The 54,293-nt window shown below is 32.2% G+C and overlaps 6 protein-coding genes across 6 annotated transcripts in view; 5 read left to right on the top strand and 1 right to left on the bottom strand.

Moving 5' to 3' along the window:
- The first annotated feature begins 6,524 nt into the window (after positions 1-6,524).
- On the top strand, positions 6,525-7,960 carry CPR38 (cuticular protein RR-1 motif 38). Its single transcript, NM_001312166.1, is given in 4 exon segments — positions 6,525-6,548; positions 6,668-7,161; positions 7,242-7,413; positions 7,673-7,960. Coding segments are annotated over 4 exon segments (771 nt in total). The 5' UTR covers positions 6,525-6,536; the 3' UTR covers positions 7,766-7,960.
- Positions 7,961-20,955: 12,995 nt separating this feature from the next.
- On the top strand, positions 20,956-26,300 carry Cpr49Ae (Cuticular protein 49Ae). Its single transcript, NM_001312175.1, is given in 4 exon segments — positions 20,956-21,073; positions 24,263-24,384; positions 24,821-24,995; positions 25,893-26,300. Coding segments are annotated over 4 exon segments (399 nt in total). The 5' UTR covers positions 20,956-21,070; the 3' UTR covers positions 25,992-26,300.
- A 2,111-nt stretch (positions 26,301-28,411) lies between these two features.
- On the bottom strand, positions 28,412-30,049 carry CPR36 (cuticular protein RR-1 motif 36). The gene is made up of 3 exons (XM_013322357.1): positions 29,257-30,049; positions 29,085-29,184; positions 28,412-28,917 (listed from the first exon to the last, which is right to left on the bottom strand). The coding sequence occupies exons 1-3, from the start codon at positions 29,964-29,966 to the stop codon at positions 28,738-28,740; spliced, it is 990 nt and encodes a 329-aa protein (XP_013177811.1). The 5' UTR covers positions 29,967-30,049; the 3' UTR covers positions 28,412-28,737.
- Positions 30,050-30,752: 703 nt separating this feature from the next.
- LOC106125250 (hyphally regulated cell wall protein 3) lies at positions 30,753-33,624 on the top strand. The gene is made up of 3 exons (XM_013322356.1): positions 30,753-30,976; positions 31,783-31,974; positions 32,058-33,624. The coding sequence occupies exons 1-3, from the start codon at positions 30,822-30,824 to the stop codon at positions 33,433-33,435; spliced, it is 1,725 nt and encodes a 574-aa protein (XP_013177810.1). The 5' UTR covers positions 30,753-30,821; the 3' UTR covers positions 33,436-33,624.
- A 6,291-nt stretch (positions 33,625-39,915) lies between these two features.
- On the top strand, positions 39,916-43,607 carry CPR34 (cuticular protein RR-1 motif 34). The gene is given in 4 exon segments (NM_001312583.1): positions 39,916-39,953; positions 42,239-42,468; positions 42,635-42,890; positions 43,107-43,607. Coding segments are annotated over 4 exon segments (594 nt in total). The 5' UTR covers positions 39,916-39,941; the 3' UTR covers positions 43,203-43,607.
- Positions 43,608-47,561: 3,954 nt separating this feature from the next.
- The window catches only part of CPR33 (cuticular protein RR-1 motif 33), a 10,494-nt gene continuing 3,762 nt past the window's right edge, over positions 47,562-54,293 (top strand). The window contains 3 exon segments of the mRNA NM_001312605.1: positions 47,562-47,625; positions 48,515-48,645; positions 50,251-50,422. Of these exon segments, the coding sequence (NP_001299534.1) occupies positions 47,623-47,625; positions 48,515-48,645; positions 50,251-50,422 (306 nt within the window). The 5' untranslated portion in view covers positions 47,562-47,622.

The raw sequence follows: 54,293 nt of genomic DNA on the forward strand, positions 1-54,293 counted from the left end.
CATAAAATGAGTAAAATATCCTTTGATTTGGATAACCAAACGAGCAAAAAGCAAGTGAAGGACTCTCATCCTAAATTGACATCCTCCATATGTATAATCGTTATCGACTTATTTTATAATTTCGTGTGAATCGTACCTAAAGAATCCACTATCGTTTATTCGGGGTGTATTTAAATTAGTCTAATTTCGAACACAAATAAAATATAATAGTTAATGTTCTGAATATCAAAATGGTTCATTGATCATTGAATAAAATTCAAGGCAATTCGGTCGATTACTTTAAACAATATCTATTCGAGCTTTCATATTGCTGTAAAGTATTTTTTTTTATTTCAAAGAGTGGCGAATACGCGAACTGCTACCAGAATTCACCGAAATAACGAAGCCATCGCTGCCCTTAGGGATTTCAATGCAGATGCGTTACCTACTAATAGACGATGGAGGGGACACGAAAGTGGACTTTAAAAGGCCTGCGGAACGCTTACTGATCTGACGAAATGCGGAATTGCTTTAAGTTCCTGCATGTCCTTCGTGCAACAGTTATTGCTGGTGTCCATCACTGTTTAAACCTGTAAAATGTTACAAAATGTTCTAATTTCGGCGAACGTGCCTTAGTTTACCTTTTTAATAGAAAATCGTGGAATTGAATAACACAAACAACCCAACTTTTTCCTTTATTCTACTCTTATCAATAGGCACATATAATTGCAGATAAATAAGTGTAGCGTAAAGCATGTAGTATTTCTTGTCTAATGTCTAAGCCAAATTATTTCAGTACAAAGAAAAGAGATTTTAGCGAACTACGATCCTACTTGTTAAGAATAATAATAAATTACAATTTTTAAAAACTACGTTAGTGATGAATCTGTAATTGAAAAATCTTCATTGACATTTAACCTCATTCAGATGATAATGAACATAGGCAGGACAAGGCCAAATTTGAATTTGGCATAATGGGCCTACATATACTTACATAAAAAGAACAAACAATATTATTGTAAAACGTCCGCTATCTCTACCTTAAAAGGAAGCAAATTGTTTTCTAATGTAAAGTGTTTCTAAGATCAAAAAATATTCTAAAAAGGTTCATGGCCTTTATTAGATAGACTGACTTAACGTGGAACTAGAAGTAGATTCTACTCTATAAATTACAGGCTTAAAATGTAACAAACATTTGATGAGTCATATATATAGTATATCATATTTCGAAAATTAGGGATTTTCAATTCCCATAAGACTTTCGTTTGTTTTAGGATGTCTGTACTTTCTGTAGTTAGTGTAGTCTGCTTAGACTGTTAGGCGATGGTATTTGTTCATGTATTTAAAAAAGTAGAAAAACACGCTAGCTTGTCTGTTTCTTACTCGTTCAACCATAATATAAATCTTTCGTAAAGTTGTTCATTACCATAATAAGATGGTATCAAAATTAAAATCGGTATATTAAAGTAAAAAAATGTGTATCATTTATTATTATTTCTCAACGAGAAGTCTTATTCCGGTTAAATGAACCTGTTTCGAAGCTTTAGGTATATATCGTACATTATGAATGACTCATACATTGTAGACGCGTCCGTTTCTAACGAATATCAAATAGGGAGGATCCAAATATCGTAACGATATTATTATAAACTAGCTGTCGCCTGTGACGCTCTCCGCGCGGAATTAAAAAAAAACTTAATGAGTAACCTATGTGTTATTTCCATCGATGCCAAATTTCAGCGATATCTGTTGAGCCGTTCCGGAGATACCTTCAAACAAACATCCATCCATCAATCTAAACAGTAGTAAGATAATAACTATGTTCGTTAATTAAAAACCTAAAACTCTACTAACTGTATAACCCCATGACATTCATTGTTGCGACACTAATAATTTTGTCATTGATATGACGATCATTTGTTCCGTATTATTCCCTTCAGTTCGCACTCTAAAGGGAAGAATACGGCTCGAATGAAACCTCATTAGTGAATACCGGAATATTCTTGTTATCTACAGGTTACAATAAAATAAGCATACATATTTAAAAACTCCAGTACATAAATAAAATAAAAACACACTTTTAAACACATATGCTTAAAGTTGCCAATAAAGAAAAAGATGCAGTTAAACAACTGTTTTTTCTCACGAACTACGAAGTTACCCTGCAATATTACAATAATACATATATTATTATAATTTAAAAAAAAAATCAACGTGCTTATGAATGGTACAAGTTTGAATTCGCTCGCTTGAACAGTGGTAGAGCCCGCTTTAACATCTTCGCTCGAATTGGCCTGGCTCGCTCGGTGAAATACCACGACCACACAGAAGACAGGCGTGAAGTGGAAACAATTCCGCGTTTTGTCTGATGAGTGTGGGTCCTGGAGGCCTAATTAAGTCCTCTTTCCCTTCCCACCCTTTTTCTTATAAGAAAAGGATGGGAAGTGAAAGTGGACTTTCCGGATGAGAGGATGCATGGAAAGGTAAAATATTTTCTTTCTGTGCATCCTCTCCTCCGTCGATCAAAGGTAGGCAACGCATATGCAATTGCGTGTGTCTATGGGCAACGGCCACTTCGCTATTTCAGCGATTTCAGGTGGCCGCTCGCTCGTTTGCCACCTTATGATATAAAAAGAATAAAAACTTATCCCTTGTTCTTGAAGATCAAAGTTCTATATTCGTTGACCTTTATCGCAAATTAGATAGAGGATATAGGAGCGGTACTATAAATCTTATTTTATTAAATTGTAACCTATAACATCTTGAAATGTTTTATACTATTTCAATATTAACGATAGAGATCATTTAAGTTGTGTATTTTAAAGAAGTTTTTTTCTAATATATCATTTATTTGTTCTTTATATTAAAGTTAATTATTTATTTTCTACAATCATCACTCACGTCTGATATTTGAATTACTTTTGTAGATGTTTTTATTCTTTTGTACTATTATACCGGCCCGAGCTATCTTATTAATAATGAAGTTTGTTTGTGAAAACGTCTGTATGGAGCTCTGTGAAATTTGCCATAGATGAACATAGTCTAGAACAACATATAGGCTAATAATACCTTTAATCTGAACGGAAAGTGTCGCAGGCGACAGCTAGTACAGTTTATTATTATTAAATCACCAAACTATATTTTATTATAGTTTTGATTTTAATGTCTTTTGATAAACTGTCTTTCTTTACGTCTTGTTTTAATCAGTTATTTTTTATTTTTTTTATCGCGCATTGCATCATATAAATTATTTAATGAATTTATAATATTAAAATGTAAAAAAAGCTGAAATCTTGTTTGACTAGGTATACATGATTTTTGTCGCAAACATTAAGCCTTGATGGTTTCGTGGTATACTTTTATTAATTTTTTTATAACCATCGAATTAATACTACTTAAAGACAACAAAAAAACATCTTTGTATCATAAAAACGTGTGTATATCTCTTATATTTTCCGGCTTGGGTAGTTCTATAGAGATGAAAACGGTCTAAGTTCACGGCCTTTAACATTACGTAAAATAAGACAAGAATGCGACAGAAAATGTGGATATTTTTTTGTTAGTTTTGAATTAAATTTGAATAATATTTAGATTACGTTCGAATACAGAATTAGTTCACAAGTTTTTTTTTAGTTTTTTGATTGTTATACTTAAAGTATTCAAACGCTGTGTTTGAATTTCTTTCATATCGATTCATCCGTCATGGTTTGCAATTTGCTTTCTATTTGAGACGCCTGCAACTTCGTCCGCTTGGAATACAAACAATGTAGCATATAATACGACCGCGTGCAACAGCTACCTTTCCATCCATGTCCCGATAAATTCGGTCCAGCCATTCCAGAATTTACCCGAAACAAACGTGGCTTTACGGACATACATACAGACAGACAAATATACAAGTGCAAATACATCATGTGTGAGATTTATTAATTTTTTCAGTATTGCATACAGACATTCTAATTTTATTAATATAGTATAGATGTGACATATCATTAGGAAAGTATAATTGAAACAAAAGGAGGTCATTGCCCTTTATTTTATTTGTATCAGAATTGAATCAGATTTTAGAACATATTTAATTAAATTAATTATACTTATTAGCATCATCAGAATCCTTTGATTCGCAGCGTGTTTAACGATGTGTCCATACTATATGAACAATCAGTTGTAATATCTAGTTTATATATTTAATAAATACTCATTCGTTAATTTATGTAATTTAACAAGCTACTGTTGTCTTTATTTGTACGAATAGTATGCACTTAGACATTTTTTCTTTGCAATAATATGTTTTGTAGTGACACTGCACAAACGACAAACAATAGATGTAGGCAGAAACCACGGAGTTCCATTTGACGCGATCCTGGCAATATCAGTTTAGCATCTAATACCGCCTTTTTTGACTATTCCAGTGTGGACGGTACAAATCCGTTTAGTATGGTCTTTGCTGTTTGTTAATCTCCTTACACCATACATGACCTTTCAATAGCCAACCTTTAAAGGTTTTTTTTTGCTTTAAATAAACACTCAATAATTAAAAAAAACAATTTTAAAAGTTCATAATAACATCAAGTAAAGTGTAATGTCTAATATGTCAAATGTCAAATAACATTTTCGTCAATTTGATAACTTTAAATGCTGATTGAAGAATGCTTTTAATACATAAAGATCTGTAAGGTATTTTAAAATACATCGTTTTAAAATAAGTACATTATGGAATTGTTTAAAGATAAAATTGTTTTGATCAATAAATAAGAAAAAAAAAATTGTCATACAGTCTCTATTTAAATACATGCTACATCCTGATAATTGTAAATAATGAAACCTAAACACACAACACTGTCAAATTGCTCTTGTGCTGTCGTGACAGCACAAGAGCAATTTGACAGCTGTTACAGTCTTCTTGACCGTTCATGAACCTGACATTCAATATTTACCCATTAATAAAACAAATAGAGCAAGAACCTATTTACTAAACAAACAACTAAACACATGACATAATGTTTTTGTCAGTTACATACATTTTTAAATATACTTTTATTTTACTTTTGTAAGATAAAAGTATATCTTTCCTTTTTTTTAATACCTGCTTAATAAAGACGACCTGTGGTAGATAAGATTCAAAGGGATAACCACCTTCTTTTAAAAGTCGGCAAAAAAGTAGTAATTCTAATTGCAGTTTAGAAACATTAATTATTGGTTTACACTAGATTTTTGTTAGAAAAATAATAAGGAATAGTTAGAAGATTTTCGGTTTAATTGTCGCCTTAGGCTATTTTAAAAACGTTCTACATACAGCTCAGGTTTTTTTTACGATTTAAAGTGCCAAGTATAAAATTTATGCCGTTCTCAGATTAATGAATCTGATTTTTTCTTTTTCTTTTTCTTTATAAATAAAAGAAAACGTTGGGAATGTTTCTGGCCCTAGAATTTTACTGTATTCTTGTAGTTTACTGTACGATTCAACCTTTTTTTATAATATGACAAGTTTGCAGACGAGTAAGCAATCACTTAAATGCCCAGACATATTGCAGAAAAGAATAGATAGATAGATAGAAATAAGAGATCACTGCACAAAGATATCCGCAATTGCAGATACGTCGCCTACGTCGGAAGAGGGAACGTACAGAAAGGGATTGTTTCCCTATCCCTTCGTCAAATCCACTTCCCCTTTCCGTCTATTCTTTATAACAAAACGGTGGGATGGAAAAGAAGACTAAAATTAAACCTTCATCACGCACAATTCTCGACCAAAATGCGAAATTGACTACACTTGACGTCTGTCTTTTGTATGATCGTGGTATTGAACCGAAGCAACAGACGTTTTTGCTGGCATCTACTACTATTGAACTTAAGATTTCTTTAATAAAACTATAGCAATAACATTCTATAAAAGTTATACAATTATTTGTTTAAATTGTAATGTTAAGCATCAACTTAAAACCGGTATCATCGCTCTCGCTCTTAATATGTTTTGTTAAAGCAATTAAATATTTTTACAAAACAAAGTTATGTTTAAGTTAACAAGGGCTTTATAACTATTATATATTGATGAAATTAAAAATTGTTTATTGTAATAAATATTTACTACAAACGGATATTTATTACATTATGTTATGTTAATTGGAGATTTAGCAATCAATCTTTCATAAATTAATATCTATATCTGTCAAAACTATATTTTGTATAAAGGTTTTTATTAAGTTTAATTAAAAAAAATGGATATCTAAATTCTACAATAATACATATAAATTATACAGTAATAATATCTATATTTTTACTCTAAGTTTTAAATGTAGTGTTTTAAATCGTCATTTTATTAAAAAATATAATACTTTTTAGAAAAATATGATTCCCATAGATTATACCATAAATGACAAAAATAGATAGCCCAAGTTTTATTTTAAATATAGTTCCTCACACTAGCGTCAAATTATTTAAATGTTATTGCAATTCGGCGGCTAAAGTGGGTGGATCCATGAATTATATAAAAGCCTGCGCGGATTTTTTACCCGCATTCGAACTAGTTCATCCAAGCTAGACAATCCTAAATCAAAATGAGAACCTTCGTAAGTTAAAGTTTTAAAAAGAATGATTATTAAATAATAAAAAATATATAATTAATTTCATCAATCAATTAGTGATAATAGATTTAAATTATTTAAAATGAGATTTGTTTTGTGTACAGGTTGTCGCGATGGCGTTGCTGGCCGTGGCCGCCGCCCAAACCCAAACCCCCTCCACCCCTAGATCGACATTTGACAACTTCGGATTCCCCGTGCAAAACAAATACAACCAGTACAACCGCTACAACCGCTACCAGAACCAGTTCAACCCATACGGCCAATACCAGAACTACCAGGGACAATACCAAGGACAATACCAGGGACAATACCAGCCCTTCCAATACCAGAACCAGAACCGTTACACGAACCCTACCTACAAACCCTTCGTATTCAGCACCACCGCTGCCCCCGCCGTCTCCTCCGCAGCTCCCCCCGCGGTCTCCTCCGTCGCTCCCGCCGTCACCCCCGCCGCCGCTCCCTCCCCAGCCCCCTCTGCGGTCCCAGCCTTCACAGCTCAATCCCCAGTCATCGCTGCCAAGGTAGTCTCAAGCGACGCAGCCGCTTCCATTCTTAAATTCGGCAATGAAATCAACCCTGATGGCGCTTACAACTACTAGTAAGTGTTCAACATAAATCAAAAAGTAATTCCATTGATCTTTCTGTATTTGAATTTGAAAAATAAATATTTTATTACAGCTTCGAAACCGACAACGGTATCGCCGCCCAGGAGCAAGGTGCGCCCCGCAACTTCGGTGGCAACCCACCCGTCTCCCCTGATGTAGCCCAGGGTTCTTTCTCATGGACCTCCCCCGAGGGTGAAGTGATCTCTATCTCATACGTCGCTGACGAAAACGGATACCAGCCTCAGGTATGAGTTAACATTATAAAATTTACTAGATAATGTCGATTCTGAGTCTCACTTTGACTTCCTTTACATTTCTACTTGAATTTATGTAATGGAGTAAATCGACAGCAATACACTTTAACTGACTTCTTTCGATAACGACACGATACTATTTCAAGTCCGATATCTGTAAGTTTAAAGATTTCAAACGAAAACATCGTTTCGACAAATTATCAAGGTTTTTGCTTTTGAAATAATTTTAATTCGTAACTTTCTTTTCCAGGGTAACGCCATCCCCCAGCCCCCTGAAGTGCCCCCACAAATCGCCCGCGCTCTCGCGTACATCGCCCAATACAGCCCCGTCCAAAAGGAGTAAATTGAAGCTTCGTTTATTCGAAGAAACGTACTTCGTTTAATATAACGAAATCCACCTAATAAATAGATTAATTTAATACTCTTTGTGTCATAAAATATATAATAGATTGTGATATGATTGTTATAGATCAACATATACTATACTGAATGTACCTTTGTTTATGAAGAAATAAAAAAAGCTATAGTTAATTTCCTACACAATTCTATCCTTTTAATCTTTTGACCTTGATTAAAGTAAGTAGTAAATAAGTAAAATAAAAGAATCTCAAACTCAAGTGCAAGTTTGTGAAGGTGTGTGTCAAGAACGCGTCTAATTGAAATCCGCGGTCTCTGCTTACCCCTCTAGGTTAAGGGCATGTGTTTTGTTACGATCAAAAACATTTCATGATTGTGGTTTTTAATAACGTTTCGAGTATTCAATTTAACGTGACATCTTATTTTGTAAGAATCTCAATTTTTAAACGGTATTCTAGATCTTACTTAACACAAAAAACATTAAATAATGAAACAACATATAGGTTAAATAAATTTATTTGTTCTTAAATAGAATTACAAATATCTCATCATACTTGAAGTTATGATAAAATTAGTAAATCATAGTGTTTAATGTCTAGTTACAAAGAAAGTTGAACATTTCACTCTTCGCTTTAAATACTGATTGTTAAAATTTGATTTTATTTATTTACAACATCAAAAGTCAAACCTTTACCTTCATTCTTTTCTTAAATATATGTATTTATATTTTAATGTATCACCTTGACACGGTTGTTTTACTAAATGTCACTTAATCTATACTTATTATCATAATAATGCGATGTTCTGGATTATTTTTGTCAAGTTTATTTGTTTTCTTATGAGCGACAGTCACTAAAATATCAATTTTTCTTTTATTATCTACGAATATTATTAGTCATAATTTATCGATTTGACTTCTGTAATCAAATATGAAAAAATGTCTCGTGAAATTGATACGATTGGGGAAATTAATTTAGCTACCAAGTTTTTCTCAAACTTCTTGTTTAAACACTTTGGCAATTTTACGATTATTCGTCATGTTTAAAATCATCTTTACAAAAATAACTTCAAAAAGCATCTTAGAAGCGGACTTAGAATCCCTTACATACATTAAGAGACATTAGTAACTGATTAACAGACCAATTAAATTAAGAAATAGACGAATTAACACAGTTCCTTTTAATCTTGTCTTTTTATACTCGAGAAATCAAATATTTAAGTATATATTCTTTTGACATTTTGTAAGTCTTTATTTATAAATGCGTATATGACTCATCAATTTAAAGGTTTCCATTGTACTATCATTGAAGCAATATATTATATTATTTAGTATATTATATATCAATTGTTAGTAATCCTTGTTCTATTGTTTTATTTTAACATAATGCACTTCATGAATTTATCATTTCAACATTCAATTTACATTTATTCAATGTAAGTGCGAATTTAAATAAAACTAACATTTTTTTCTCTGCAAAAAGAAAAACTGCTCCGAATAACGCACGAGAGATTACGTAGAACACAATTTTAAGTTAAGGGATGAAGAAGTAGAGCACGTACGTGAGGGTTTTGTAAGTTCGCAGCTAGGCACGGGCCGTCATAATATTCAGTACCATAATAATAATTAATGTATATATATATTTTTTTAATACAATATTATAATACTAATTTTAAACCTGTTATATTCATAGATTATTACTGAATTATTAATAGTTGAAGATTCCCAATAATATGATAGAAAATAATATGTTGTAGTAGCGGTTGCCCGCAACTTAGCGTGGGATAAAAAAGTTTGCTTAAATTACTCTCACATACATTACGTTTTTTTATATATTACATGTATACACAATTCAATTTTATTGTATTGATGTGTTGCTAAAAGGGAATTCTTGAAGGATAAGAGCTGAATTGTTACTACCTTATAGTACGTCGTTAAATAATACAAAGGTCGGACGTATAGTCGTCGACGTTAAAAACTCTTTCCTCTTGAATGGTGATATCGCTTATTTAACTTTATTGTACGTAATTATATGAAATTAACCTATTGGCGTATCTGTATAATATAATTGTTTAGAAGTAATATATTCTTTAATATTATTATTTAGCATATATAATATAGTACATAGTAAATATCAAACGTTACAACTTCTGTTGATTTACAGTCGGTATTGCCTTGAATATAAATTTGAGTTTGTATGAATTAGTTTTATGTGTATGATAATATAAAATAATAGTTTGCATTAAATTGCGAAGTATCAATGATTAAATAAGAGTCGTTAAAAGGCGAGATGTTTTATTCTATAAGAATAATTGGATTTTTATGAAAATTATTTCATTCTTATGAAATTGTAAAAGAAAATTTTATTTTTTACTGCTATCTTGTTACCGACTACTCGCGACGTGCCCAAATGATGAGTACATTTTTGAATTATTTGAAATTAATACTCCTCGAAGATTCGGATTTTTAAGTTTCGCAACACAAATATTTATTTATAACTTTATGTAAAGGTAGCGCGACGTTATTGACACGACTTCGTCTAGGAGAATTTAAAAAAGTAAGTAATAACTATCTTCCTAATAGTGAAACAACTCATTAAATCAGTTTAGCAGTTTCAAAGCAAAAGCAAAAAGCAATCAAATCTTTTCTCTTTATCTTAGCAATGAAGAATCCTTGATAATCATAAATTTGCGGTAGAGATTAACAATTGATTTTTAATTGTAATGTCTAAGCTCAATTGTTTAGCGTGCTTTATACGGGTAAAGGAAATGTATATAGGCTTTAGAATATTTTAAAATAATACTTGGTTATTTCAAAATGCTATATAGATAGTATGACATTTAAAGTCTTAAAGTATGATTTATGATATATAGATATTTGCACTTAAGTGCGAAAATCTTATTATCAGATACAAACGACGTAGCATTTCCTGGAACTGAGTAATTCATTACTGTTATTTAAAGCATTGACTTTAGCTGATCTTGACCAGCTTTGTTTAACTTGAATCAAAACATATCAGGTCAAAAATTATTCGAATCGTCACAGGTCATTTGACTGCTAATAAGACAATTAATCGAGTTAAGTCGTATCAACCGCTATCTGATTTGTCCTTGGCTTTTATAGGTGTCATATTTATTTCAAGGCTAAATTGTTTATAGCCACGCGTCTGTGTTCTGCTCATCAGTCGGTTACGCAACTCAACAGATATTTACAACAGGTTTTCGGTGATAAATCAGTCCGGTCTACCTTAAATTTTTTATTTAAAAATAAAGAACCTTAAAATGCTTTTCCCAATTTGGCAACTTCAATGAACAGCCGACTTCGCAATCCGGTTGCCAATATGAGTATGTTTATAAATTATTGTTATTGAGAAAATTAGATGTTAAGAATGAAATAAAACTTTAACTAGTTTACTTTGGAATAGGAATTATTACATACTAGCGGTCTCTAGCGACTATGTTCTATTTGTATACCAAATCCATTCAGCCGTTCTAGAGATACCTTTAAACAAACAACCATTCATCCATCTACACATTCAATTCGTTTATAATATTAGTAAGATTAGTGTTAACATTTATACTCAAAATTTATTGTAACAATAAAACAACTATTATATGTAGTTTAGTCTAATGGTAAGTAGTTTCTACGAATGATTTTAATGGCCTGAGAGTATGTTAATAAAATTTGTGGTTAAATATATAATTGAATGATAACAAGGCGATTAAAATAGATGACCCCTCCTTAAAGTACCGTGATCGGGAGCTATAGAGATGTTGTGCCATCGTGCGGTCGCGACCTTAGCATTTGCCGTACGGAGCCACGCGGTGCACGCATCTTGCCCATTCTCGTCGAAGGAATCATCAATTAACCACATGCCTTAACACATCGTTCGACCTGCAACCGACCCTTTGAAAATCCAAATTCAAACAAAATCACACATTCATACAAAATAGCTTAAATGAAATTTTATACCTAGCTATCATTAATCATAATAATGTTATGTTATTTGCAGAATATTGTAGGATATTTAATTTTATTTACAAAAAAGTATGCCTGTCCTGGTACAAAAAGGTTTATAGCAAACATGTTATTCCAATTCAAAAAGTCGAAGTTCATTAATCGACTGACCAGGATGTTCTTTTACAATCAAGTTTCTCGCGCCTAAAATACTCTATACGGGGGCAAAGCACTCTCCATTTAGTATCTTTCATTTTAATTTTATATGTCGTCAATCATTCATGTAATCAACCGTGTTGACGGACTTTTTTTAATTTATAATTCATCAAGTTTGTTGTGATTCGTTTATTTAGTATGGTCAATGCCATTTTAATTAAAAACAAAAATAATTTATGAAATGATAAATAGTTATTTGTTCTTTATATCCTAAATAAAAAAAAGTTCCGTTTGACAACAGACGCCTATGAAGTATTGAAATAAGTTTGAGTGAAAATCAATATCGCACTTAGTGGACGGATGTTAGTGTCGCACTATACGCACATAACGAACAGCTATAAATTGTCGACAATCGGTCTTATAATAAAATTTATGGAAATTGTAAGAACTTAAGATATTTATTAATTTTTGTATTAATAAACTTATCTGGCTATGAAACACAATTAACCGTGAAAACTTCAACACAGTATTTTAAATACTAAGACTAAATAGATAATTGTTAGACTGTGACTAAATAGAAGCCTTGACCATGGGGGAAGAGTAAAGGGATGGAGGAAAGAAGTTGAGCGAGGCGATGCGATGATGACCCAACAATGCAATTAGATATGCCATGCCATTAGGAGCTTGACACGGAGATTGTGGGGACACCTGAACCCCCCGGAGATCGCCATCGGGTCCTGTATCCATGACTGTATTCTGTGTAGTCTACATATGCTAGAGATCTCTAAAACTAGCCCAGTTGGTTTGCGATGGTTCTCAACAGTACTTTTTTAAAGTTAAATGAATCATAATTAATCATGTATAAATATGTCAACAATTTTATACAAAACACGATTGAAGATAGCTTCGAAGACGAATGTTCTTGTAGGTAACGTAAACTTGACTATCATCTAACTGAATATTACAAATTTAATTTCTACTGAGACATAAATCAACGGTCAAGTTGTTTCTGGAATTTATTAACATAGTAAAATCGATGTAAATTTATAATGGTTTTGGTTTTGGAGGAAGCTACAAAATAGCTATATATGGAAATAACGCTCGTCAGTTGATAGATTCTAAGGCGAACTTGATCTGTCGAAACATAAAAAAACACGACTACCAGTAAATAACCTTATCGGATATTTTTTTTGCCATCAATTAAATGATACCAGGTTTTTTCTACCTGGTAATTAAATATCTTATAAATTAATTAGGGAACTAAGCCTCCTTGTCGTCTAATAGAGTCTAGCGAAAATTTTAAATCTCTAATAATAAGGAATTGCTATTCCAAACTCACAGAGATTTAAAAATATAAGTAGATATTTATTGAATGCTTTTGCAAGATATAGATGATTTATAAATAAATGATCGCTATGGCCTTGGCATTCACAATATTAATTTAACCGACAAGAAATGCTCAATAACATAAGCAACTTAACATTTATAATATTTTAATTGTAGCGCCATCTTACGGTACACTTATAACCTTATACCACATATACTTCTATTTTTTTTAACGAATTTGCTGATAACAGTACAAAATCTTATGGATAAAGTTTATTTTATAGTAAATTAATCATATATGAGTACCGAAAATTGTCCTCAAATATTAATTTATTTGTTACATTCACCCCATTACAGATATATGAAAAGGTTAAGTTGAAAGTTTATAAATTTACAACAGATAATACTATACTAGTAATATATTTATAAGAAAGTTACTGTCAAGAAGAAAAGAAATGCAACAAAATGAAAAAAAATACCAACTAGTTTTTATTTATTTTAGGAAATGGAAAAAAAAGTCGTGGTCACCTAGGTATAAATAATACTTATTTGCTCGAGTATCAAAGTTTAAAATAGATGATGATTCTACATTAATATTACATGAATACGAATTAGTTGCATCATTCCCCGTTTTATGGCATATGTAAAACTTTTGACCTGTACCTAAATTACTTCATTATATAAAATGTTACCAGATTTCTTGCCGTTTTAATGTTGAACAAGAAAATGGGCAAGTATTCGTGACACCATGATACTAGGTTGCATTAAGCAGGTATGCGTTTATGTCAAAGTTCACCTGATTATTTTCCGCGATTACGATCCGTTGTCTATTTTATTTTATTTATTTGTATTGTAATTATTGACTTAAATATATTACAGACGGTTAGGGCAAAGGATGAGCGGGCCGACGAGGTCGACTATACGACTATAATAAGCTTTGTGATGTTCGGATGTAGGTGAAGTTAATGCCACACGGTCGCAGCTCCGAGCAACAGTCCATTGCGAGCCATGAGCAAAATGTCAGCGTTTCTCTAAATATCGTGCGTGGAATCTTTAAGAAATCTTTTAACATATTCTATTAATTCTACATCCGCAAGGATCTCGTTATGATAATGCTGAATACATTGAGAATTGTATTAATTATTTATGCTTTTAATAATAATTGATGCGAATATTTTTTAAATTACGTCAGGGTATACATAAAGATGACAGCAATCAAATGGCCATCTAACAGTCTGGACGGCCAACAGCAATGCACATCATTCGATTTTCAATTATAAGTAATTTGTGTAACTCGCAAATATGCTTTACAATTCATATATTTTATTACTGTAATTATGATTTTTTTATTTAATTTTTTTCATACTATTTAAAGTTGGAAGATCTCTTTTGAATCCTCTGCAATGTATCTCATCCATTGATGAGACACATTGCAGATGATTCTCATTGGAATTTGCACAAAAGTACACAATCATTTTATAAATCTATACAGTTGCACCGGTTTCAAAAACAGTTTCGTAAAACTTGCGTGAAAATCAGTTGTGAAATGCCAACTGACAATCTGATATGGAAATATCTAATTCATAAGAAGAATGTAAAAATACATAATCTAAGTAAGATTATGTATTTCTTAGTCTTACTAATATTATAAATGCGAATGCTTAGATGGATCGATGGATGTGTATGTGGTGGATGGTGTGTTTGAAGGTATCTCCGGAACAGCTGCATGGATCTCGCTGAAATTTGGCACAGATGTAGAACATAGTCTGGAAGAACACATAGGATACTTATTACGTTTGTTTTTAATTCCGTGCGGACGGAGTCGCGGGCGACAGCTCGTATAATTCCATAATTTAATTAAAGTAAAATGAAATATCCCAACTGTATACGATGAAATTGAAAAAAGGAAACATTCAAAAAATTTACCGTAGACCAAAAATTATCATGTCAGTAAATTATAAGTTTCAATTTATTAATAAAGCGGATATTGTTAATTTTGGAAGTGACTAAATCAATACCTACATATTGTTTATATGGCTGTAATAAAATACTATAATAAAGATAGCATAGCTATTAGAATTTTTATAAATTAATGTGTGACTTAATTCTTACCTACATATCCTCAAATCGTCAAAGTCATTGACCGCTGATGATCTTTCTTCATAAGTAATTAATTTACATTTGACATATACTCGTAGAAACTTGTTGATTAATAAATTAAATGTAAATAATTGTAGTACATTAAATATTTAACTTTACGAAATTAATAGAAAGTAACAAATTTATCGCAGATTACATTACAATAATCTTGAACTACAAGTTTGTGCTATCTATATATATAAAAATCAATTTCAGTTCCTTAGTCTCGCTGAAACTCGAGAACGGATGAACGGATTTATCTCATCTTAGTCTTGAAATGTTCGTGGAGGTCTAGGGAAGGTTTAAAAGGTGAGAAAAATTCTAATAATTGCCAGGAAACCCCTAAAATAGCCCTTTTCTTTTTCCCATATAAACTGATGAGTGGATCTCACTGAAACTTGCTATAGATGTAGAACATAATCTGGATGAACACATCGGCTAATAATTTTTTTTAAGCGCGGACGGAGTTGCGGGCGACAGCCAGTCTCTATATATAAATGCACTAAAGTAAAAATAGTCGTATTTCTAAAACATTAATTTTAATTAATTTATATTCGAACAAAATGATTGCCAATGCATTAAAGATTTATAAATTGAACTAATATCATTATTACTGTCTACCACAAGAGGATACAAGAGGACTGCTATAAGTGGAATGATAGTATGTTTTTCTACAGCTATTTCATCTAAACCTGCGATCAATCTTTAATGAATCAAACCTTTGGTTACACTCTCTATAACGTAAAACAAGCAAATGCGTGTAAAATGACAAGCGCAATTAATTTATTTGTAATCACTTGTACCTGCGGTGCATAAAATTTACATAGTAATTACAGAACAGTGATCATCTCACTATCGAGAAGTGGACACCAGATGAAGGCCTCAAGGTTTACTACTATGCAGATACGGGGACAGTAAAAATGCTGACACACCGTATGACGCGATTCGTCCTAAATATTTAAATACATTGAAATAAACGTAATTACTACTAATTCATATAAATGTATGGTGATGATGATTATTTTTTACGTAAGAAAATAAAGGATGTATTTTCTTTTATAAACAATTAGTTATCGCGTTCATCATTCCTTACCGTGAGATTACAAAATACCAGGACATATTGCTACGTTACTTCTTTTTAAAGTAATTGGGAGGGGTTACCTTATCTTTTTGTAAGAATTTTGCGGCAGTGGAAACTCAATGTTATTGCGACATGAATGAACTTCTTCAACTCATAATGATAGGCAAAATCGCAGGCAGAAGACGGGTAGGTAGGAAAAGAAAGTCGGGTTTGAGAAGCATCTGGGAATGGACCAGCATTGAACTACATTTTCGCTTGACACAGGATAGGGATGGGTTTGTTGAGTTGACGGCCAACCTCCAGTAATGAAGGGGCATTAGAAGAAGAAGATAATGAATATACCACAACTTACTTGACGTTATATTAAGTTCATAGATTGTCTCCATTTATTGTTGGTTGAAAAATAAAGCTAGCCAATGCGAGTGCGTGCTTAAATGAACCTGGTCTTGTGAAAACATGCATCCGTGGGAAATTTCGACATCAATTATTCATATATGTTTAATGGTTAATATAAAATAAAATTCTCAATACATACGATCTGCGAGGAACGTTAATTAATAGTATGTCGAAACGTGCGAACTGTCGTGATGTTTAAACTTAGAAATATACACGAGAGTTGAAATCCGCATATATTTGCGTTTAGCACAATTGCCTTTGTGTTATAAACAATACTTTAATGTTGTTATTGTGTTAGATGTAGACCGATGACCTGTTAAAGCCTGCGCCTGACCCACATTGCGTTAGACAATTGGTACATTAAGAGAGGTAACCGCACACCGATTTATTTCAAGAACGTTTGTTAAGTTTTAACTACATTGAAATTAAAAAAAACTTACCTATTTATATTTTAGGCAATCATTAAACGCATATTTTTCATTTAAAATAATCATAAGAGAAATTTAAAAAAGTAATGAGAGACGAAATAGAATATTTGAGATGTCTACCTTATTCTAACTATTTTAGCATCTTTGTCGTACAAAAACTACTACACGCCAGTTTACTTGTGAGAAAAACCCTTGCTTTCTATTCCTGAATAATAAATTGTAAGGAAAAAAACACAGCAGGTTTTATGTAAATGTTATCCATCTCCTTTTATAAAGTTGCGACTTGACCATGAAGTGAATGTATATCATGTATTGACATTTATGTATTTCCTTTTAAACAATGTATAAAGCACAGCATCTAATTTGTAGTAATTAATGCTTATTGCAGCTATAGTTTACTATCGTTACATAAAACGATTCATTAAAAACGAATACATAACGAATTACATAATTTAGTAGACTATTTAGAACGACCAAAAACATTTTATCTATTGTCTACAAGGTCAATCCACGTATCCTATTTCGTGAGACGTGTTGGAAGTGACCGCCAGTTCTTTTACATGAAGTTCTGCTCTAAAAGTAAAGCAACTGGTTTTGAAATTCAAGTCCTAGAGCAAAGGTGTTACGTGATATCTCATTACGTTAGTTACCTTAACTCTTGAGTAAAGGACAAATGCACATTAAAGTGGCAACGACAGAATCTAAGTCTAATGACCCCTTCCCCTTTTAATCGCATCGATCTGTAAATTTTGTTGGCAATTATAGAATTCAAACCGTTTAAAACCCTAAAAGGTACAAAAATCGTATTACACTAAACTGTTCACCTTCATTTACTATTATTTTACTCATCCTTTGAAAAAAGTTGATTATTTGTAGATTTACTATAAATACTGGGTGTCAAAGTAGTAAGTGGCTACCCTATATTGCTCAAAGTGCAGGTGACCGCTTCCCATTGACATCTACAACAAGCGCATACATATGGATGCGGTTGTGTTACCTTTCTTTAAAGGACGAAGAAGATGAAATACACAAGATATGAGTTAATAGAAACACAGAATTCTTTACTCATTAGACAAAACTCAAAATATTCTACTTCAAATTCGTCTGTCTTCTCTAACTTCTTTATACTTAGCTACCCATAATGAGCATGTATGTATGCATCGTAAATTTTCTTCGGAAACATTTTAATAGTAGGTTTAAGATTAATGCATTTTCTACGCCATTAATTAAACTGTCGTATTTATGCATGAAAAAGGGCGTCGGTGGCTCAGGGGTTAAACACTTGACTTGTAATCTGCAGGGCCTGGGTTCAAATCCCGCCATATACCAATGTGCTTTACGATTTTCGATTTACATAATATGTACTTACATTTTCTGACTATAATTCTTAAGGAAAGTGCAAAGGAACCTACACATTTCTGTGAAGAAATTCAAAGATTAGTGTAAAATAAGATACGTCAACCAACCGAGCTGGGCCAGCTTGGTTGACTATAGCCTAGTCACGCCTAAATAAGGGAAGGCTACGAGCTCCTTAGTGGAGACTTCTAGTGATGATTTATTCAAATCTCTTAAGAAAAGTACTCTTTCAAAACGCTCCTTATGAGCACATTTGCTGTAGATGATTATAATTGGTTTCACTCGATCACTTTTTCAACATAGTAGATTAGCAGGAAAAATTTCTATCAAGTGGGTTCTTCTCTAGCATTGGTTTTTATTTTAAAGCATTCGAATAACATTTGCAAGTTCTAAATGTAAGAATCGCAAGGCAATACGCCTCAGTATTTATGTGTATTTTACGAGACTTTTAATGTGTTGCTTCATTGCTTGAACGACCTGCGGATACTATGGCGCAATTCATTTTTAAACACACAATGTGTAGGCTTGTTAACTTAGAGAATATACAACTAATTCCACATTAAAAAAAGGACATAGGTGCCAATATTACAACGATTTTAGGCTTAAAATCAAAGAAAGTGCTTCATATATCTAGCTTCAGTCAGAGCAAATCTTGATCCACATTGAGTCTGAATATAATAAACTTTAAATACTACTTAACTTTAAGTACTAGAACTTTGATTATCTTCAAATAAATAACCACAGAACAACCATCAAACGACGCAGCAACAGACAACCAAAAGTTTCATGTATAACAATTACATGTAATTTATACTTTGCAAGATATTAATTTTAAAAGTTCCAATAAAAGAATAAGAAGCTAAAAATGTATAATATATCAAGTCATCATACATCACAGGTGTGATTTAGTCATGGAACATCCTTATTTTTTAAAAACATTCCATAAATAAATATAAGTAAATAATTATACAGAAATGTATTAATTACTATAATAAGTATTGATGACAACAGCAACTAAATCATAAGTAATAAACATACGCACATATAATTGAAACCAGTCATGTATTGACACATAGGTTAAATATAATCTTACTAATATTATAAATGCGAATGTTTACATGGATGGATAGATGGAAGTTTTTTGAAGATATCTCCAGAACAGCTGAAAGGATCCCTCCAAAATTTGAACATAGAACGTAGTCTCGAAAAACACATAGGCTACTATTTTTTTTTGTAATTCCGTGCGGACAGAGTCGCGGGCGACGACTAGCAATAAATAAACTAATACTTGCATTACGATAATTTTACAAATAAATATAAAAGTTATAATATATAATGTATGTAGCACATATTATGCTTGATATAAAATAATAAATTTTAACATACGTATAATATGAAAATATACAACATTATTGTCCAGGGTAATTGTTAGATTAATTATTCGTATATTCACAAATGAAATTTTCTTAAATGTTATTGATTTACATTTCACATTACATTACTAAATTGTTGACAAATATACCTAAATAAATTTACATATTATACAAATAAAGAGAAAATGTCAGAACAGTAAGAAAATTTGTATGGAAAATCAAGGTATGTACACTTGTATTGCTGAAGATTCTAATAAAGGTGTAATAGTAGCCAGTAGTTCAAGGTACCGGCCACTCAGACACGTATTCTTACTACTTCATAATATCACGCATAAAGACATAAATAAATATTGAATATTTTACTTCATTAAATATCAGTTAATTGCTACATATATAAAACTAAACTAAAAACCGATGTTTTCTTGGAAATCTAATTTAGCTTCTGCTATTACTTTAAGGCAAATAATAAGTAGTGTCGTCTAGATAATGTGAATTCCAGAGGCATTTTTGTTCGTTTACATGTAAACCTAATTTATTGTTGTGATCTTGTTATTCAAGTCAAATATGACTTATTACTTCCTATATATAGATATGCAGGAAGCCCATACCGACCTTGATCTTCGGCCCATCAAATCTGGATTGGCAATAATCATGGAATCAGGAAATAACATAACAGTAACCTAAAGCTAATTTATCACATAATTGCGTTCAAAACGCGTTAACCTTAAAATATCTTCACTCCCACACTGCTTACTAAATATCAATGCTAAATTTATGGTGCGATTACTAGAATAATATTAAAAAAATATCTGTTTTCAATTTTTTATTTATTAGATAAAATTCTGACTGAAAATAAAATTTAAATAAAAAAATGTTTTGAATCCGGCCCTGTGTTCTTCTGTTGTTGCAGGCTCCCCCTGCAGTATGCAATGCCTAGACAAAACTGCGTCTCTATAAAAGGGACAGATGATTAGATGGCTAAGTACAATCCGGCGCACACGCCGCCGACAAACGCCACATGGGATATACATCTCTACAGTAACTGCAGAAATTTAAGTGCCAGTTTTCACAGATAATTATAATGGTGAGTTTACACTTTGCTTTACTAACATGCTTAACGTCAATTACCCGTAACCTACATCAATTTAAATATATTCAAATGCATTTGTGACGTAAATTGCTTTGTTACTTAAACTATACAGATTTATATTTTTAACAATTATTAAAATTTATTCTTAGAAAATAGTTTTGAGTAATGAAAAGTAATATAAAAGTTTTCAATAATAGTGAAAACTATTTTCTTTCATAAACTTAATAGGCTTTCTATTCTGAACTGAAATAAAAAAGAGTATTCGAAGTTCAATGCACCAACAAGAATTAAATATGTCAACTGGCTTTATGCGGTTAACAAAAGATAAAAGCTATTGCATAAGAAAGATCAATTCAATAATAGAAACACGCTTGCCTTGTCATCACTACCCGTTATTAATCGATTCTCTTAGTTCATTATAGGAACTTACACGTTTATTGTATTGTAGTAAAAACTATCGCACATAAAGTATTGAATGAACCCTAACGAAGACACTTAGTGCAGATTTACCATAAGAAGTCTACAGCAAGGTACACTCCTTAAGTTACCATTAATATGCCCGATAATATAATCCATGTTTGTTAGAAGGTACTTCCAGAACGGTTTCATGGACCTCGCTGAAAGTAATCTGGAAGAACACATAGGTTATTTATTCAGTTTCTTTTTTTTAATTCCGCGCGGACGAGTCTAGGGCGAGAGCTAGTTATAAATAATTCATTCCCAAATTATAATTTGAGTGATTTTCTCTTGAAGATGCGTAATGACAGTGCAAAGGGCATGCGGACAGTTCAGCGGAAAATTATGCAATGTGCGGTGCATTAAATGCCTACGATACTTAACCTTTGCAGGCAACCACGCTATTTGCCGTAGTGACAAGCGGCGCATCGTTTTAGTGCATACTTTATCGTTTGAGGACGCAGTGAATCCACGACCAGATAGTACCTAATGTTGCCTCATTATCATGTAAGGCACACTAACCTTTGCATTTTTAGAGAGAACATTTTATTCGGTAACATTTTAATAATTCCTGTACTTAATGGAATTTTCGTAATTATTTTACACATATTTTTGTTAACTTAACATTTCGCATGTGGTTTGTCTATCCGAAAAATAAATTATTTACTACATTTATCAGATTCTTGTAATAAATAGTATTGTTACCAGTATATTTTTAAATATTATTATTAACTACAAATTCTATTGAATAAAAATACAAGCGCTTTGTCACATAGTCCGTCCCTGTAAATTGCTAGAGGCGTGCGAGCGCCTAATTAAGCGCACACCTTTTGTCTTTGCGCGTCAAAGTTGGACATTGTGTTTCGGAGGAGACTCACAAAATTCTGTGCCGTGTTCTCACAACTCATTGCGCTTACAAAACAAACGCCAAGACAAACAAATGCCGACTAGCGTTTTGCAAAGGACACTTATGAAACCACCATTCTAATAAAAGTAATTAGATTCTGTTAAAAATATTGCATTCTTAATAATTGAATGTCAAATTTGGAAATATTTTTATAGAAAAAGTAATTAAATAAATAAGGTAAAGTAAAGTTGTTGTAGTCAATATTTAATCATAATTTAACTGATCTGCGAAGAACAAAACAAGAATCAATTATCACTAAAAAGTTTGTGATCTTCCATACTTTTCTAAACAGCCTATTTTGTCTTCAACACGAAATTTTCTCCATTATAGAGCAATACAAACCACAAAAAGGCTTGGGCTTACATCTTTTGATTTCAAATCAATAACGATTACGATTTATAGGTATCTTAACATTTAAACGTATTTGGAAAAGGATGTAATGAACATAAAATAACAAATCCATATTTGGCATTTCTATTAAGTAGTCATCCAGGATATAAGCAGTAAATATATTAAACTTAGCGCTGCTTTATTTTATCTACCAGGACACAGATGTTTAATCTGACGTTATTATCTTAATTGATAGGATATCGAACAAATGGGTATTAGTTTTATTATAAAACTGGTTCCGTATACAAATTTGAAATATCTGAAGTTATTTTGCAATTAAATAAATAAAAGTCTAAAACTAAATAATTTAAACATTTTAACGCTTACGGGATAACATAGAATATTTATGATTTTGGTATATTAAATTTAAAATGTTAAGTCGAAATACTAAGTACGGAGAACTCAAAAGTTACTTTTAACTAGTCTCAGGTAGTCATAAATATTAGGTTTAGTTGATAAAAAACAAAATAAAATTCTTTATTTGTTAACGACAAGCTCAATGGTATTTAACGAAATTTACCTCAAATATAACTAGTTTAACATTGAATTATTAATATGTTTGTCTCCTTAGCCATGAAACAGGTAAAATGCAATAATATTTGGAAAATATACATTTTAATTGTTTAATTTGTACAAAACTTTGCCATAAAATTATGTATTTACTAAACACTAGTATTGGAAAGCTACACTATCCCCGATGACAAATAAGCTATATTTATTTATTTTTTTATAATTCTGCTGTACTGAATAAAGTTGTCATAAAGGTCATTACAGTTTTCAGAAAGTGACAATATCCGGTTTAAAGAAGCATAAAACTATTTATAAATTAGGATAACGAATATCATTCTCGTCATTTTATTACCATATAAAAGCAGCAAGTTTTTTATTTGCAGTATATTAAAATTAAAAAAAGATACGGTCTGAAATATAGCATTGATTAAAATTTTGCCGTTTAGCATTGTCAACATAATTTTTTAAATCTTAAATAGTTTAAATCTACAAAATATGATAATCCAGATGTACATATTTGAAGGATCGAGTGACACTCTTGTGGGTAGGTTTTTAAGTTAAAGCTAGGAAAAACATAACGTATTACTACCGCGTTATAGGTTTTTAAATTCACCAAGAAACCTTATGCCCTGAATTTCCTATAAATTAAATCAAAAACATGTTGTCCTAAGCACAACTTTTGTTTTTCTATTCAAAACAAACATTTTGACGTGTAAATTGAATTCCGATTAGATAAGATTGTAGCGTTTTATTTGTTAAGGTAATAAAATTTAATTTACACCACTGCATTGAAAATACGACAACATGCCTGAATTTTTACAAACATCAAATTTTATGTTCGTTATTTTTGCTCACAAAAATCTTACAGGCGTCATTTTTTTGGGGTCGATACTAATTATTTTTCATTCATATTTTTACAGAGGGTGTTATTGATTTGCGCCGTTCTCGCTTTGGCCGCAGCCGCGCCTCAGCAGCCTGAAAAGGTCATAGCAATTTTAAAGCAGGACTTCGATCAGCAACCAGATGGATCTTATGTATACAAGTAAGACTTTATTATAAAAATACTATTAGTTGGTAATTTTAACTCGCGGAATCGTTTAATCTTTCCAGTTGGTGGGTCCCATACGACACACAGTCAGAAAGGTTAGGGTGCAAACTAACTCTACTATACTTCTATTCAAGTCCAATTTTGGTATTTTGATTATAAAACTTAACTAAACAGAAGTGTATTTTTTAAAATTTATAGAGAAGTGTTTATAAAACTTTAGCATAATATTCAAAATCAATTAAAACCATTTGGCAAGAATTCCTTGAATCTGGAATATTTTCTGTCGATGAGTATGCTTTGGGCTAGGCCAATGATTTTTGTTAATCTCGTAATTTATAATTGCTATGCTTATGTCTTTATGAATTTAAGTTTCAAGTTTTAAGTAAGTAAATAAGCGCTTATTTAATGTATTTCTGATACATATTTCCAGCTATGAAACCGAGAACGGAATCAAAGCAGAGGAGACCGGAACATTAAAGAAAGCGAGTGGTCCCGACAGCAATGACGTGATTGTAGCACAGGGAGGGTTCAGTTACACAGCGCCCGACGGCACAGTCATCAACCTTAACTACATTGCTGATGATGAAAACGGCTTCAAACCCGAGGTATGCAATTATAATTAGAGTGCTAAACACCAATACAACAATATATATATTGCTCGAATTGACTGGCTCGCCCGGTGCCGGGTTCCGTATCCCATCCCACCCTTTTAAAATAAAGAAAGGATGGGAAGGGGACTTTACGGAGGAGGGGATGATGAGGGAGTTGGAAATATTATTTTTCTGTGCGTTCACCCTCCATCGATTAAATATAGACAATGCAACTGCAATTGCGGATGCCTATGGCCAGCGGTCATATCGCTATTTCGGCGAATCCGGGTGGCCATTTTCTCGTTTGCCACCTAATAATATAAAAAAATAATAATTAAAGTACTACAAAGTTCAATTAGAGATAAGAGTTAGGTACTTCTGAACTTTTTTAATAGTCAAGTAACTGACATAATCACATTAATATTTTGTTTGAGAGTTCACCGATAATAAAAAAATTCCCTCTGTAAAAATAGAACATATTCTATTCTCCAATAAATTCTAAACGTATATTCAAAAGCATGTGAGTTTTGGTAATGTACGATATTTCATTTAATTAAGATATACGCAGTTAAAATTCTATAAGGAATTATAAATTTGTATAAGCGGCTTTAAATAAATTTATTCGGAACGAGGAATTTTGATGTCAAGTACTTAAACTAACAGCCATTTAATTGAATGTCTACTGTTTTCTGATATACTACATCGTAGTTAACATCAAAAAATATCCGTATGCTAATGCACGTGTCCTCAGTGGGTACAAAATGTGTAAAACATTTGCTTAGACGTACGAAGAAAATATTTGTTGAGCACCAATAATGATTGAAAACACTAATAGCTAGCCTTGACTAATCCTTACACGTTCTTTGTATCTCTACTTTGATCGATTGTTTAACGTTGTTTTTAATGTTATAGGGTGAACATTTGCCGACACCACCCCCGATCCCGCCGGCAATTCAGAAGGCATTAGACTACTTGGCAACCCTTCCACCGCCGCCTCCATCCAGAGCTTGATCGTCGCGACCTTACATTTTTACTCAAATACTTATGATACTCGTTTTATGTCTGCTCGTTAGTATCCTTACTGCTTTGTAAACACACGATTTGATACAATCTCATTTGTAGATATGTGAATTAAAATTCTTAGTGTGTTTACCAAGTTGCATGTGATACATGTTTTTTTTTATAAATAAAGCAATGAAAAAACAAATAAAAACTAGACCGATGAACTGTGATAAAGATTATATCGGCACAAATATAATATATATTGTATTATTTATTTAATAAATGCAAAATCAGTGCCAAAGATGCATTGTGAATGAATATTGGACGTTTTATTAAGACTCTAGGAATCCGGAATGTTGATTACACAATATATTTATTAGCATTACAATTGTCCACCGAATCAGTTGAAGGTGTTAACCGCTGAGGTCATTTCCTATAAAGCCTATAATTTGTCTCGAAAACATATATAAAATGTAAACAACATTTGGTTGTTTAAAACAAAGGTTTAATTGCGTCATGCAATATTAATAGATTTTTTATTCTTGCAATACGATCCATGGAAGAGAAATAATTATCAGCGAATCCTATGAAAAACACAATAATTATAAGTAAGCTTAAATCGGTGTGCTGAATTCTTTTTAACTATTCGATAGCGCTTTTAGTTCGATAATTTTATCAATTGGTGTTCCGAGCTCCAGAACCTGAGTTTAACGCAATAAAACTTAGTAATTGGTACCCAATTGTAACAAGTTGTCTACTTTGGGATACTCTTTACTGAAATAAATGATTTTGACTTACAATTTATAATATATGAAGTGACATTTCACACCTATGTAAGGCGACAGCTTATAAAAATTTACATAACATAATATTGTTTGATGGATCAAAGATTTGTACAACATAGACGACAAATAATATAAAACGTAATTGATTTCAATGTCTCACAAAAAGCAATGATCGACATGTCAATCTAACATCAACATTCTATTGAAAATTAATAGTATAAATCGAAGAGACAGCTAGTGGATTACAGAACAATTAGCTTGAGTTAATATGACGTCGAACGAGATTTTAAAATATCGTGACGTAATGACGTCAACCTCAAGAAGTGGAAATAAAATGTCCAAAGTATACTGTAATGGAGAGATTTGCTGTAGATTCTCTAATATTAATGAGATCATTTTACTGAGTCATTATTATATTCTAAATTATCGATAATACTAATTCATGGAATCTTAAAATGTCGCATCTCATATTTCAAAAGAAACGTGACTTTGCTTTTTATTACCAATAGAGTGAAAATCAATCTTAAATATTTTTTTTCATCAGGTGTAATAACGATAAAGCGTTCCTTTGAATGTACGTATTAGAATTAAAACATCATAAGTTATTTGTAGGCATTTCATCATTTAATCGCCAATACTTCGGACAAAAGATCGCTTGTACAATCTGTTATTTAACTACGTGGTTTACGTTTAAATTAATAATTGATATTTATTTACGACTAGCCGTCGCTCGCTACTTCAGCGCGGAATTTAAAAAAGAAACCCCATTTCCTATGGCACACATAAGCTGCCTTCCAGTAAAAGTCCCGTCAAATAAGTTCTGTCGTTTCGGAAATTACCGTGATCATTCGCGGATTTGCGAACAGACAGATGGAAGATAAAATAACAATAAAATTATTATGAATATTAATATGATATTTAATTGAAATGGCAATAAAGTACGTCCCATTAAACTTATCGCTAATTTATATTTTATTGGCATAAAGTTTCCTGTTATAACAATTTTTAAAATAACAAAATTCAAAGATACTCCCCGGTAAGGTGATAAAGATTGCATCATTTAGTTTATTCTTTGAAGCTTATTATCATTATTTATTGGAAAAATTTAGAATTTTGTAGAGCACTAAGGACAATTTAATTTTGGAAAATTTTATATTTATAAATATATGAGATAATAATTGTTATAAAAAAACGAATGCTATTTGGTTCCACAATTGCTTAAAAAAACTGTTTATTTATTTTAAATTATGCAGATATAAATCGTCTGTAACAAAAAAACTTATGGCTATCAATTGAGAACCTGTTTAACTAGAAAGACTGCAAGTTCAGTGATGAGTGCTTGGCTATCTTAAATGTCAAAAAGTTAAAGTTTATCAAAATACTCGAATTAAATTGTATTGAAAAAAGAAAACATATTTAATTTAATTTTAAAAATATCAAAGTCAATGTATACAGCCAGTTACCACACACAATTAAAGTACACAGACATTTAACAGCGAATAAGACCGGGGACGATTATGAATATGGTTAATCCAAATCATAGTTACACAAAGTAAAGAAAAAATAATGAAATGAATAAATTCCAATTACTTAACACTTCAATACAATGAGCATAGTATAGATTACAATATTAGATTATTGATACAATAATTACAAACGCATTATCAATGACTTTACAGACGTCTAACATTTGGAATGTTTGAGAAGATATCAAATATTAATATTGACAAATTGGCTTTGACTGAATGTGTAAAAATTATAATTTATACAACACACTAACAGACAGTAATAATAGCCAAATCTGTTACAAGCATAGCGACTTAATTCAATAGAGAAATGATTTTTATCAATTTATCGCATGAATTAAAAACTGGTTTATGGGAAAATAATATACGTCAGAAAAAAAAATATTTTATTTCAAGATTATTAACAACTATTTTAATAATTTAGAACAAGTAATTATTTTAAGACTAATCGAATTTTTTTGTAGGTTCTGTAATGGGTTGTGGGGTTGATTTTGTAGCGAGGTAGGCCAAGGCGCGTGCGATTTCTGGTGGAATTGGAGGAGGCGTAGGCAGATGGGCACCAATTGGTCTGTAGCCGTTTTCATCTGCGGTGTATGATAAGCTGATGTCGTTGCCGTCTTTATCCTAAAATAATTTCAAAACAATAAGTTTGTGTACGAATTTTATGGTTTGTAACGTAACACAATATAACGAATTAGTTAAGATCTTTTCAGATCTTTTCTTGTTTTCCGTATGGATATGTTTTTTTACATGTAATCGTAACTAAAGTTAAACCTAAAAATTATACGTACTTTGTATGAGAAACCTCCAGACACAGCCTCACCAGTCTCGTCATTTATTGATTTTAATGAGCCGTCCTCAAATACTTTCGTGCCATCACCGCCTTCGAAGCTATAGAATAAAATATTCAATTAATAATGACATTTTATTAAAAATATATTACATACTGTTTGTCACAGTTACCTATAATGAAAGTTACCGCTATGTGCATATACGAAGTTCCTTTCAGTTACAATCGGTACCACAGGGCCGCGAGTTCGCTTTCGTTTTACAATTTTTACTTGACCTTGATCTTTAACAGGCGTATTCAGAGAACTTTCTGTGGTAGCTGTTGGAATCAACGATGTATCAGAATTAACAATGCTCTTCTCTTCAATTTGTTTATCAGTTACAATGTTGTCTTTAGGTTTTCTATATGTATCTGATTTTGGTAGACGTCTTCCGGTTGGTCTTCTTCTTACAATCGGGGCACTGGTTCTTGGAACATTCTCCTTGTTACTTGGTTCTGAGTCATATACAACACTAACTGGTATCTGTAGACTTCTTTCTTTGTCTGTTGTTAAAGAGTTGCTTTGAATTTTTTTCTGCTCAACCCTCTTTACTTGTTTTGGTACATCAGCATTTATTTTCGGTGTCGTATCTGAATTTTGTTTTATATTCTCGGGAGTGATTAGATCATCTTTTGAAGTTTGGAAATTAGCGGAAAGTTTTATGGATTTATCTTCACGGATATCATCACTATCATAAATTACAGCCACTGGTACATTCTCAGTTGATTCTATTGATGGTGAATGATTATACCTGTAACGTCCACGCTTCCCTTGTGCATGTTCACAAAGTAAACTAATTGTAATTACAGTAAAAATTAACACTAAATTACTTCGTAAAAGCATTCTAATTTGTTTTTAAAATTGTTAAACAACTCCAAAACAAGACAGACGCGCTTGTAGCCGTATTGTAGATGAGTCACTAGCACGGGTCAAATCTGTCTTATACCTCTAGATAACCGAATTACTTGTCTGACAAGAATAAAAAATACTTAATTCGTATAATAGGTAACTATATTTTGTTACAGTATGACATCAACGTTAGCTTAGTCTTAAATAATGCGGAAGACAACATCAAAAAGTTGTAAACAAAAACATGATGAATCTAATTTTTTTTTAAATCCGACTTTGTACTACTTAAATAAATAAAGATGCAGTTATCCTCATACACTTCAGCCCCCTAAATATATATAACTAAAATTACAGATTATTAAAAATTAGGCCCACGCAATTGAATATACAAACATAAAAATTAGGAAAAAAACAACGATGTTTTTCGAACAAAGTTTTTTAAAATTACTTGTAGCTTCTCTTACTTAATATATCGAAAACATTATAACATATACACTAGTTTAACAATAATAAAACTCTTCATCCTACATGAATCTAGCTTTATGTTCTAAGTAAGCTAAATTGTGAAAAGATACATCGATTACATAGATCAGAACAAAAAAAATATTCGAATCGCGACTGATCGTCACCCTTCGTGTCATGTTATTGACACCTTGACGATTGTGCAATTTTCTGAAGAACACATCAGGCTACTGCTAAGGTTGAAGTATTTAGCGTCCGCTGAGGCTCGTACCACCGGTGCGCGGGGGGAGGATAGTGTAAATAGATGAATCTTACATATAAGTGCTTACGAAGTCTGGAGTACCATTCATCAGTAAATTTCGGGAGTGATTAGGTACTTAGATTAAAATGATTTTTAAAATAGTTTTACTAGGTCTCGTAGCGGCGAGTTACGTCTTGGCGGCTCCGACGGCCGTCGTGCCATTGGAAAAGCAACAGCCAACCGTCATACCGATCATTTCACAATCTGAAGAATTGGATCCAAACGGAACTTACAAGTTCAGGTAACATAATTAATTGTATTTGGATTATAAACCAAAAAAAAAATTAATTATCATTACGGTATTAAAGATACTTTTTATCTTTATCCCCATGTATCGATAGCCCAATATATTCCTTTTCTACAATCTTACTTCTTTACTTACAACTTAATGATTTTTATTTTACTAAATGTGGTCATATAACTTTTAAATAATTATTGTAGATCGAATGATAATTATCGAAAATATAAATAACAATTTTATAATAAAAAATCCACTAACTTTTTGTTATGGTTATTTCTATTGCTATTTCGTAAGAATTTACTTTTAATATTTATATAAAGCGATAGACCTAGATGGTATTTTAATAATTAATTTAAACGCAAATAGTATAAGAAAAATGGATGAATTACCAGATTTGAAGGTTTAAGTTTTTATTCTTTAAAATAAAACAATTTAAATTTACTACACACATGTACACTTGTGACTGCTATTAGTATGAGCTACTGCAATTCACACTTCTACACTGCTAAGTAATAAATCCAAGAAAAATATAAATATATTTTTTCTGGCCGTGAATAAGTATTATTCCTTACAAAGCATTTCAATAGTTTAAAATTTACAGTATTTTCGCATTTTAACTAAGTTATAAAATTGTGACGTTTTACACTATTTATAATGCTTAACTTTCGTGCTTAAAATGCTTTGTGTGCTTGGCTTATTGATAAGAATTAGGCTAAAGACAATAAAATGCACTTGGATTTCTTTGATAATGTTTAAATGTTTACGAGATACTTGAATAGACAATTAACTTTTTTGTTTTTTTCTAGTTATGAAACGGGTAACGGCATAAAGAGAGAAGAAACATCATACGATAAAATTGTACCAAAGGCTGCAGGACGTAAAGCCAGTAGCAGCGAGGAAGGTGGAGAAAGTGACGAAAGTGGTGATAGTGATGAAATTCACGTACAACGAGGCTCATACTCATATACTGCTCCCGACGGCACCGTCATCACTTTAAGGTATTTATTGAATTATTACAGATCTTGTATAAAGCAATTTACTCTGAATGATGGTATGAATAATTTTTCTTATAAATTTACAGTTACATTGCTGATGAAAATGGCTTCCAGCCTATCGGAAGTCATTTGCCTAGAGCGCCAACACCAGTACCGATTTCTCCTGCTTCAAATGAAAAGACTGGTCGCGCTTTGAAGACGCCAGACAACTCTGAATCGGCATCAGAGCAAGCACCAAGTGTAAAGGCATCAGAAGATAAACCTAAGTCTCCTGAGACCGTATCCATTGCTTCTTCAGCTGAACAACAAGAACAACCAAAAGATTCTGAAAAATCTGGAGACAATCCAGTTGTTAATGATTCGGCTACTTTAGCGACTCAACAATTAGAATTACAGCCAAAGCCAGCTGAAGCTACGGTTTCGGGTGTTCCTGAACAAAATGTTGAAACCACTGAGAACGCCGCAGCTCCTCCAGTTGGAACGAAGTCGGGATCAACCGAACCTTCAACGCTTTCACAATCTAATGATAAAGCAGCACCTGCCGAAACTGAATCGCAATCCGTATCCGAGCCAGCATCCGAGCAACCAGACAAAAGCCTGCAAGCAGGTGCTACGACTGGGAAAAGTGATTTACTAGAAACAGCCGAAACTACACCTGGATCAGCAGCTCCTAAATCTGAAACAACTACCACGGAAGCTCAATCTAACGAAAAATCTCGCGTTACTGATGCTAGTTCAGAAACAACGCCTGAGGTTATTTCAAAACAATCAGCAGGACAGCCCGAAACAGTTTCAACTACTGTTGTTAACGCACCTGAAGATAATGCTGCAACTTCTGAAACCACAGTAAGCGAATCTGGGTCAACAAATTCTCCTCAATCGAGTGAAAAATCAGATGTCACTGAAGCTGCACCAGTAACAGCCACCACCGAAACAGAATCAGCACAAACTGACTCACAACCACAAGAAACGTCAACACCAAGTCAAAGTAACACTGAAGAAATAGCTGCAAGTACAGAAACATCATCAGGAACTGAAGCTGAATTAACATCGGGAACGACTGAAGCTTCGGATGTAACTGTACCTAAAGCAGATGTTACCGAGGCTGGCTCTGGAGCTGAACCTGAAGAGACATTATCAGAATCGTCGACTCAGGCATCTTCAAATGAACAAACTACTGGTTCATCGGAATCTGTAGAAACGACGTCAGGTTCATCAGATGAAAAAACTACTGAATCTTCCAGTGGAGAAACTACAGTAGCAGTTGCAGTAGCTAGTGATGCCACGGCAAAAGCTGAGACTTTAGCATCAACTACTGACGTTTCAGCAGTAGATGAAGCCACAACTGCGAACGCTGACGTAACAACAGTGGCGGCGGAAGATACAGCTCAAGTGGTCTCGGAGCCTGCTGCTAGTGCAGCCCCGACATCTGAGGAAGTAAGCGCTTCTGCCTCTTCAGCTTAAATTATGTTGGATAGCAGCTTATTTCTGTCAAAATTGTAAATTAACTTTCTTTCCAGCATTTGACAATCAATAACGGATATACTCAAAAGGACGGGGTACTAACAAATTATGGAATATTTTATATCGACGAAAATATTAAAAATGTGATATATCAATGTGTTAACTCTATGAGTAAGCTTTAAAATATTTTTTTAAATATTCAATGTAAATATTAAATATTTCTATATAATCTCGTAGTTTTATTTGTGGTTTTACCTGGTTAAGTTAGTAAATTTAAGACAAATGAAATTCAAGGTTCGAATTTTCCCTGCTATTGCTATCTTAATAAAATATACAACGGGTGCATAAATGATAAACTGAAAACATAATTTATTTCAATTATGTATTTAGGATTCGTGTAATTAAATAGGATAAAAAACACGCCAGTGGTTAACTTTGTTAGAGTCTGTAAATACTAATATCTTGTTTTTAGCGCCTAGCGAAAATGAGTGATCACTTGTGTAGATGATACAGATTGCTATAAAATTTCCTATTCAAACGTATTGTCGGAGTAAAAAAAGGTAAACATTTTTCACCGCATGCTAAGATTTATACTACATTATATTAAGCTTATCTTTTATATCAAAATATGTAGTTGTTATTGAATAGTGAATAGTTATATATACTCGTAGTTTGTGATTTTACACATAAGTACAACAATACTATTATAATAATAATCAAAATAATATTAAACACGTGTTCTTTGCATGATAACAGAATAATTATATCGCCAAATATCATCTATTATTAAGGCTCAAAATAAATTTAAATAATCTAATACAATATGTATATGGTAACATAAATATTTATAAAAGCTGTTGTTTTCAAATTCTCCAGTTTCATCGTATAATCTTATTATTCAAAATTTATTTTTGTATAATTATATTATGCCGACACATTTAAAATACACTTTACATAACCATTTCATGTAAAAAAGAAAAATTTTAAAATATGTTAACCTAAGAGGAAAATTACCCCGATTAAATGACACATTACAATTAATTTATTGTATTAGGTTATTTACGAATTGTAACGTATTACTTAACTAGTAAAGTTAATTATTATACTATATTTTTTAGTTGCAAGTTGCACAAACTTAATAAGCTAAAAATATGCAAGACGACTGGAAGAGAAAATAATAGATGCGTATATATTTACATTTACTGTTGAAGACAACTATAAGTCATAAGGTCAAAATACCAGATCGACAAATGTCAAGATCAGGGCACGATTCCAACGCAAATCTTCAAAGAAGCGCTCGGCCCTCCTCTCACTTCTATTACGAAATCAATGATACATTAAATACGTGCACGCTAACAGGTAACCTAATTTCAACAATATTTCTATAAATATTCTTTATTTGTTGACTTGCTTCTATTATAATATAAGTTAGTCGCTTACGAATGTTCCGTAAATTATAAATGGGATAGATAAAACGAACACTTGTCTTCTTAGGTTGCACGCCTATCGCTTACCTATCCTACGGTATCTTGTTAACAACTATGCCTCATTACACATATGATGCTGCGCCAAATACTGTTTCGTCAAATAATTATTAACGCGTATTTGACACGCACCTATAAAACAAAAGACTCCGCAGCAACGCAGAACTTACGACATAAAATTCCTTGACAACAAAACGGTGTACTTATTACGTTGACTTGTATTCCTTCTATGTAAACATGAACCGAACGTTTTCAATAAAAAAACAATTGTAACGAGCTCAAACTCGATGAAGCGGTGTCGTTTCGATGCGAAGTTCCTATGGACATCTTCCAGTTCCATCAGCAGGTCAGCACCGTGTCATTATAATATTGCATTGCCACGCGATTTACATACGTATGAACAATTTCAGCTCAAACAGTACCCAGGTAGTGGTTTAAATTTTATTTGCAAAATTTGTTAATAAACATCGGGACAAAAATTAGAGTCGTAAAAAAGTGCTTTGTATTATAGTATTATGTAGTAGAAATCACGTGGCGAAAATTGTTTTTGATCAAACGAATGTAAAATCTACTTAAAAACAGTTTTCTAAAACGTGAGTGTAGAAATTACTCTCTGCAATTGAAACGGTTTATTTTGATAGGTAAACTACCGACAAGTACTTAGTGCATTGTGAGTATAAGTTAACATAATTATTCTATACATAATCCTACAAATGTATCGACCTTAAACTGAAGTACAATAATTTGATGTCTCTCCTTAAGAATGTGTTCGCTTGGAGTAGGATGTATGTAGGCCGCAATGGTTGTTGACTCAAGCACGAATGAACCATTTGAAGGATGAATTGCAACATCCCAAGAACGCTTAAAATTAATAGCGTAGTACATTTTTGGATAAATATTCTTAATATGAAATTTCATATATTCCAATATTTTATTTAATGTTTAATAACAAGATTTAAGGCACCACCAATGGATAATAAAACCTATGCAATTAACGAAAAATAATATGTATTTTATACTGCAAGAATAATTTACTTTTTTATTTAAATCCTACAATTATATAATACTAACAGAGCTTTTACTGAAAACTAAAGAAGCTTTCGTTAAACACGAGATTAATATTATGAAACATAGAGTAATTAATTTACAGACAGTGCTAGTTTCTTAAGCATATGAAAGTTTTTTGAAGGGAATTGTTGGAAAACAAGATTGTGAAAATGTAATATTAATTATTCGAAGTATTTACTGAAATGAAACTTCAAGAGAAAATAAGTAATAATTCCATAACATAAATAAGAAAGAATTTACTGTTCTGTTATGTCATTCATGATGCATCTAATATGGTCCTCTTAACCTTGCTTTTTTTGTAATAATGAATGAAGTATTCAATAAAGAATTAAGGCAATTATCGATTAATCCCTATCAATCTTTGAACATAATTTATCGTGCATCAGATTAAATATTGATTAATGTCAACATAATTTGACATACCTTTTGTGTATGCTTGAGACATAGGTTTAAAATGCTTTTATTCTTGGATTCAAACAGCTAGCTGGAATATTGCACGAGTCGCTGCGCACAACTCAATTTTAAGGGTAACGAGGCGTAAAAAAACGCAAAGGAGGAATACTGCGCGGGGTGCTGCATGAGCCGCAAAAAAATTTACGCGGGTAATACTAAACTTTTTTTACAATTTATGGTTAGAGTTAATAGTACCTTGCGAACGATACATTATATAGGATGATCAATAATTAAATCATTGTTTTAGAAAGGAGGTAAATATTGTACACATGATTCATTTATGTCACACACTCAACATCCTTGTATAAGCTTGTCTTCTAAATGTGCTCAAGTTTCGTTCATTAATGATATTAATTCGACCTCGAAACTTTTTTATGAATTAAAAAAGTTACACGGTAGCATACATTTATATTTTGCCAGGATTTTATTTTTCTTTCTCATTGAATTTTTTACTCATAAAACCGATTTTTTTATTAAATTAAATATATAAAATAAAGCAGATAAACTGATGCTAGGCGATCCGTAATATTTGAATCTATAAAATACTAGAAGTAGATACTTCGCTGCTGGATTCCAATTGACAAACGAAGAGTCATAACCATTAAGATAGTAAACAAAAATCGCTAGGAATAAAAGTTGATGCATTTTTGTTTGCAAATAATCAAATCAACATTAAAACCGTATTTAAGTAACAAAACATTTTCTTTAGATAATTTAAGAGAAGCGAGATATATAAATGTCATGGTACATCAAGACATTGTATTCAGATATAACGATGTTTGATGACACAATAGGTGATGTGTTGTATGAATAAAAATAATAAAAAGACCATCTCAAGAAAGCAAGTTTGGACTTGTTTAACTAAATCTGTACATGTGGACCGAGTCAGTGTAACGATTGATGAACGCTCATGTTTAATACATGCAAATAATTGAATCGAATTATAAACTGGAAGACGATAATCTTGAACATGACGTTTCTTTTGACATTTCTGGTAGTAAAAAATACGAAATTATTTAATGATTACTGTGACAAGGTGATTCAAATCATAAAATATCATAATGTTTTATAGGTCATCTTATATGAAAGTAAAAGTAGTATATAAAAATAACAGGCCCGTGACCCAGATATATGAAGAATAGTTTTCTATCCACGGTCGTAGGACACACCCTTCAATTCTTTATCGATACAGCTGCACATACCAGTGTATATTAAGTAACATATTTTAAGAAAATAAAAGAAGAAATATTTTCAAACTAACCTTTGCGTAAATGTGAAACTATGATGACAAATGCCTACGAGGTATGATGCACCGTTTACAACAACTTTATTTATGGTAACATTTTACGTAACCCGTCCTTGACAAGTGATTTAAACAATTGAATGAAATAGCTAAATAACAAGGAACAACACGTTAAATAAATCTGTGTAAAACTTTGAAAAGTGCTAGGAAATCGTGTTTATACATGCAGAGTGTATAAACCTTCAATTTATGTCACGGACACTTGAAATTCTTCAGCATTCCTCGATCAGTCAAGCAATGGTCAGTTTTTAATTAAACATTACTGACAAGTCATTTTCATGAATAATATCTTTGAAAGTATGAAAAAGAAAGTCATCGACGTTCCCTAAAAATAATTATTTCTGAGGTACGTATTAAAAATTGCATAACTGACTACTATAAAATGAATACCAAGAATAGCAATTATCAATAAATAATACACAATTTTAACAATTGAAAAGGTTACACCATAAGTTCTATATAAAATGTACTTAAAAATCTAACTACTAATATCGAGAGCATAACCCAAGTTTTAAAATATCTCATTATTTAAAGGATTACAAGTAATACATGTATTTGAACAGTATTTTATTCTATTTTGACATGAAGGCGACAGGACAGACAAATCAAACATTTTATATAGGTTTAACCATGTAATGCAAACAAAAATTCCGATGTAATTTTAGAATCACAAATATTAGAGTTGATGAACGATTATTTTGACATCATTTGTGATATTTTACCTTCAAATTTATAATATAAACAATTCATTAATATTTATAATAATTTACGTATATAGGTACTACGCTGTCCAAACGTATGCATCAAGTTATAAAAAAATCTATCATGATTCCGTATATTTTAAATCGTTGTCATATCATATACAGGTAATAATTATTTCATAACAGACTAAAAAAAAAATTCGATACTTACATCTCTGACATAACCATTGAATTAATTAAAAGCCGTTGTTACACACTCGAGCAAAACAACTGTCTAATAGACGGTATTTTACACTTTCCGTATGTGCTTTATTTTTTAATTTGATAAAGTAACAAAAGTCACTTCTATGTTTCTTTGCGTATGGTTTCGAGTAACAAGAGATTTTTAAACTTACTTTAAACAACCCTAAACGAGTCAAAGCAAATAAATCACAGCACCAGTCGTGATTTAAATATAAAATACTAGCTGTCGCCCGCGGCTCCGTCCGCGCGGGATTGAAAAAAAATTCTTACGTTTTAAACCTTCTTTAGATCTCCACGAACATTTCAAGACCAAGGTAAGATAAATCCGTTCAGCTGTTCTCGACTTTTAGCGAGACTAACGAACAGCATTTGATTTTTATATATAGATAAGAAAAGAATATAAGAATTCGAAAATTTGGACACGAAACGCATCATCTCAGTACACTCTTACAAGATAATTAAGATAAGAACATGTTACATAATCCAATATAACAACAAACGTTATGTATACCATACAGATGGGCTAAGTACAATTGTCTCAATCAAGTCTGTCAGGGGACCTCAGTTAATTGTAATCCGTTACATGTATAAAAGCACCCTTTTAAAATAGACCATTGCGCAAGGGCTAGTGATAACTATACTAACATGTTGCTTTGGTGTTAAGCAGAAACAACGCCCATTTCTTATGTAATACAACTTCACAATGCAGAATTCTTGAGAAAAATTAGTTGATATCACTTAGTTGTTTTAACGACAAATAAAACAAAATTCAACAGGATGAAGTGAATTTTAACAGATATAAGAGCTAATTTCTTTTTCTTTATTATTACAATCAATCAATATGTAACGCGTAAAACAATCATAAAATCAGAATGTTGACATATTAACGAAGTAGGAATTTGAATTGCATACTCTAAAGATGTCGCAGATTACGACTTCTGTAAGTCACCTTGCGTAAACACTTAGAATGAAGATTAGAATTAGATATTGCTAATAAAGGGTACGTAATGGTATTTCGTGCTATCTGCTATCTATTTGTAATTTTACTTGTCAATATTGTAATGTTTAAAAAAAATCGCGACATCTCCGCTAAAGCAAGCACGGTATCAAGTATGAAAGTGTGATGGCTCATAGCAGAGACCGAGTAAGTGGCAGGGGTGAAGTATATAAGTGAGCGTATAACTACCACTCTGACACAGTTCCGAGGAGACTCCACGTGCTTCACTGCCGCACGTTACATTATAAAAAAACACAATGAAAGTACTGGTAAGTTCAAAGCTTTTTATCAAGCATTCTTAACGTAAATAGCTTAATGATAAGTGATCCTTTTGAACAACATTGAAAATATTAGCTGCGCTTAGAGATGTACGTATGTGATTAATTCAAAGTCCAAATGTTGCTTTAATGTTTGTGAATTTCCGCAATCATCTCTTGCGAGATGCAAGCTCAAAATAGGGTCGGTTGTTGAACTTTGACATAAAGATAGAATACGGTCCATTAATTATGTGCTTTAATATTAGACAATGCAAATTTATTTTTATGGTTATGTGGGACAATTTCTAAATTTAACAGTGCTGATATTGCTAATAGTGTGCGATTACCAAATATAAAGATAACTCTAAATTTTTAGATACAGACCAATCTCTGTGCAGTACATATATTTTTACTAACGAAATTTATCAATTACTTTTAATTTATGTAACTAAGTTTTTTTATATAAACTATCCATTTCGCGCGACTTCGGACCCGGAGATAGTGTAACTTCCTAACAGTGAAAAAAATTTTCAAATTGGTTCAGTAATTTAGGCGCCTATTCAATGCAAACAAACAATCAAATCTTTGCTCTTTATAATATTAGTATCAACTTAAAAGAAGTAATTTTGACCTTAACTAATGATCATCCTAATAACACAAAGTCAAAAATGGTTACATCGTCTGACATGATTTTAACAAAACCTGAGCTTGGACCTTTTCTGGTGAACCTCGATTTTAGAATGTGACACTTGGTTTCCACTTCCAAAACTTACGTATTAACAACTTCTATATAGAGATAGTAATCCATACTTTGAATTTAATAAATTTTAAATTCATATAAATCGGAGACAAGCTATTTGGAATTCGACCTTGAAATCTTGAACCAGAAAACCAGCCATCGATTTAATAAAGAACACTTATGAAAGAATAAAACATCCTTTTGTAAATAGCTTAAAATATACGTAATATACAAATAGTGACAAATAAAGTTATAAAATAATTGCAAAAACGTTTGTGATATTTACTTAAGCAAAGTGGTGTCGCAAGTTTTTTTTTGTTAGAATCAAGACTGATACGTCTGTCTGTCTGTTCTAGTACATTACCTACTTTTTAAAACGTGCTGTTATACAAACTGTCTTGTTCATCGTGTTGGCAAATTGCATAACCACTTTCTAGGTCACGATGTTTTCGGCCTCAGGTATTTTGAACTCAGTTTACAGGTGTACTAAAAGTTCTAACATAAAATCTGTATTACATGACATTAAAAGAAATTATACATATAATTACACTGAACTTTTAAATTGCGATGTTTTTAAAGTAAATTAATAATTTTTGGTTAATCAATTGTTAAATACCAAAATTTAAACCTAAAATAATCTAAATTTATTTCTCTTTTTAATAAAGTCAATATCAAGAACTAGTTACAATTATTATAGATAAACGCATTAGCTTGGTCCAAGTGCGTGAAATAAACGTTAGAACATTACAACAAGTAGTCGTCCGATTGATAATCCGTTTCGCTTGAGAGCTTACAATTGAAGCGTTAAGTACTGTGATGTGTATTCGTCGTAACAACATTACGAGATTATTATCGATGTTAAGGAAACATTAGTAAATTATTACCAAATGTGTAACGTAAGTGAAGAAAAAAAAGTTAGTTAATACATGCACACATTCGCCAATCACTGCTTTTCCGAAGGCCATCGCGCTTTGAGAAAGATGACCCTCGTTACATAAATGCAAAACAATATCCGAACGACTATCAATGGTAACAAAGCATGTCTAGTTCGGATGCGATTTCAATGAAAACAATGCCCTGTTTAAGTTCGCGAACATGTTTCACTGGAGTCCACTTTCGCCCGGGCCGCGTGTCGGATAAGGTTGTTTCGTAATTATGGTGGGCCATTGTATCCGCTCCACCTTATCTTACAACATCGTGAATATGATTAAGCTCTTCTCAGTGAGGTCACAGTTTCATTATCGGTCATTACTTTACATAACCGCAATTGAAATGTTATACTGTACAAATCAGAATAAGTTGTTGTGCTCTTTTGAACTCCAATCTTGTTACTTTCAACCGTATCAATATAGAAGGTTCATATTACCTAATACACTTTGTTCACGAATTGTTAAGTGACATGTTTTTGCAAGATTCATGTATAGATTTGTTAGTTTGTTATACTTTTAGTAAGGTCAATTAGTCAGATAAACTTTTCAGTAAACTTTTTTCCGGTCACAGTAAAACACATTTTTTAAGCTATGTATAATATATTAATATAAGTTCTTTTGTATTCCAGGTAGCATTATCCGCAGTGCTTGCACTTACGACAGCTCTCCCTCAAAGGAGAGCGCCGGAGCAGCCGAGCGACCAAGCGGCAGCGGAGCAGAACTACAACTACCAGCCCGACTACAGACAGCCTAAGCCCATCGAAGACTTCAGACCCAAAGTGCAGTTGGACCTCACCACAGTCATTCCCATCATCCGTTTCGACAAGGAACAAGGCACCGACGGAAGCTACAAGACCTCGTAAGTATCACATTTTTAAAATATTTAGTTTGGGTATGAAATACTATAATTTGCATAGAGTCGAGGGATCACTCAGAATCATCAAATTAAAGGCATTTTATCGTCTAATACAATCAGAACTTATAACGATGACTGAAATATAATGGCCATAATGAAAAATTTCCAGATACGAGACCGGCAACAACATCCAGGCTGAAGAGCAAGGCTATCTTAAGACGGTTGGCGAGAACCAAGACCAAGCTCTAGTGCAACAGGGCTCTTACTCGTACACCGCTCCCAACGGAGAGGTCATCACGGTCGAGTACACCGCCGACGAGTTCGGATTCAGAGTCAAGGGCGACCACATCCCTACCCCACCACCAGTCTCTCCTGAAATCCAAAAGGGACTAGACCTCATCTACGCCGGAATTAAGGCCAATGCGGTAAGAATACATACTTCAATTCCACTTAAAAAAAATTGAATACTTATTAGTAGGCCGCTTATTTTAATTTAACTAATGCCTTCATAGCCTTTATTTTGAACTAAATGTAATCCAAACATTTACAAAATATCAATTATATTATATTTATATATAATAATTTAACCATACTTTATGTATGTATAGATTTAAAAACATACTATTGAATTTTATTTTTAGGAACGTGCCGCCTTAGAAGCCAAGAACAACCCAGAAGCTGCCAGACAACAAGAAGAGAAAGCCGCCCTGGACTACAAGGGTTTCTACTACCAGTAAACAAATAGTGCGAAATTAAAAAAACATATGCTTAAAGACTAAAAATGTTTAAACCGTTAAAGTCCCCAGTGTTTAAAATAGGTACCTATATGTAAACTTCAAGATGCCATCTTCAATATCCCAATTTTATGGACGACATTTACACCTAATATTAAACAATAGTCCAGATGAGTTATCAAGTGCCTATGCTTTAAGACTAAGTTTTTAAATAAAATAGAATTTTATAAAATGTGTAACAAAAAGTCAGCCTTATTAAGGCAATATAATATAAGGAACCTACTCATGAAAGACGTTGTTTACAAGTGTTCAATTTGTACTTAATTTTATAGTTTTGTACATATATTTTTAATTTATATTATAATTCAAAACAATTTATATTAATAAAAATGTTAAATAATGTTTCAATTATTGTTTTAATTCTGTCTTATACCGTATTCTACTCAAAATAAATAAAAATAACGCAGTATCGTCTTGTGGTTAAGAGGATACTTCGATCGCGACTCAATAGATCGAACAAACCATCGGTTTGAAAAATCTTTAATCAATCGGCAAAATCCATATTTCAGCAACATATTAGATTTATTATAGTCATAGTTATAGCTATGCACACGTTTTAGTATAGGTAATAAGCTATAAAATAAAATTAAACGCTATTTATTATTTATATAAGTAAATAGCTAATTACACAATCTAGTAAGAAGTAAGGAAGAAAAATGTACATATATTTTCGAAACTTTTTCTGACAAATTTAATATTCCTGTCAAGAGACAAAAAACGCTATTTCATTAAAATAAACAAAAGTTATTAATTCTAATACTGACATTTAAACAAACATATGTACAAATGTGAAATTTCTTATTACATTAAAACTTAATAATCATTGTTAAGGAATAAAAGATTATCTTCAACAAATCATTAACATTTTAACGTTCACTAATAGAATTATTGACACCATTCTATTGATGAAACAAAGGTGGGTCGCCGATAGCTAATCTTGCAAAATAGCTGAAATGAACTATACGGCATGTTCAAGGTTAAGTGAACGTGTCTACCATCTTGGAATCGGAAGGATGGAATTTGATCGTGATGTGTATTTTATTTTTTTATAATACTTTATTATGCATATTAAAAATAAAAATTCATTTGATTCTTAAGTAATGAATATCTATAGCGTTGTGCCTTATGCAATTATATTGGTGTTTCAAAGAAAAACACTTTTGCTTTTTGAAGGCTCTTAAAACGTATAGATTTTAAGAAATTGAGACATATCATTTTAATCTAGGCAGGTGGAAAAAATGGGTTAAAGATCAAACTAGATCTTTGTAAATCACATCTTAATAGTAATCGACATTCATATGATAGTTTGCAATTTTATCGTGAGGCCAAGATAGATAAAACTAGTTGGTGTTAGCCAGGTACAATTTTCGAAGATCATCCGATCATCTGTTATTTAAATTTTAACCTTCTGCCGGACCTAATTACAATTCGTTCATATAGAGACTTATGACATATTGTCACTACAATGTAATAAGTAACGACAAACAATACGATTTCATTAAAACCTTTTTTATATTAAGCATATCGATACATTTTAATTTAATACAGTTCATATTCCTCCCATATTGTTATAGCTATCACAACTAGCGTGTAACACGCATATATTATGTTCAATCTTGAAAATGAAAATACATATCAAACATTCGTGTATCTTTATGACATTTGTAGGTGTCCAGGACTTGCGTAAGTTTTCTCACGTGTTGAAATAGGCTGACCGGTTTCATAAACACGTTACTAATAACTTATGAGATTCTATTTATTGATGCTACGATGGAACTCTGACCTTTGATTGTAAAACTTTTATACATCGAATCAGGTTATCCGTGAATCAGGTATGAGTTAATGTGTATCATAATGTCAGTCCGGCTGTGGCATCTGCCAAAGGTCCGGGATTTGAGTTATGTCTATTAATATCATATTGAGAAAAAATTACTTCTATGTAATAGTTTGTTGAAAGAGCGTTAGTCGCTCTGGGGTTAAGCACTTGAATTGCAATCAGTGCTGGTTTCGAATCCCGCCATGTACCATTTTTTTTTTCGTTATTTGATTTACATATGTACATTCATCCTACGTTCTTATGGTGTAAGAAAACATCGTGATATGATCTGCATTTATTTGGGAAGAGGTTCATAGATATGTGAGTATCAACACGCATTGGGCCAGCGTGGTTGACAATGGCCTAATCACCCCCAACGCGGGGTAGGCTCGAAGCCCCTCAGTGGGAACATAAAATTAGCTGATGATGATTAATAGTTTATTTCAATTTAAAAATATCCTATAACTAGACAATGAATAAAAATGAATAAAAAAAATATATATTTCGCCAAAATGATGTATTTACGTTGCTTATATCATAAATCCAGTTTTGAGTAACCTGAAGCAGAAATCAACTTTTTTTTACTTTTTGTCTACGAAACTCATTTAAAAAATGTAGACCTCAAAGTATATAAATTTCCTGTATAACAAACAGATATGCAAAACAGACTACTACCGTGGAGTAGCGTTCAATAGCCAATTCGTTTTCGTCGCCTGTCATTTACCGACATTATCAAGCAAAGGTTTTATTATTCACGCTGAAACAACCTAACACTATTGCGCTTTCTATTTCCAAATAATTTCTTTTTTATTAAAATTTTATTCAAAAGCTTAAAAACTCAAATTTATTTAATTTTTGTATAGATTTATGAGGCTTTTACAGTATAAAGTAAAAAATAATAATTACGAAATATGTAAGATGCATCGCAATCGCAATTGACCCCCCGAATCTAGTTCTGCTTGTGGCATTTACCTCGATGGACGAATGCAATCTTTCAAAAGACATGAAATTGAATATATTCATAGTAAAGTAAAAGCACATGGCAATTACGTGAGTTTTTGTTATGTAGAAATATAAAGATGCATTTACTAGATGCCTTTTTAAGAGTTACCATAGCAAATTACTTTATGTCGAAATTCTTTAATTTCTTATTTTTTTATTACGTTTACTTATTCTTACTAGTATTATAAATGCGAATGTTTGGATGTATGAATGAATGGATGTTTGTGAGAAGGTATCTCCAGAACGGCTGCAAGAATCTCGCTGAAATTTGCATATCTACATCTATGCATAACATAATGATAGAGATTTTGCAGTGTTGCCTTTAGGAATGCTTTGGTCCAAAATACACAGTTAAATTAGTTTTTATGTTTTCATTTTAGAAAAAAAATAGCAGATTTTTGTTAGTTTACTAACATTTCTTGTGCCATTCCAACTAAGCTTTATGCTTGTGCTAGGACATGGTTTACGACAATAGTCGAATGCAGGAATTCGAACCCCGACCACACGATCGGAAATCTGTACTCATAACCATTGGGCTATTGCCGCTTGAACTATATGTTATATTTACACTACAAAGTAGATAATACATTTCAACACACTCCTAACGCCATCAAGTGACAAAATAATAAACTAAAATATAATAATTTAACTACAAAATGCGACCCCGCAATTTATACGGAAATAATAATTAAAACAGTATGTGCAAAATACTCAATAAATTCCTTATAACTATTAATTTTGCATGATATTTTATTGCCCAGTAGTATTAGCCAAGCAGTTCCGTGATTTATAGAGAATGGCAAGGGACGAATGATAATCTTCGAAACTGATTAACATTAAATATTTACCCTTTAAGTTAAATCATATACCTACTACTAAACTCTAGAAAAATATTTAACAAGGGTCTGGTTTAGTTGACCACTATCTTTATTTTTATAGTATAACTAGCTGTCGCCCACTACTCAATCCACGCGTAATTAAAAAAAACTTAATTAGGAGCCTGTGTGTTTTTCCTGACTATATTCTACATCGATGCCGAATTTCATCGACATCCCTTCAGACGTTCTGGAAATACCTTCAAACAAACATCCATCCATCCATCCAAACATTCGAATTTACAATATTTGTAAGACGACGAGTTTTGGTTAAAAATATTGTTCGTTGTATTTTTTATACACAATTTCATATTCCTTTTTTTTAGACGTCGATTATACTTTAAGCGCTTTACAATCGATGATCGCACAAAACTATGCAAGGAGGCTCAATAAAAACAAATAAGTTGATTTAATTGACCATACACGATTATCATAATAATGCATACAATTTTATTGCCATTAGTATATTTTTTAAATAGTAAATAGTGTTAGTGTGTTTGTTTATTGATTTGCGCGTGTGTGTCCGTTTGTTAAGTCAGGATGCGTTGGGTTGCATGAAGTTCATAGGTAAAGAAGACGGTATATAAACCTCTTGCAGTGTCTTTTAGTACATACGTGAGTTGCATTTGATTGTATTTGGACCCTTTCGTACCTTTGTCCACATTCTAGAATGGTAAGACTTTCTTTACTTTTTAATTTAATTCATTTTGTAACGTCAACAATTCTATGCATTTTGAGAGACCTAAGGTTTAATTTGTTTAAATTTTCTGACAAAATAATTTATATTTTATAATTTTGTAAAATTAATTTCTTAGTTAAGTTAATACAACAAGTAATTATGTTTGTTTATCTTAACCTGAATAAGTAGAAAATTCTGTTTGTTACAAACCTATTTTAGAACTAAAATATGTACCAATTTCAATTGTTTCTCATTATTACAATTATCATTATTTTATAAATAATAATTAAAAGGCATCATAATATAATGTTTCATTGATATTGAATCATCTTGTATTTTGTAACAAGCAGTGAGCTTTCACTCGTTTGCTTCTGAAAATAGCAAATGCAGATAATTTGCATGTTTTAATGTAGATAAGGTATACTTTATAACCTTTTTGAGATATGCATTTGTTTTGAAACTTACTTAACACAATTATATTCTCTAACACAGTTCCCGTTTGTTTTATTACCATACAAGTAACACGTGTCTATTAAAAAGCTGTATAAGTATATTAAATTTTTCTGCCTTAAAACCTATCCTCAATAATCATAATATTAATATTAAATCCTCTGTTTCAAATGTCTCAAACCGTTAAAGCGCCTGCAAATTATTCTACATTAATATTTCTAAATTATTTTTTGCCAAATTCTTTATCAAGGCGTTTAAATACATTACAAACCCAAAAAACTACTACAGCAGTTGTAGAGATTGTTTATAATTTTTTTTAGGTAAAAATTAATAATTTAATCCTTCCTATAAATTATTTTATATATTTATATGGTATTGTATTACACGGTATGTGTTTTTACGAATACTTCTTATGATTATGTTTTATTTTCAGATTTATCCGATAGCCTTCTCCGTGTTAGTTCTCGCTTTAGGAATACAAGCACAATCCAACTCACAAACTGTTATCCCTATTCTGCGCTACGAATCAGATGGACCAAATGTTGACGGATCATACAAATGGCTGTAAGTCATCAATCAATTATTGCTTTAACGTATTCAACAGTATTGAATTTGAATCGAAAATATTTAAAGCAGATTCTAAAATAATAGTAAATAAGCAACCTGTCTGCAATACAGACAGAGCGGAAGATTATAATTTTTTGTGTGGCAGATTTCTTTCAAATTACACATAAGCTACGAATATTCTTAACCCTTAATTCGATGAAATTTTTTGTAGCAAAAAAACTGATTTTTTTTTTTAGTAAAGTCATACTTACGTAATTTTCTCAAAACTAGTTCAGTAGATTTTTTTAATAAGTTGTTCGTCACACTAGACACCATCGAATTAAGGGTTAACATTGGTTTTATTATAACTTAAATTATCTTAATAAGTAAAGGAGACATAGCCTGTTGATGAGAATAGATAGTACACGTAGTGATATTGACATTACCAATGAACACGTAACACGTCACTGTGACCTCAATTCTAAGATTGCTTTCTTTCGAAGAATATCTAATAGGCAAATAAAAATGTGAAGCAAAGGCTTATTACATAAAGTGCTTCGTGCCATAAAGTTCAATGTCAACTAGTTTAATTCGCAACAGTTGAGGAATACAAAATATTAGATCCATATCCGTCTAGCTGATATATTGGGAAACTGATTTGTATTTATCAATTAATTTACAAGATTACTAAACGTAATGTAAACAAATAGTTAAATTATAAAACTAATGCTATAATTTCAAAGTAGTAATACTCAAGCGAGTACTACTGTGATATTTAAGCTATTTTTGAATATTTTATAAAGAAACAAAAGAACTTCATATAAACTCAATAAATTCCGAAAAATAACTTTAATTTCAGTGTGGAAGTTTTACATGCTTTTGTTTATATTCAGTTTCGCTCGTAGTGCAAAATAAAAATGATGCATACTTCAAAATCAGTTTTATACTTGATATATATTTATAGAGAGATCGTATATTAACAGAATCTTTGTGTAAATAAATTAAATGAGATGTTTTGTATTTCGAGATCGTCTACGCCTTGGTCAAGTTGGCACAGACACAAGCAGAGAAAGATGTAATCTTACACTAAAGCATAACCTGTCCGTAAATAGCATCATTGACCTTCGTCAAGTGTAAACCTGACAACACTTTTAGTATTTATTTTATGACAATGAAGTTAGCATTACCTGGAATTCTGGTTAAAGTTTGTATGATTGTTAAGCATAGTCAAGCAATTTTTTTCTCAGTTTGGCCCTATATTGTTTGATAGTATTTAATATTAACATATTACTTCGCATGCAATAAACATTATATATGTTATGAAATATAATTTGAAACATGCTGTATAGTAATTTCTGTGTGTATAAAATTTTTCAAATAAGTTAACTAAACCATTATACATATTTGATGATCCAGGGAACTTCGAACCCGATAAAAATTAATTGATTGTAATTCGTTAGCGATTACCTTAAATAACCTTCAAATTAAATTCTACTAATTGAGATCGTTAATATATTTTAGGTTATTATGCTAAGTAAGGCGGAATTTCAACCGGTGGTATTCATCGAGTAACGCAGTGAAATAAAATTACATTAAGTTCATCTCTAGATTTCTTAATTACAGTTACGAGACCGGTAACCAAATAAATGCGGAAGAGGCTGGTTATGTGAAGAATTTCGGCAAGGGTGAAGGCCAAGAGGAGCAGGTCGCTAATGGAAAGTTCAGCTACAAGGCACCAGACGGATCAATAATTACATTGCAATACGTTGCTGATGCCAATGGATTCCAACCAAAGGTTTGAATGTTTTGAATTCTCTCGTTTTATACTTTTTTGTATCGATTTATTCGCAACCTTTAAGTTTTCGCTTGTAAGTATCGTGTTGTTAACTTAAATAAGATAAAATCGCTTACAATTTGATAAATTACTATATTTAATTTCAAATAAGCTTATGGAGATATATAACTTTAAATAAAGAAAACATTGTAAGCTTTATGAGTTGAGTGACTTCGTATTAGGTAACTTTATATGACCCATTGCCTTTGTTTTATGGCACTGGTTACATACGAACTTTTGCTGGTCCGTTTGCGTTGCCATCGCACCATTGCCCATGTAGTACATAATAATTGAACAAGAATTAACTATATGATGGCCAAATAATTTATGAAATTAAATATTTACTGACTAAATTGTAATAATTTAACTCTGATTACAACTACTATTAGAAACTTGTCTAGAAAAATAGTAAGATAATCAATCATAACAGAATTACATATTTTCAATTGTAATTTTAACACTTTGGATTCCAATGCTCTATAGGTCGCCGGTGTTATATTACACGTATATAAATTTAAGTTATGACTGTACCTACCTTTTTAAATATACGCCAACGACTTATAGAAACCTTGACATCTCTCGCTTCGCACACATAAAACGAGGAGATGCATCACGGAATCCGGTATTGTAAAAATGTTAAATACAAGTTCATGTACAGTCGGCAATAAAATCATAATAAAATATTAATTTATAAACACTTCTCTGTTTACGTTTACAAAGTCATTATGCAAGCATGTTGTATCGACGAAATCGTATTTATCAACTTACACTTTTTCACCAGTATTAACCTTTAAGGTCACATCACACCAAATCTATGCAATAAAAGTAAATCAACATTGACCTACTAACAATGTTCCATATTTATGGGTTTTTATTTCAACGATTACCAAACGGTAATTTGATTTTGAGAAATCCGCTTTAATAAAACACAATTTTATTGACTTAAAAATAATATTTTTGCTTTTAGTTAACTTCAGAACAAAAAATAGACGTTACTTCACGTATGGTTTAGAATCTGCTTTGAGCTTATGAAAGTATATATAAAATTTAATGTCATATTTAAAACATATCATTCTTTTCCATGAATAAAATATTGCGGTTAAATGGCATGCCTTTAACGATTAAGTTTTTTTTTTAAATTGCTGAACACAGGTCATTACAACCTATGTGCTTTAAACGTCGATATAAAATATCTTGCAACACATAAAGTTTTTTCTGAAATTCGGATGTGTGACTGAATCATGAATGTTACGTAAGTTTGTTGAAAATTTTATGCACTACGAAGACTAAGGTGCGGGTGTGAATCATAATTGCTAACATGTGGGCAAATGTCGCGTTAAAATATCAAATGACGCCCTACGAACCGTAGTTGAGAAATGTATTGGAATAATAATATATTTTATTTTAGTGAAGTTGTCATCTTATTTTTAAATTTATATATAAGAACATTTTTGACAGAATCTTTTTCATTACCAAAAAGTATTTCCAACATCCGCCCTTAATCAAAAAATTTTGTCACAAATAAAATATAGTAAACGTACAACAATAGCAAAAAACAAAATAACACACCTAACAAACTAACCTAATCCTATTTCTGTAAGACAACGCTTGTGCGCAATACTTCCGAGAGGTTTGGTTAAAAGGTCTGCAGGCATGCTAGATGTACTAAGATATTCTACCTTGACAACGTTTTCCGATACCTTTTCTCTTATAAAGTGATACTTTGTATCTATATGCTTTGTCCTACCGTAATGTACCGGGTTGGACACAAGCTTCTGTGCGCTCTGACTATCATTGTAAATGGTTATGTTAGAGTGCAACTTTCCTGTTACTTCAGCTATAAAGCGACGGAGGTAGCAGGCTTCTTTACAAGCAGCAGATAGCGCCATATTCTCGGCTTCCGTCGAGGACAACGCCACCGTAGGCTGCTTTTTAGACTCCCAACATACAGGCCCACTCGATAGCCTGAAATAATAGCCTGTGTAGGAGCGACGATCTCTTACACAATTAGCCCAGTCTGCGTCAGCGTAACCTAATAAAGGCAAGGGACTCTTTTTATATACTATACTCCAGTCTATAGTGCCCTTTAGGTACTGCAGTACGCGTTTAGCCGCAAGCCAGTGAGCCTTGCCATAGCAACTATTAAACTGGCTCAAGTAGCTCACTGCAAAAGCAATGTCTGGTCTAGTATTAATAGCCACAAACATCAAAGAGCCAATGAGGCTTTGATACGGGTATGACTGATAGGACCCACCTTGGTTCTCCTCAAACTTAAGGCCTCCGACAGGCAACGGAGTAGATGCCATCTTGCAGTCCCGCATCCCGAACTTCTTGAGTACGTCTTTAATATAAGTACTCTGGTTCAAAGAAATCCCCTTAGCTGTTTTATTTACATTTAGCCCTAAATAAAACTGCAAAATTCCGAGATCTTTCAAAGAAAAATATTTACAAAGATCTCGTTTGACAGTGTCAAACAGACATTCATTTTTATAAAAAATAATTATGTCATCAACATATGCGGCCAGTATGACAACTTCACCGTCAAAATTTTTTGTGTAAACACAGGGCTCAGAAGGACAACGCTTAAACCCAATTGAAGACAAGGTTTCGTTGAGCTTATCGTTCCAAGCTCTAGGTGCTTGCTTTAAGCCATACAGAGACTTGCGTAACAAACACACTTTCTCTTCCCCACCTTCAGCGAAACCTTCGGGTTGTGCCATGTACACCTCTTCGTGTAGATCTCCATTCAGGAATGCCGTGTCCACGTCCATGTGTTTCATTGTGAGGTCCATGTCCGCCGCTATGGCAAACAAAGTTCTCAGCGAAGAGTTTCTTACTACCGGTGCAAAAGTCTCGTGGTAGTCTATACCAGCCATTTGCGTAAAACCTTTCGCCACCAGACGAGCTTTGTATTTCACCACATTACCATGGGCATCTCTTTTGACCTTGAACACCCATTTGCAGGGAATAACCTTCTTATCAGGTTTGTCAGCTAATTCCCAGGTATTCAGCGTTTTCAATGAACTAAACTCAGCATCCATTGCTGCATTCCATTTGTCAGCGTCTGGAGAATTCATCGCTTCACGATATGTCAAAGGTTCTACTAAGTTATCCTCTATGTGATAAGTTAGAAAATCTGGAGGCTTCCTACTTCTTGAGGGATATCTCCGCCCTTCATCGACTAACGGCAGCTCTACTTCTGCGTCTTCACAGTCGACTGCTTCTTCTTCAGCCATCGCTTCAGGGTTGACAACCTCTTCAGCCACAGTTGTATCTAGACGTTCAGGAACTGTTATAGAAACTTCCTCCTGCCTATTACCACCTGTAAGCAGTATTGGAGGTGCTGGTGGTGCCGAACTTTCAGCCGTCTTCAACCCTGTGAAGCGATCTTCGAAGAATACGACATCTCTTGACTTAATTACCCGTTTTGGATGAATAACATTTCGGAAAAAATAAGTATTCGGGTCATCTGAATAACCTACAAAAATATGTTCATTCGCCTTACTATCTAACTTACCTCTATGACAGGAAGGAATATTTACAAGTGCTCTACATCCAAACACCTTCAGATGTTTCAGATCTGGCTTGCTACGGAACCACCGCTCATGGGGTGTACCGCAGCCCAACGCTCTATGAGGACTCCTATTCTTAAGATAGACTGCCACTGCAAAAGCATCTTCCCAATAAGCTCTGGATAGTGAGCTTTCGGCCAACATCGACCGCGCCTTTTCCACTATGGAACGATTAGTGCGCTCTGCAACTCCATTTTGTTGAGGGCTGTAGGGGACAGTCGTCTGATGGACTATGCCTTTTGCACGCAAGTGATCAAGAA

This window comes from Papilio xuthus, unplaced genomic scaffold (genome assembly GCF_000836235.2).
Source record: "Papilio xuthus unplaced genomic scaffold, Pxut_1.1 DF825928.1, whole genome shotgun sequence".
NCBI lineage: Eukaryota > Metazoa > Arthropoda > Insecta > Lepidoptera > Papilionidae > Papilio > Papilio xuthus.

Excerpts from the sequence above, each read along its gene's own strand:
- LOC106125250 (XM_013322356.1), top strand. The coding sequence starts at position 30,822 with ATGATTTTTAAAATAGTTTTACTAGGTCTCGTAGCGGCGAGTTACGTC. Across the intron at positions 30,977-31,782 it reads AACGGAACTTACAAGTTCAG|TTATGAAACGGGTAACGGCA; the intron begins GTAACATAATTA and ends GTTTTTTTCTAG. Across the intron at positions 31,975-32,057 it reads GGCACCGTCATCACTTTAAG|TTACATTGCTGATGAAAATG; the intron begins GTATTTATTGAA and ends ATAAATTTACAG.
- CPR36 (XM_013322357.1), bottom strand. The coding sequence starts at position 29,966 with ATGCTTTTACGAAGTAATTTAGTGTTAATTTTTACTGTAATTACAATT. Across the intron at positions 29,185-29,256 it reads AGCGGTAACTTTCATTATAG|CTTCGAAGGCGGTGATGGCA; the intron begins GTAACTGTGACA and ends TTTATTCTATAG. Across the intron at positions 28,918-29,084 it reads CTGGAGGTTTCTCATACAAA|GATAAAGACGGCAACGACAT; the intron begins GTACGTATAATT and ends AAATTATTTTAG.